Raw genomic sequence first — 56442 nt, 5'->3', positions numbered from 1 at the left:
TCCTAGCCTCAATTGTCTTTTTTAATCTATCTAAGCCACAGTCTCGCAAACGCACTATAGTAGACTGACTGTGAACGCACATTTTATAGTGACGACATAGACATTGGGCTAGAGATTAGTGTAGACTGTAGACTTTTAGATCAGTTATTGCTAGGCTCTCAAAGGGATAACAGTGTTGTAGTGACTGATTCGACTGTGGACCATTCTGCATTAAAGATTATTATGTTTGTTTTCATCTCGAGTTACTGTGCATTGCAAGATCAGATTTTGAGAATCAGTAGATGTCAGAAAACACATAAAAGTAGATGAGACCCCAAAGTAGAGCATTGAGAAGGGTTACCAGTTGTCCATCTAGGATATTGATCTGTTTAATAACTCCCCAACATGGTTAACGTTTTTTCGCCTAGTGACCTATAACATCTCAATTCCATTGCTAGGATCCTCCTCTCTAGTTCTGCAGTTAGCGTCCAAGATTTGCAAGCTTATAAGAATGTGGCCATGACCAAGGAGCTCACCAGTCTGATTTTGGTGTCAAAGATTGTCTTGATTGAATTTTGTAAAAAGTGGACTGTATAATTCTGGCCAGTATTTCAGGTTTGATTCTTTCATCTTAATCGATAGCTCCAAGAATTTAAAACTGTTTACACTTGTAAGCTTTTCACCTCCAATACTGATGTCCTTTTTAAAGCCATGTAGGCTATTGGTAATAATTTGTGCATTTTTCGGATAACTTAAATTACTTCCTAGTCCAAACCTCCTGCTGTACCACGAGTGATGGCAGCAGGCAAGGTACTCTGAACAGTATTCAGTCCATCTTCTTTTTCCTCAATCAACTTATTTGACTTAGGTCCTCCCGCGCCGTTCGCCGCGTTGGGCAGCAAGCTGTCTCCATAAAGATCTATCATTGGCAATGTCTGAAGCCTCCTCCCACCTGGTGTCTACTGTTCTGAGATCCTCCATGAAGGTGTGGCGCCAAGTAATACGAGGACGTCCTTGTTTGCCCTTTCCTCGTATTGGCCTCCATGTCATCGCAACTCTTGGTATACGTAGTTCATTTTGTCGTAGAACATGTCCCGCAAACCTCATGCGACGCTCACTAAGTGTTCGAATCCCAGTTCGGCAAAGGGTTTCCTTGTTTGAGACCCGATCTGTGTAACTGACTCCCAAAATCCGTCTCAGCCATTTTTGTTGAGCCACATTTAGCCTTTTCTCAATTTTGACAGATGACTTCCATGTCTCACATGCATATGTTGCAGTTGGAGTGACGATTGTGTTGAGAAAGTGTATTTTTGTCTCGAGCCCAATGGCTTGGCTTGTCCAAATAGGCTGCAGCCTTTGGAAAATGCTCCCTGCCTTTCCTATTCGCCACGCTACATCATGGTAGGCATCCCCATCATTTGTTATGATGCTGCCAGGGTAGGTGAACTTGTCCAGCTCTTCAAGCTTTGAGTCTGATGGGGGCACCCTTTGCCTTATATCCCACTCGCAAAATTTTGGTCTTATCTAAGTTTATAAGTAAAGTAAAGTTCCCCTATAGGGTATTGTAAAGGTTTCTGTGGCCTACAGTTTACGAAGGTGTCATGTGACCAGCAAACGACCAACCGCCATTACTTTCCCCCAACTAATGTCAGGTACCCATCAGAGCTGGGTGGACTCAGAGGCGCCCGAAGATCCTGAAGTTAAAAATCCCAGTCTTCACCAGGATTCGAACCCCGGACCCCGTTTCGGTAGCCAAGCGCTTTACCGCTCAGCCACCGCGCCTCCTATCTAAGTTTATGCGGTGGCCAATTTTGGGTGCTTCTTTATCTAGGCTCTCCGTCATTTCCTGTATGCCTTTATTTGTAGCCCCGAGTAGTGCAACGTCATCGGGGAAGTCCAAGTCCGTCATTCGATTTTGTTCACGCCATGGAATACCAAAGGCAGTCTGGTTCATTGCTCTCCTCATTATGTAATCGATGGCTAGGAGGAAAGGAAGGGGAGATATGATGCACCCCTCTCTCACACCTGTCTCGATGCTTTTATTGTTTTTGCCTTGCATTGTGGCAGTTCGTTCATGCTTTGAGGTTGTAATGTTCTTTATCGGCTGGTACGCTATTTTACTGTCTTTCTGTTCAGTCCCTCCTTAATTTCTTGACATTCTTTCTCTATCCACTTTTCGCATCTTTCATTTCCTTTTTTAATCCGCAGGTTGACACTTTCGTATTCGTATTTAAATATATGTTTCAGTTTGTCGCAGTTGAAATATATCCTCTGATCATCTCTGTGTGATACGCAGGTTTTTTTTTTTTTTGTCACAAACAGGAAAACACCAGTTATCGATCCTGCGCCTTTCTTGGGAAACTGATCTTTTTATCTGGAGATTTAGATCTAAATATAGCTCAGCGGAAACATCAACAAAAATTGAAACATGATATTTCATTGATTCTGGTAAAATTAACGTAATCCAGGTTCGTTCTGTCACTGTGAATTGACTGCGTTGTTAGTACTGTCAGTGACTAGATCTTCTAAATGTAAGTCCTTTAGAATCTAGAACTTCTAGTAGTAGAAATTACCGTAGTAGAACTACTAGAAGTACTAGGTCTAGTATTTACTAAGTAGTTCTTCAGTGACTTCAGAGATCAGACTCAGACTGACAGAATCTGAGAATGAGGTAGTTCTGTATTTCTGACCTACTTTAACTAACCAAAGTCACGTGATTGTTGGACAACAAAGAGGAGAATGGCCTTGTCTTCCTATATTTCCATTGCTGTTGCTCCTCTATTTTTATGAAATTTTACATTTACAAACATTTTAAAATATACAGAGTACATCAACGAACTTCCTGAATGTTCAAATAATTATACGAATGTTTTCATAAAGGGCCAAGAACTGTTTAAGGATGAGTTTAAATTATCAATGATATTTCCTTTATAGATCTAGTCCACAACAAGCGTCAACACATTGCAGATGATACATTCACATACAGAAGAAGATGTTTTTACAAACGTTCTTGTAAGATTTAAAAAAGCTTGGTATAAACTACTCAAAACAAACACACACACACATATATATATATATATATATTATTTTTTTTATTTATTTATTTATATTTATAGGCCTATATATGGGATAATATGCATATCAGTTGAAACATTGTTATTTTCATAAACTTCAGCTATTTTTTAATGCTATGTATTTCATATTCCGCTAATCGTTAATACATTATGCACATCGATAACATTAAGAATTATTTTTTGTGTTGGATACATGATGTATTATTATGTTATTAAAAGTTCTATATCATTTTTAAGAAATTCACAAAATGTTACATTAAAGTTTCAAAAATGCGTTGACGAAACAGATATAGATCCATTTTATTACTTAGAAACCAAATTTAACAATGAAAGGGCGGGGTAAGGCACATTTGGCCTGTAAGAGTAGATCTAGGTTTATCCTTGACTATCAGATGTGTTATTTGTTTGCTAAACAACTGAAGCCTATTACGCACAAGGAAAGCTCATGGAAGTCTTTTTATCTTTTATAACAACTAGTCGACATATCGACTACACACTAGCCCTAAAGCTATCTGACCAATACACACTGGTCTGCTGTCCAACTTTTAGTGTTCTACTCAAGTTCAAGCTTGTTTATTATTGGGCAGAGGAAAAAAGGGGGGGGGGGGTGAAAGTGTTACTTTTTTTTTCTAGGACTGGTTACCCGAATGCTAAGAACTGTAAGTGTAGTCATTCATTGTAGATCAAGAAATCTTGATCTCAGTATGGCAGATTATAGGCCAATGCTTCGGTACCTTCTATCAAAGATTTAACTATTTGTTTTAGTTGAAACTATTAAAAAAATGTATCTCTAGATTCTCCTGTTATTAACAAATTATAGTTTAGCGCTAATAAGTAAATTGAAACCACTAAATATTGACTTGAAACACTTCAGATTCCCACTACAAACTAACTAAAACTAAGCACGGTGCACGTTGTATACACACAACCACGTGACTCGGGGGGAATTCAGAACTACCTCATTCACTGCTTGATTCATTTACTGATTATCATTATTATAATTATCATTATTATGATTAAAAAATTATTATCATTAGTAGTAGTTGATTAATGATATTATCCCTGGTCTATCAGACCATGAGATCATAAAAATACACAGTCAGATAAAAGCAGTAGCCAAAACAAAACCCAAAAGAAAAATTTTACTCTGGAATAAATGTAACCTAACACAACTACACCAAGCTGCATTAAACTTTCAACAAACATTCTTATTAGAAAAAGACATTAAACCAACCAGTCGATGACCTCTGGAATTTCAATAAAAACCATCTTTAAAAAATTATAGAAAATCATATACCAACTAAATACACATTAAACAAAATAAATAAATGCTGGTTTAATAATAGACTAAAGAAGCTTTGTAAAAAGAAGGAAAAAAACTATATAGAAAATTTAAAGAAACTAAGGCAGAAAGAGTTTACAAAACGTTTATAAAAATTAAACACCTAACCCAAAAAGTAAGCAGACAGCTGCAGAGTGAATACATAATCAATGTAATATTTAAAGATAACAACAAAAACCTATTAAGTCCAAGAAAATGGTAACAACAGGCATAGCGCCACTAAAAGATGAACATAACATAATACATAATGATAATGAAACTAAAGCAAACATCCTAAACAAATACTTTGCATCCGCATTCTCAACACCAAACCTAATAAAGCTTCTGGACCTGATGGTATTCCAGCTAGATTACTCAAAGAACTAAGCAATGAGCTAGCCCCAGCCTTCAAAATACTCTTTCAGGCATTGCTTAACCATTGCTTAACCAGTATCACTTACCAGCATCACATGTAAAATCCTAGAACACATAATATGTAGCAACATTATAAACCACTTATACAAACATAATGTCCTAACCCAATACCAACATGGCTTTAGGAAATATAGATCATGTGAAACACAACTAATAGGACTAATTGATGATTTTTCAAAAGGTTTAGATAATAGTGAACAAATAGATGCTATCTTACTAGATTTTTCTAAGGCTTTTGACAAAGTTCACCACCATAGTTTGCTTAAAAAATTAAAATATTTCGGCATTAATGGTCCTTTGCATCAGTGGATTAAAGATTTTCTGATAGGTAGAGAACAAACTGTAATAATAAATGGCTCTAAATCAACACCGATAGCAGTAAACTCAGGTGTACCTCAAGGAACAGTCTTAGGTCCACTACTATTTTTAATTTACATAAATGATTTACCAAATTGCATTACTTCAGGGACAAAAGTCAGAATATTTGCAGACGATTGCATAATATATAGAACAATAAAAACAACACAAGACACAGATATTTTACAAAGAGAATTAGATGAATTACAGAAATGGAAATCAAATTGGAGCATGTCTTTCCAACCAGAAAAATGTCAGTTGTTAAGAGTACCAAAAAAACTAAAACAAATTAATTCCACTTATCTTATTCATGGCAAACCAGTAACACAGACTAAAAACGCAAAATACCTAGGTGTTATAATAAATGAAAAACTGTCATGGAATCCACATATCGATAAAACTATAAAAAAATCAAACAAAGCATTAGGGTTTATTAAAAGAAATTTCTATAAATCAAATAAGAACATAAAACTAAAATGTTATTTAACCTTGGTTAGGCCAATAATAGAATATGCATCCTCTGTTTGGGACCCCTCAACTCAAGAAAACATTAAGAAACTGGAACAGACACAAAATAGAGCAGTGAGATTCAAAACAAACGAATATTCACATTTGACTAGAGTAACACCTTTAGTAAAATCACTAAATTTAGAAAGCCTTCAGGACAGAAGACTCAAAAGTAAAGTAGCAATTACACATAAAACACTGAACCATAATCTTCAAATACAAAAACAAAATTTAATAAAATACTCTAAAAGACACAAAGATAAAGGCACATTCCTCGTCCCATATGCTAGGACAAATTTGTACAAATACTCCTTCTTCCCTAGTACTATTAGAGCATGGAATGGGTTGCCTGAGCTAGCCAGGAAAACCAGTGACTTGGCAGAATTTAAGTCATTGGTTAATATGCATGACTAAATGCGTGACGCGTAGGACGTATTCATCTTCTTTTTTGAAGTAACGCCTGTATTATATAAGATAAGATAAGAAGACTATGATTATTCATATTGATTATAATGATATGAATCATATGATGAATATGAGTTATAAGATAATTTAATTGATCCCCATTAAAACTCAACATAATTTTCAATGATGGATCTGGCTTCTTTCATATCATTGGATGGGACATGGGATAGTCACAGTACACACAGAGTAGTCAAGCTGTGCTTTGAGTGTGATGATGGATCATAAAAGTGAGGAGGTGAAGGCGAGGGATTGCAATTACTAGATCATTATTCATCCTAATCAGGCTAATCTCCTCTCTATTACTCTATCTTTCCAGTTAAAAGAGTTTGGGAGCACTGCTATGATGATCATGATGGCACTAATAAAATAATTCTTTACTAGATTCTAGATCTACATTTTTGCTCCATCATTTGGATTTTGGAAGCCTCCACTCCATGCATTAGATCTAGATCTAAGTAAGGCTCCATGCTGAGATTACTCTTTTATTAGCACAGTCCATACTCAATAGGTATCTGGCACTGGCAGTGTTCTGTAGGGTTTGCCTGTCTCTGAACAGGACAAGACCCTGACATGCACCAGTTTTATCATTTACAAGACTATTTGTATCTTCAAAATCACTTCTGAGCACCCTACAGTCTGGGATAGCTGTTCTCTTGAATAGTAATAGGTTTCTATTTGATCAGTGTCCCATGCAGAATCAATTTGCTCCATTAATTCAAAACTGTCAAGTAGAGTTGAGCCATTTATAATTGCTCTTGAAACTCTAGGCCAGCAGAAGCGAACAATATCTCCGTCTCACTGTAAGAGGGTCATACAAATGTCTAGATTGACTCTTTCATTTGCAATGACTCTATCACTCCAGACTTGCAGACTAGAGACACTCCCAAAGGTCGGGCTCACCTGAAACCACTGCCATTTACCCATATTATTAGAATGGGTTAAAATATCAGTATGTAGCATATAAATATTCATACAAATAGATTTTTTTTTTTTACACTGAAATTCATGACTGCATATACTCCTCACCGCGGTGGCTGAGCTGTAAAGCCCTTGACTTATGAACTGTTGTCCCGGGTTCAAATCCTGGTGAAGATTGGGATTTTTTTTTTAATTTGGGATCTTTGGGCCCCTCTGAGTCCGCCCAGCTCTAATGGGTACCTGACATTAGTTGGGGAAAAGTAAAGGCGGTTGGCGGTTGGTCGTTGTGCTGGCCACATGACACCCTCGTAAACTATAGGCCACAGAGACAGATGACCTTTACATCATCTGCCCTATAGACCACAAGGTCTGAAAGGAAAACTTTACTTATACCTCTCACACTCACACACACTATTGATTAAATTTTAGATTGGAGTGTTGTGGAGGGGCGAAACATAATTTTAGAATGGGCTAACATATCAATACATAATATATATATATTATTTAGATTGTAACTACTTTACTGAAAAATATGGAGGTCGCAAATGAGTTTGCATAGTTACATGAAACACTGCACTTATCTATGATCTTAATTAAATAAAAGAATGTGTGTGACCGTAACACCAAATTTTGTTGCCCCACATCCTCCCACCTTTGGTGGACTAGAACTAAGTCGTCAGGATTTTAATTGAATGTAATGTAAAAATGTCTAGTTCTAGTACTTGTCTAGATCTAATATGTATCATTCCAAATGGTGAATGGGAGCAGTGGCGTAGCATCCATGGGGGGAAGGGGTTTAATGAATCTGAGTCCACGACCATTAGGTGTAGCAACCATGTCCTGAAGGGGTTCATTGTAATTGGCCCATGACCAGTTGGGGCCCACATTGGGGATGACACCAAAGTGAACAAAACAAAACTGATTAAAATAAAAGAATCTAAAAAGTTCCCTCAAAATATCCTAAACTTCAAATCAAACTTTATAGTAATTTCAAAATGTTACCTGTGTTTTCAGCTTGATTCTGTGTACCAGCAGCTTGGCTGTAAGGATTGTTCTGATGTAAACAACTGCTTTAATTAAGAAGAATTGTTAGCAAGAATATTTTGAAATCTCTTCAAAAAAGTTTTGAGTTGATATTGTTGCAGATGCCTCTCCCAAAGATGGTATACAACTTTTTTCCCCTCGAAAAAGAACTTGACCTGCTTTGCCTCCCATCTCCTTTTTTTTGTCAGGACTTCATGTCTCCCTTGAGAGGACCTCTGGCGCGCCTTACAATTTGAGAAAAACTGATCTAAATCATCAGTATCTAAACTAGCTAAACTGGCAGTGTTCAAATCAATTTCTTTAAACTAGATCTATACAAGAGCTATGTATGTGATTTATAGAAACCAACACAATTTGATAAACTTGGTATCAATATTACTTTGATCTTCTTCTTCGTTCTCATTGTTATGTTGGAGCGTTCAGATGACTAGACCAATATATGAGATGAACTGCGCAGTGGTTTCCAAATCAGGAGTTTTCTTTCTATTGGGTTTTTTTTTGGCCAGTGTGTCTTATACGGGCATCTTGGTAAAGAGAGCAGTTTTGGAGGACGTGGTCGGCCTTCTCTGGTGGTCACATGGGCAGATTTCACTGGTTCCAATTTTGAGCTTCCGGTACATGTGTTGTCGCATTCTGTTGTGTCCGGTCCTGAGTTGAAAGATTAGACATTGGTCTTGTCGGGATAGCTTATAGTAAGCGTCATCTTTCTTGTGATTTGGATGAGAGCTCGTCCATTTCTCATTTATTTTATTTACAATTAATTTCTTCAATTCTTCTGGATAGAGTGCAGAGTTTATTTGTGAGTTAGTTCTCCCACTCTTGGCGAGTGTCAGCCTTCTCATTTCCTTCTAGTTGTATATGAGCTGGTATCCATTGAATAACAGATTTTTTTTGCTGTTGTTGTTGAGCTTTGTAAGTGCTGTTCTGAGGTTTTAATATAAAAGGAATCAGAGTTTTGCAAGCTTTGGAGGGTTGTTTTCGCATCGGTTAGAAAGACAATCTGACTGTGTGGGGAACTTGGATGATTTGCTAGCATGGTAGCAGCTAGTGCTAGTGCTTCCCTTTCTCTCTGTGGCTGTCAGAGAGCTCTCCAGTTGCAATCTCTCCAGTTGCAATGGATTTTTCTAGTTTTCCTCCATCTGGCCATTCGATGAGTATTCCAGCTCCTCCATTTGTGGTGGCTTTATGGGATGAGCCATCCGTGTAAACTCTGATCCACTGATTGCTAGGATAATTGGTTTGTAGAAAACAGTTCACTATTTTCTTGAGCTCTGTTGGTCTGTAGTCAGATTTTCTTTTTATGTTTTCAATATGGTCCCTTATAGTAGGAAGAGGGCTTTCGTCCCAGGGTGGAGATTCATTATGGTGTACTGAGGATTCCAGAGTTACTTTGATCAATACCAAAGATTTATATTGGATCCACCTGAACCCAGGGCCACTATATTAAAAGTGAACTTAACTTCAGTTTTAATACCTTTAAGGATAAATACTGGCAGGGCAACACAATGTTTTTCTGCTAGCTATACTATAGGGGAATGATCTATTTTATTTGATGGTAGGCAAACTGTGTTTAACATCCATTTATATTCTTATATATATTTTTTCTCTATTTTTGTTCAAGCAAAAAAGAAAACCAACATGAATGATACAACAGATGCAAAACTTGAAAGTTTTCAAGCAGGTGGAGACCAGTCTAATGTGCTTGAAAGCTTTGTTACAACAGATGAAACAGACAGCATTGGGGGCTATCGGTATGGTTGTAATAATAATTGATCTTTTCTTTTAAAGTAAAATCATGTAAAAGTTGCCATTGTGTCTTGTAAATGCAGAGATCACATCTGTACTAGAATTATTATATTAAAAAAAAACATCATGACCTCTAGTGAGTATGCTACCTCATGACCTCTAGTGAGTATGCTACATCATGACCTCTAGTGAGTATACATTTACTAGGCTACTTTTTTTGTGCTGTTAGTAAAAAAGAATAGCTCACCTGTTGAGATCATAAACTAACAAGCTAGATATTAGAAAAACAAAACAAACGTTCCTGCTGACATCCTCTGCTTTCCTGCCAGCGGTATAGGCTAGGAAGTAAAAATCTTTATTACTCCGAGATCTTCCAAAATGTATTGTTACGAATCTCACTATCCAGGCTCTCTGCAAACTGCACCATACACCACCAACTTAAAGAACTTGACAAGTCAGGGCTCCAAAATAACGTAAAGGTTTAATGTCCATAAATAACAGCCAATACTGTACAATTGGCAGCACGTAGAACAGTACAAATAGCTCTGCGATAACAAATATCTCTCCGATAACACGTTCCACCGTATCAAGTCTTGCACTGGCCTCGTTCCGGGCTTGCACTGGGTTCAACAGTTCGGGACTGACTTAACACACTTGGGCTCGTTGTGTCGGACTTGATCACAGACCAAGATCAAGACGCCGTTCGTCTCAACTATACTTGACAGTACTCCGCACTGAACCGTCGTAATGCTCCGTACAGAACCACACCGTTGAACTGTGCTGTAGTCGACCGTGTTCTGAACTCCTGTCGTGAACCTGCTTTCGGAACCGTCTTGACTGCGACACCTCCGCTCTTTATATAGGGTCTCTACTGGCCTTCTAGAACCGGACAGAACGTCGCTCGACCATTCTGGGACACTCCTGAGCTCGGCCGATCGTCGTAACTCGTCACGGTTGACCGCTCGTCTAGCGCTGGCCTGGGGCGATTTGCGTCGGCTGACTACACTCACACCACTACCCCCATCTGTGCCACCACCAGGTTTATAACACTGCCCCCTCCTTAGATCTGTCCGTCCCGGGCAGATTCAACCTCCTGACATTGGCTGTGAAATTTCATCGCTGTAGGTGGGGGTCGATCGGTGGCAGTTGGCTCGCGTCTTGAGCTTAATGGGGCCATCCATGTTGTAGTCAGCAATGGTCGCTTCCTTCTTCTCCTCCAGTTTGCCTTGACCTGGTTGCCTCGCCGTCGTGCTTTCATCGCCATCCACGTGGAACTCAGAAAACGTTTTCTTCTCCTCCAGTTAGCCTTCATCTGGTTGTATCGACCTCGTGATCGCATGGTCATCCATATTGCACTCCGCAAAAGTCGCCTTCTTCTTCTTCTCCGCCAGTTGGTCTTCATGTGGCTGCAGTTATTTCTTGGGAGAATCACCATGCACGTTGGACTACGCAAACGCCGCCTTCTTCTTTTCCTCCAGTTGCTCGTCCTCTTGTTGCAGTGACGTTGTGGTTGCATCGCTCTCTTGTCGGTCGGTACCGAGGACAGCCACTTGACACATGGAGAGGTATAGGATGTAAGGGCTGGGGATACCAAGATCGTTGGCAAAAGAGGTGGCTTCATAGGGCTTTGCGAAGAAGGACTGGGATGTGCTTCAAATCCACAGGGCAGGGAATTGTGGTACAGGTCATCATCTTCAGCCTTGTCTGGAGGGCATGCTCGTGGGGCAGGTTGGTAACACTCCTCGTGCAAAGGTCCCTCGTCTTCGGCGTCAGGCTCCATTCGGCTTTCTTCTCCACCATCAGGACCTCTCTCTATCGTATCGGGCCAATCGCCTGTTGGTTTCAGACCTGGTCGATGACTTTCATCGTGCGAATGTCCATCAACTTCAACGTCAAGCTTCCTTGGATTCTCTTCACCACCATCAGAACTTTCATCTCCAGTCTTGGCAGCTGAACCAACGTCTGTTAGGTCCGGACCTGGCTGGTATCTCTCGACTTGCATATGTCTCTCAACGGCTTCGTCAGGTTTCAATGGGTTCTCATGATCACCACCAAGGCTTTTCTCACTGGTTTTATCATCTGGACAAACATCAGTATTGGTGATTCTCTCCTCCACAGCAGGTATGCGTTGGTTCAAAGCCACTAACTCGGTTTTGATTCCCGAGACAATGACATCTATCTTGGCATCTACCTTGGTGTCCATGGCATCTATCTTGGAATTGATGTTTCCTAGCATTGAGCTCAAGAGTTCCTCCATATCTGGTTCTACTTGAAAAAGATACGTGTCTGGATCTTCCTCTTCTTCCATTATGTCTTCCCGGAGGCGTGCTTGTAAGGTTTCTTTGTTTCCACTTGTCTTCAGCCCTCGATCACGTAGCTCTCGCTTCAGTTCTTTCAATTCGAGTTCGTATAGCAGTTTCAGACGAGCCATAGTAGATCCGTTCCTATCCGTTCCGATCCTATCCCACTTCTGACACCAGTGTTACGAATCTCACTATCCAGGCTCTCTGCAAACTGCACCATACACCACCAACTTAAAGAACTTGACAAGTCAGGGCTCCAAAATAACGTAAAGGTTTAATGTCCATAAATAACAGCCAATACTGTACAATTGGCAGCACGTAGAACAGTACAAATAGCTCTGCGATAACAAATATCTCTCCGATAACACGTTCTGCCGTATCAAGTCTTGCACTGGCCTCTCCGTCTCGTTCCGGGCTTGCACTGGGTTCAACAGTTCGGGACTGACTTAACACACTTGGGCTCGTTGTGTCGGACTTGATCACAGACCAAGATCAAGACGCCGTTCGTCTCAACTGTACTTGACAGTACTCCGCACTGAACCGTCGTAATGCTCCGTACAGAACCACACCGTTGAACTGTGCTGTAGTCGACCGTATTCTGAACTCCTGTCGTGAACCCGCTTTCGGAACCGTCTTGACTGCGACACCTCCGCTCTTTATATAGGGTCCCTACTGGCCTTCTAGAACCGGACAGAACGTCGCTCGACCATTCTGGGACGCTCCTGAGCTCTGTTCACGACGCCGATCCTACTCGAACCTTCATGTTGTTAACTCGTCTCGGCCGATCGTCGTAACTCGTCACGGTTGACCGCTCGTCTAGCGCTGGCCTGGGGCGATTTGCGTCGGCTGACTACACTCACACCACTACCCCCATCTGTGCCACCACCAGGTTTATAACAGTATATTTTAAAAAAAATGACTGTCACAATCTGTCTTCCAACCAGTTCTTTTATCTTTTTTTTTTCTTTCTTTTAGCCAGTTAATGGTCGTTTCTTTCTGCCTCAATAGTTAACATCAGACAGATATGTTTTATCTTTGATTTTTTATTGAGTGTCTTCTTTGGTTTTTATTTGTATATGATGCATTTAGTGCAGCATGGTTTCCTCTATATGTGTTCATGAAATTTCTCTTTACACTTATATATACCTGCAGCGGTTAGTCTTAAACATTGCAAAGAAGCTCATGTTGATTTGTTTTAACTAGACTTGCCTTATTTGATTGTATTCTGTCTAAACAGGTCTTCTGGGAGAATAGCTTCGATGCCAGAGTCTGACTTCTTATCTCAACATTATGCAGTTAAAGATCGTATTGGTCGTGCTGTTATAATAAATAACAAGACATTTAGTGAAAGGACAGGCATGGGTAAACGCCCTGGAACTGATACTGATGCAGTTAGCATGCAGACTGTTCTAATTACAATAGGTTTTCAAGTTGAACGCTTTGATGATTTAAGAGCAGATGAAATAAAAAATAAACTTCAACAAGGTAAGATTATTGCTGGTAAAGAGTTTTAGCTAGAGGTAAACTTTATTATGAATAAAAACTTGATATGTGTATCTTTTTTTTTTTTATATCAACTCACTCTATGGTAACAAGTTTGTACATATTATTTCTCCCACACCCAATCTTGGATTAAGCTGAAATTTGGACAATTACTTTTTTTACCTGACAACACAAGAATCAATAAAAAGAATTAGCCAATTAGTTAATTAACTATTGGTAATTAAATACTTTGTTTGGTGTTTTGAACAAGGGAAAGAAATCATACTTGACATGTGATGGTAGAAGTTGAATTAGTCCATAGGTCCAGATAATTTTACTGACTTGAAAGGCTCTTTTTGGGGACCTTGATGGTCACTATATATTAGCTTGATAACTGTCTGCTTGCTAGGCAGGGCTGCTAACTAGGAAGTCTTTGTTCTAGCCCTTGTCTAAGCCTATGTTTCATCATATTTTCTTCACCATCTACTGTTAATAACCATTGTGTTGTAGTGCTATATTTATAGGTTAGATGTCATGTTTATTTATCTTTTGCTCCAAGAAAATGGTAAGAAACTACTGGTTGAAATTAGTGATATATAACAAAAGGGAATAGCTTGGTAGAAGGTAACTAGTTTCTATTAATATATTTCCTAATGGTACATTTGTTGAAGTTTCAAGTGAAAATGGTCACTAGCTTTATCTGTTACTAATCATGTCTGACTTTATTCATTCTTAAATGTTGTTGTTTTTTTCAGCTGTTTGTCTTTGTATAAAATAATATCAGAGCCTTTGATATGTTTAACCCAAATAATCACTTTGTTTCTTTTTAGTTGCTTCAGATGACCACTCTAGCAGCAGTAGTTTTCTTTGTGTTATTCTAACTCATGGAGAAGAGGGATATGTTTTTGGTACTGATGATAGAGTGTCACTTGATGATTTGGTAGCTCCATTCAAAGGAGATAAATGTTTATCTCTTGCTGGGAAGCCTAAAATATTCTTAATTCAAGTAAGTTCAGTTTGGGAGGGGAGTGCAGGATCATTAAAGTTTACTGCAGTATCTAAATTGGATAATTATTGTGATAATTAAATCTATTCACTTGCTCTGTTGTTTAGATTTTCGATTTTTCAAAAACGTTTACACATCAAATCAATGACAACACATGAATCAATCAATTAGTTAATCAATTAGTTATAATTAATTTTTTTTTTTTTAATTGAAAATATGTACTGTATTCTTGTACATATGACTCATGGTTTATACAAGTTGTTAGAAACAAATGGCAGCTGTGTGGAGTATACAAAGGTGCAGGGTTTACAAAAGTTATTTTACTCATTAACACAGCTTAACAGAAACTATGGACAAATCAGTGGGTCTTTATACCGCCTATAATTTGCTGTGTGGTTGTCAAATGTACATTGAAAAACTTTATGAGCATCTTGTACAGATGTGGCAGAGAAACTTTAATATACCAGTAATCAATTTTGACACACGTCATGTCACGCTTTGCACATGTAGGGTATAAAAATGTGTGGGTTGTACCTTTTGTTCTTACTTTATTTGTGGGGGGTATATGTGTTTGCAGGGTATATGCTTGAAAATACAAAAATACAGTACTAATCTAAGGGGCAATAAGCTTTGTGTAGAGAATAAAATTTATTCAGCTGAAGAGAGAGAATCCTTGTAAAGTAGGCTATAAGATTTGAAAGGTGGCTGAGTAGAATAAATTAATTAAATGTTTATCTAAAGATTATAAATATCAAAGACTGTGTGTTAATAGAAATGTTTATATAAAAAAATGTGTATGTATAACTATATTAATTAATATAGTTATATATTAATTAATTATTAAGAAAATTGTGTAATGGATTTGTTAATTAACATTGTCTTAATTGCCATTTTCTCAAATGATTTTCCATCTACAAAATACAGTGACTTACATCAGTGGCTCAAAATTATAGAAGGCTAAAAAGGCTAGAATTATAAATATTTTCGTTAAAAGTTTAATCGCTTATATTAAAGCTTGTATTAAAACACAATTAAAAGTAGAAAATAGAAAAAACAAACTAGGTTGTGAATGTGACTTTCACTCATACATAGCACACACAACCCTTTTTTTTTTTTTCTACTTTTTGGTGCATTTTAATATAGGTTTTTGTTTTAAAATATTTTTTTTTTATTTATGATTGAATTTTATAAACTACTTTTTAAAAAGTTTTGGGTTTAAACAAAAATCCACTAAAAACTATTTATTTCCTTTCTTAAAGGCTTGCAGAGCTCCAGAAGCAGGGTATGAGGGAGATGATGGAATGGAGGAAGAAATGGACTATGATAAATCTATCAGGAGAATTCCAACGGAAGCCGATTTTCTTATAGCTCTTTCTGTTGTTCCAGGTAAACCATACATTACGAAGAAAATACATTTTATTCCTATAAATATTTCTATATTTTTTACTTTCTTACAAACAGTTGTAACCTTTAACGTTATTGTCACTTGAGATAAAGATTGATTACTATTACTTTAGAGGTAAGATAATAATGCTGGGAACTAGAAACATAAGAGGTGCATGCAGTCTGTTGAAACAGCGAACTGAAGCTCAGAGTGTAAAAGATAAGAATACCCTATTATTTAATTTAGGAAATTTTAAGAGTAAGATGGTTACCAAACCTCTTTTCCATGACAAGTGGTACTTAGACTCATGGTAGTGACACTTAAAGAAAAATGCTTCAATTCTCTTTGTGTGAACACATTATTTCTCCCACACCCATTGTTGGATCAAGCTGAAACTTCACAAAATTATTCGTTGACATAGACAAGACATGAATAAATAATATAAAAAAAGTAACCAATTAAGACAATTAAGTACTGGTAATTTATTATTTTGTTTAATAGCAACAAGGGAAACTTAACTTCAGTATTCACAGACATGGCTAAATTTGGTTTAGTCCCCTTAAATAATTGTTAAGACTTTTTCTCCCTCACACATTCTCCGATCAAGTTGATACTTTAAACAATTATTTATTGTACCCAACAAAACATGAATCAATAAACAAAAATACTCAATTAGTCAATTAATAATTGGTAATTAATTATTTTGTTTGATAACTTGTACATTATTGGTAGATACAGTTTTAAAGACAAAGCTCTTTCCTTTTAAATAATCTTTGTTGTTGTTTTTTTTAAAGATTTTTTATATTTTGCTTGTTCTTTTATTATCTTTAAATTTTGAACAGCATTCATTTCTTCAAATCATTTCATTGATAATTTTTTTAAATAGGGCCACTTATTACATAATAGCCATCCACATTTTGAAAATTCCTGTATAACTTTGATTTGAATCTCATTGTAGTAACATGATTACATAGATAGAGACCGAAATCCTGGGTAAAACTAGAGGGCTACTAAAGGTAATCATTGTGTAAAAAAAAGTGTTAGGTGTTACATTATTCTCTATATTACCATTATGTTTCCTTACCACAGGATGCTTAGTGTGGAATAAATCACCCAAAGCTAATTCATGGTTTGTAAAAGCTATTCATGATGTTTTCTTAAGAAACTGGAACAAGTTGGATTTGATGACAATGATGACAAGAGTCAACAAAATAGTAGCAGATGAATTTGAAACAAAAAATAAGGCTGAGTTTGACAAAAGAAAAAAGCAAATTCCATGCATAACATCAATGTTGGTGAAAGATTTCTATTTCTTCAAAAGATGAATTGACTTATTATTAATATGTTGATATATGCGTAACTGGCCCTACAGAATATTTTACTGTAAACAATTAAGTTTTGATAGTGAATCTCACTAAGGTTTATAAAATAATTTACAATCATATCTTTATATACTCATCTGTAGTTTTTTTTAAAGACTTCTGTAAATTTTTAAAGCATTTTTTATGCAAATTAATTATATCAAAAGAAACTTTAGAAAAACAAACCAATGCTATCATGATTAAGAAGTATTTAATTTTACTGATTATTATGAAAATCTTTTTTTAACACAATTCAGCATTTCCTGAGTAGCTGTACATTCACAACAGTAAATTGTTGAAACATTTTGATCTGACTGTCTAGAAGTATATATGTTTTTTCATCAAGTCTAATGTAACTGTAAAATGTATAAAATAAAATAAAAATACTTCTTTTATTTTACTAATGCAACTTTTCGCCTGAGTGCTGAAAAAAATCCACAATATGTATTAAATTACTTAGCACAAAGATGGTCAAAGTGTTTGGACCACATGGCACATTGAAGTGATATTGTCCAATGGCTGCCTCATACTTTACTTTTCAATATGACACATGAAATATACTATTTTAAGGGTGTTCAGTTTTCAATCAAACATGTTTATTAATGGATTTAATTTAAAATTTTGGTGTAAATTGCACATGTTATATTTCTCCTGCTATGATCCTCATTCTACCATTTTTTGGTATACCTGGCCCATGAAGTCTGCCTTTTTTTAAAGTGAACTTTAATATGCATCATAGTTTTGTTGATATTTATTTAATTTGTATGTTGTAATTATTCCATTACAAAAGTCTTATAAGATCCAATAACATCAAGCATTGTCACAGAAATAATGTAGGAACATGACCAAGAACTCAAAAATGCAGTCATTTTGCAACTCAATCAATGTGTAGAAGGCAACCAAAAAAAAATCCTTGTTACTCATGGGGTTTTACCTCTACTCCATATTTTGGCATTTAGATTACTAGTAACATTGAAGCTCAAATAGTTTCATCCAGCTAGTTTTCCTTGTTCGCTATTAGTGTTCATCTTGACACAGGAATGCTTGTTTAAAATCTTTCATTTGTACAATTTTTTAATTCTGAGTCATAGCAGTGTCTTCTGTTTTTTATTTTTTTGCATTGTAAGTTTTTCATTTTTCAAAGCTTGATAAAATTCTTAAGTTTTCTTGTGTTTAATTTTTTTTTTTGAGACTTTATTTTCACCACTTATTCAATCCAGTCACAAATTTTGATTTCATTTCTGTAACAAATCAACATAACAAATCAACAACAATTAATAGAAGAGTCTCTTGCTAATGAGTAAATCATCATTTAATTAGTATTTGACTTTCATCATGGAAGTGATGCAGTGAATTTGTAAAGGGGTGCAGATTGGACTGGGAGACATCCATCAAGAGATGAAATCAAGTTCTGGTCCAGAACTCAAAGTTTGGTTTCATGTTACTGATGTTATAAAGTATGGTGTAATGTTATTTCTTTTTATAGAAAAATAAAATAATGAATTGAAACAAAAATAAGGAAGCAAATTAAAAAAGAAAATTTATTTCAATTATTGAGGTGGCAAATAAATCGTTGATCTCTAGCTTCATACAAAAAAATTTGGAGCAACAATCAGTACTGGTAATTAATAGTTTACTTGCAAAATAATATTTGGTATCTTTTTTGAGTTATCAACTAAATGAATTTTTTTTTTTAATTATAATTTAACTTTGAATGTTATGGACATTGCAGCCTTGGGAAGCCACACTGTGAATAGCAATAAAAATACATTACTCTTAACTTGTTCAATTTTCTATAAAACTACTCAAGGATAACTACTTCTCAAATGTTGCAATTAGTTTCTGTAAATGACTTTCTTAAAGAACGTTCATTATTTGTGAAGATATGGTGTGAGCCTAAAGAACATAGATTGGCCAATCATATTTCATCCTCATTGTATACAGGTCATTGCATTAAATAGCTTTTGGCACCTTCACCAGACCTTTGTTTGTCTACTAATGGAAAGAATGGGTCCATGTGTCTGTCAAGTCCAGGTACCCTAGTGAGCCTGTATATTGTTAAATACATGTACATCTATTCAATATGGTGTGTCCAATATTTTAACACTTTTGTCGTGGAGGCCTTTTCAGGGTTATCAGCAGTATATTTGAAGGAATATGAAAGACTCGCAGCTCGGTCTCACTGCTGCAGAGATAATGGAACAATGGCTGAAGGAGCAAACTAAACGAATGTAATTAAATTGGTTGGTGAATGGCCAATCTCTTATTCCTGGCCCATGAAAGAAGTTCTTTCCTTGTAATTTTTTATGCCCTTTTTATGATGGTTTCTAGACGGCGCTACAGGTTAGATGAAGCGTTGCCTTGCCAACAAGTTATTCCGTATGTTAGCAGATTTTGTATAGTCGCGCCGTAAAAAGTATTTAGGATCTTCTTATTTAGTTTAAAGCTATTGAGTTTGTATTAAAAAAAAAAAGTTTCTTTGTCAGAGTTCCAAGATGGTCTTCCCATGAGAGATTGTTATTAATGATAACGCCTAGATATTTATATGCCTTCACTTGTTCTATAGATGAAGTGTTTATTTGCAGTTCATGTATAGTTTGTTTTTTCTTTCTGAAATCTACAGTAAGTTCTTTAGTTTTTGTGACATTCAGTTCTAGAAAGTTGTCAGTGCACCCGTTTGTAAACTCTTCTATCGAGCTTCGATACTGAGTTTCGTCTTCTGAAATAAAACCGACTATGGCAGTATCGTCAGCGAATTTAATGAGTTTAACTGAGTCATAGATGCTTCTTATGTCATTAGTGTAAAGAGTGTACAGTACAGGAGAAAGTACACAACCTTGTGGAGCAGCCGTACATAGTACTCGAGTTGACGATTTAGTGTTGTTGACTTTAACATACTGAGGACGTTGGATTAAAATTTAGAACCCATGCTTGCAAGTAAGGGCTGACATTTAAGTTACTCAGTTTGTTTATCATTAGATGTGGCTATATGGTATTGAATGCCGAGGAGAAATCTACGAAGAGGACTCGTGCATATGTTTTGGGTGTATCGAGATGCTTATAAAGCTGGTCCATAAGCAATAGAATAGACTTAATAGAAATAGAATTGCATCCTCAGTTCCCCTAGCTAGCTGCCTTGTAAGGCTTGTATGCAAATTGGTGAGGGTCTAGGCTGTTATTGACTTTTGCTACAAGTTGTTTAAGCACATATTTTTCAAAACATTTCATAACTATAGATGTAAGCGCTACTGGGCAGAAATCATAAGCTATCTATTTTTGGCTTCTTATACGTCCATAAAGATATAAAATAATCACATAAGACACATACCTTTCTTAATATAGCCTCCCCTGTGTCTACCGTTATTGTAAATAGTTTTGAAATTGGTCTGTTTTGTGAAAAAAAAAACTGCTTTGGCATACATATTGAATTAAAAAAGCAAAACGATTTCCTTTCAAAGAAAGCCGTTGCACCTTTATAAATCTAAACGTAACAGGCGGTCAGACAGACCACACAAAACTAATAGCCAAGTTTTCCTTTTCGGGGGGGCGCTAAAAAAAGATCTAGAACTACAGATTTTGCCACAAAAAATATTTGTTTTCCCATAATAAAAAAAGTGAATAGGCTCTTTTGTCTCTCTATTACGGTTTCACATAAAAAAAAAAGCAACAACAACTTCAAATTATGTTTTGTCACAGAAAGTCAAACAGATCTTTTCATATTATGCTAGAGCATTGCGCTCTCTGGCTTCTCCCGATTCACTTTCGTGATATCATATCACTATATAAAAAAATGAGACAAGTCCAATTGCTCCAACAATTGTAGCATTATTATACTATTATACAGTATACATTATAAAATATACTAAGAACAGCTGCTGTCCAGGAAAAGTGAAGGGACTTAATTACGCGAACTGTCACAACAGCGTAGCTGCGTAGGCCTAACCCTACAACGAAATTCAAGGGACTGAAGATAATGATATATTAACAGTGAACATTTTGGCCATAACCCGACTAGCTTAAGCAGAAGAAGTGCTGTCTGAAAGGCAGTGTGGTTTCAGAGCTGATACAGGATATCGGTATAAAGGACTCTTTTTTTTCGATGCAAAGCAAAGTGCAGGAACTAGAATTTTGACCCACACGTTCAGGGGCGGACTGGGTGTCAAAATCGGCCCGAGTATTTCTAAAGCCTTTGGGGCGAAGTCAGCAAGTATATAGCACTGTCTACAAGAGTAGGCTATTACATTTATTTGGTAAATGTGTTAAGATTCTACTAGTATTACACTGTCGAGTCTAAAAGATTTTTTTACACACGACGCTCAAAGGGTCACTTTTATAAGAGAAATGTTAAAAAAACGGTTTAAACAATTTCATAGTGACGACCCTTCCGGTGGCCCCACAGGCCCATCTTAATACCGGCCCACCGGGCATTTGCCTAAACACCTATATAGCCAGTCCGCACACGTTACGTTAGACAATTGTACGACACAGATGTACCATAACTAATGAGTTGATTGTCAAAAGGCTTATCTATGTGACGGATTGTGTGCTGCTAATTCGAAAGTCGCTTCGAATGATATCATTAACCTAAGAAAAATGAAGTCATATTAAGTTAAAAAATCTACCACGAATCATTGAAATTTGCTTGATACGCAATGACGCATCACTGTATGCAGGGCCGCCGCTGCCTATTGTGCAATGTGTGCATTGCACGCAGGCGGCCGATTTAAGGGGGCGAACAAATTATTATTTCAAAGTTACATTAAAAAAAATATTAAAAATTAAAAAAAAATATTTTATATAAATTCTAATTATTTCATTATCCTTTGAAAATATAAACGATATTAGTACTTAAGAAATTATTTTGGAAACTAGAACAAAACAAGATTACAAAGACAGTTTGTGTGGAAACACATACTCAAAATCGGCCCCCGAAGTGATCCACCCAGGCAGGCTTCAATATTTTCAGAAAGAACATCCAAATGAAATTATATCAAAGACAAATGAGAGAAAAGAATGGAGAAAGAAGGTTGACAGATCTGTACCCAACGGTACAGCATATCAAAGGATAGGTGCAAGTGAATGCAGAGTTAGATGTGAACCTGGCCTAACTAGTTCCCCTTTCAGAACTTGTGGTCTATAGGGCAGATGATGTAAAGTTCATCTGTTTTTGTGGCCTACGGTTAACGAAGGTGTCATGTAGCCAGCACAACGACCAACCGCCTTTACGTTTCCCCAACTAATATCAGGTACCCATTGGAGCTGGGTGGACTCAGAGGCGCCTAAGGATTCCGGAATTGAAAATCCCAGTCTTCACCAGGATTCGAGCCCGGGGCCCCCGGTTCGGAAGCCAAGCGCTTTACCGGTCAGCTACGGCGCCTCTCCTGGCGTAATTGAAGTCTTATGATTGATGTAATTGTTTTGAAAAGGCCCAATCTCTTATTCGAATGCTCAAAAACACAATAACATTTTCACAATAAAAAAACAAGTTCACGAAAATGAAGTTTACAAGATTACTATTCGTTTTAAATTAGGTCTAACTTATAATGCATACTAATTAGCTTTTTCTCTTTAAAAAAAACTGCCTGCATAACTGATTTTAAAAATTATATTTTTCGCTTTCAGAAAAAAAAAAAAAGTAGCCAATATTGCATCAGAACTTTGGATGGTCTAAAATATTGTGATGTCGGATTTTCAATATCTTTTCTAGTTTAGGATATCTAAACGGGACGGACGGACAGACATTTCGCACAAAACTAATAGGGCCTAGCGTCTTTTACCCTTTCGGGGGCCGCTAAAAATAGAGTTGCATGTGAGGGATTCTCACGGGTTTTCCCATAAGCGCCTATTATACTCATTCATGGCCTTGAATTTTTGCGGGTTGCTTGTAATATTTGTTTTGAGTCGAATAGCCCGTCATGGTAATTAAAAAGTCAATTAAAAATTTTTTTCACAAGGAGGGGGGTGCGAGTTCCTCTCGTGGAGAGCGCAACGTCCTGACCAAAAGGGGTGTTATGGAGTGTGTGTGTTTCCTAAGCAGCAGTGAGAAGAGGTTAAGCGATTGGTTGGTGGTTATGCAGTGACAATGATGAAGTAAGCGTACCTAGTGCAAATGTGAGACGATCTTAAGACATAAAAGAGTTAAGACTTTTTCTTGTTTTGAGCTAGATTTAGTTTATATAGGCCAATCAGTTTATTTCATAACTATGAGATCTATTTCTCATCTCAAGTTAAATCGTGAATAATAACAGATATATTGGGTTTCTGTTCACAAAGAAGTTTGTTCAAGTTATTTAAAGTTTATTTATTAAAAAGTATAAAACGCCTTCATCGGATCAGTTGTACTAGCTGTTACAAGCCAACAACCTACACAGCAACAGAAAGGGGGTGGCGAAAAAAAAATAATTTCAGATCCCTTATGTCGACTTGAGTGGAAACCTGCCGCATCTTCAATTCTATCTCCAGGAAAGCTTTTTACAGCGCTTACAAATTAGGGAGACAACACTATTTCCGAAAAAAAACAAAACATTTAAGTGTACTGTCATGACGTTAATTTGGATTCTATACACAGTGTTCAATAAATAAAGGCCGGGAATAGGCCCTAAATGGAAAATAAAACCAAAAATTGTAACTATATATATAATAAGTTTCTTTTCTTTTTTTTTATTACATTCTTTAAAAACAACAAGGAGCTCACTGTGGAAGCCTATATCGCTCCTCTGGGCTCCATCTTCTAAAGGGGATTCGAACGAAAATGTTATATAGGGAGTCGCCACCCGGGAATGTGAGAAACACTGCCTTACTATGTTTTATTTGAAGTCATTGTATAAGTGACTTGTACTTTGGATTATTTGCTTTGTATTAAACTCAAGAATAATATTCAGCGCTGAGTTGCTTCATTTGTTGAATAAATTTTCAGGCAACTCTGAACTCTGAAGATGATTGTGGATACAATGCACACCTCTCCAAAACACAATGGAGATAATTATTATGAAAATGTGCGGAACGTTAAAAAAGTTCTACTGTCAATGGCTTTTGTATTTCGAGCTTTTTTTCGGGTTTGGCTTTAGCTTACAATATCAAATAAGTTAAACATATCCACGCCAAGACCATGTAACACTGTTGAGCTGTCAAAGTTATCTAGAAATTGTATATAGATCATGATCTTTTACTTGTTCATTGTAATATACCCGCCGCAGCTCATCAGTTATAGATAATGGTCGCAAATACAGGAGCTTAAGTGAGTAGTCAGAACGAGATCAGTTTTTAATGTTTATCACAAAGAACCAAAATGTCAGATTTGTGAGGGCACGTATATCCGAAATTGTTCCTAGTGCATGATTCATGTTGTAGGCCTACTTAGGGATACAACAACGGTGCGAATATGAAAGGAAAAAATGGAATGGTCTACAAAAAATTGGATTTAAATCAGGGGTCTCAAACTCATTTCAGCATGTGGGCCACAGTGGAAAGTAACAACCATTCAGCGGGCCGCACCACAAAAAGAGAATGTTTTTTTCATTAAATTTTACGAACACTACTGTCACTGCAGTTAAATGCTAAAATAAAGTTTTTATAATTATTAATTACATTTAGTGTACTTTATTACATGCACAGGCAGTTTAGTTTACTAAAATAAGTTGACGTTGTCTCTGTCACTTATTAAAAAGCAGAAACTGTAGTTCCCCAAAAAAACAACAACTATAATTTCTAGGCCTACTGCAGATGGCTCGTCACTCATGTTTCTGTCCACTCAGCTGGGAGCGTTTGGCAGAGACCAGACCATCGACGTTAGGCCTGAAGTCGCGTGTAGTGGCAAGCCGCAAGGTTGCTTTCAGATGCTTATCAGTCAGTCTTGATCGTAATGCTGTTTTGTTGATCATTCTGGGGAAAAAAAACTGTTCGCAAACGTACGTAGGCCTACTCCCAAACATCGCTAGAATTCTAGCAGTTGCGCAGAATAAGTTTGGAAACATCTCTCTGTGAAGAAACTGGTAGAAATCAGGAACACCAACATCAGTGTATTTTTGCTTCAGAACGGTGTCACACTGCAGGTCCAATAGTTCCATCTGGACTTCCTCTGGAACGTTATTCCCTTCAACTGCGAACGGAGTGGCAACAAGGAAAAACTGTGGTTCGAGAGCAGTGAATTGCTGAAAGCGGTGTTCAAAATCTTCCAGTAGTCTGGCGATGTGGTTCAGATGAGTGGCCCACAAAGTCAGTTTGTATCTGAATGATTTGATGCGGTCAAACATCACGGTAATCAGCTGCTTTGTGCCCTGTAGTTGTGAATTGAGTGCATTGAGATGTTGCGTTATGTCAGTAAGAAAAGCAAGATCCGACAAAAACATTGGGTCACTGAGCTGAGGTATGTCTCCGTCTTTCATTGCCATGAACAATGCTATTTCCCGTCTCAGTTCAAAAAATCTCTGCAGCACTTTTCCACGACTCAACCATCTGACTTCCGTATGATAAAGCAACTCTCCGTATTCCGTTTCTAAATCAGCTAGACATGACACAAACTGTCTGAAGTTCACCGTCTTCACGACAACATCCATCACGTTCTTCATTTGTAGACTTTTGCCACAGAGTGCTTCTTGGTGCAGACTGCAGTGTATGGCTGCAAAAGGTCCCGCCAAGCTGAGCTGATACTGTTTCTCTACCATTAATCCAACAACACCAACCTTCTCTGAACACATTGCTGGTGCACCGTCCGTAGCCACTGAACTGAAACAAGTTTTTTCCCACGGTAGCCAACACTTGTCAATACAAGCTTCCAGTTCTTGAAACACGTCTCGTCCATTCGTCGTTCCTTTCATGGGTAGTAAGTCCAATTGCTCTTCAACAATGTTCAAGTTTTCGTCGACCCCACGAATGAATACGGCACAGTATGCGGTGTCTGTTACACCAGTAGACTCGTCCAGTGCAATGGAATATGCTACAAAGTTTTTTGCAGCGGCAATCAGTTTCTGTTGAACATTTGTCGCTGAATCGGTGATCCTGCTTGCAACTGTGTTCGCAGACAAACTTATGCCTTCGAAGAGTTTCTTTTTCTCGGGGCAGATAAATTCACACGCCTGTAGCATACACTCTTTTACAAACTGGCCTTCAGTGAATGGTCGTGATGCCATCTCGCTAACAACAAAGCTTGCCATCACAGAATCTTCGCTTGCAGTGGGCGGACACCTCATTTAGGCCTACTGATTTGTGCAGTTGTAAATCATTTCACGGCTTATATGTGGTCATTGTAAATTTTATCTATTTTTTTTTTGAATTCGCGGACGTGGCCGCGGGTCACACAAAATTGTTTCGCGGGCTACATGGCCACGTGTTTGAGACCCCTGATTTAAATCAAAGGGCACTGTTGGAACAGTGTCCAGCTCCGTTTTAATGGATTTTTTTTTCTAAAAAAAAGCGGCTTTTTTTAAATTTCGTACGCAGGCGGCCACAACCCTCGCGGCGGCCCTGGCTGTATGTAGGCCTGTACTACCCCAGAGAAATAGATAACCGATTGGATAGAGCTAACACGCCACGCTTGGCTGCATTCAATTTTAACTGGGGGTGGCGGAATGGAATCTTTTCGTCTATCATAAAAAAAAAGTTTATCAAGCAAAGGGTCTCCTATCGCCTTGAGACCTGCAATGGGTAGGCTATTATTATCCAGAAAGGAGCAAAAGCTTCTCGTATCAACCGTTTCCAGGTGCCTGCGCCCCATCATGAGCATAGCCTACACTACCAAAAAAAAAATGTTTTGTGAATTCTGGTGCGGACAATGCTCTATTGGCACTCGAATATCTATAGGCCTACTAAACTTATTTTTGTACGCACCTTTATGGGGGAAGAGTCCCGAAAGACCGTATGGCAATCTATAGGGCCTATAGATCTAGTTGGCGAGTTTAAAGAAAAACGTCGTAACAGAGATGTTACCCAAAAGCAGAATAGAGACTTCTTGCAGCACACACAACCTGCAATGCCGCTGTTCCAAGACGGTATCGGAACTTGCTGTTCCTTTCGATAGAATCATAGATCAGCTGCGTGGAGAGGGTTCCGACCAAAGCTAAAGGCATTCCACGAGTAATCCATCGAATCGCTACTGAAGGAGACAGTATATGGATCTAGATCTAGTATATGTCATGTGTAGAGGAGGGGGTAGAATAAAGTCTAGTTATAGATCTAGATCTAGTATCTGTGGAGTTTTGCTAGCACAGAGATCTATACTATTAGACTAGGTGATTGTGTTTATAGATCTAGGTCACAGACCTATATAAATCTACCATGTAAAAAATACTTCATAGTCATAGATCTAGGTCTAGAGATTCTTGTATACTTGACTGACTAGAAAAGTAATTTCACTTTCACTTTCTAGATCTAGATGTAGATCTAATCATCTAACTAGTCTAGTAGAGATCTAGATAAGACTAAATTATATATATATAGCAATGGCATAGATTTTACTTTTAGATGTAATCACATATAATAAGTATAATAGATCTAGAGTAATCTAGAATCTAGAGTCTAGATAAAAAAATCTATAATATATAATAGTATTAGTCTAGTATAATTATAATTTAATTAAGTCATGACATAGTAGGATATAGTCACATATGATATATGATTGAATATCATTGAATATGATAATCACACAGCATAATCAATCATAATTATAACATATAAACATAATGATAATGTCATTAATGATCATATTATTTGTAACTACTCACCTATGTAAATCTTACTGACTATAACAGTAAAACTACTTCTCTAACTAATTTAATCTAGGAACTGTAAGAAAGATCATTATTATTTAATGTAAAGATTTATTATTATTTTATAATTTATGATAATCATAATTATTTACCATGATAATTCATATCATCTAATGTCTAATCAGACACACAGATACAGTGTTACCAACTTACTGTTAGAGACTTAGAGCTTGATGCTGCTTGATGCAACTGAGTGTGGCTCTGTATTTTAGACCGTGAGACGTGGTGTAATAATTGTATTGACCTTTACTTAGTTACTTTTAGTATTATCTTTTAAATTGCAGTCATTATAGATATTCCTTAAAATAGAAGATTTTATTGTCCAACTCGACTCCAACTCCTATCTTTGTCACATTATGTTGTACTCTAGTTTACTCTAGACTAAGGCGGGACTGTCCCTCTTTGTACCATCTGTCACCCTTTTCATGAAATTTCTGGGTGGGATGACCAATGTCTTGTTTTCATCGAAGAAGTCAAGTTATGTCAAGCTTTTGAAAAAAATCTCTATAAATCTTTGGAAAAATAACTTCAAATTACTGACTTGCAGCGTTTCCTTCTTTATTCTTATTTCATGTTCTCTGCTTTGCATGGAACTTCTCTAATATTAAAATATTTGTTATACAGCGAAACTGACAGCCACTAAAGGTACTTTTGCCTTTCATACTGCAAAAACCAAATGTGAAGCAATCCTTACTAAAGGTTTGGCCCTTATAAAATAAATAAAGTAAAAAAAAGCATGTTAATGATGCCCAGATTTTGACAGTGTTCACTGATGCCTTGATTCCACAATAATAAGAAATTTTTTAGCCCTTATGATATTATGATTCTTTGTGCAACCATTCTTGGTTGTAACATAACATCTGTAATTTATAAGTAGACTGAAGGAAAAAAAGTACTCTTGAAGTATTTTCCACTATTGATGACTTGGTTAGAAATTCATGAAAAGAACCATGAAAAGTTTCTTCCCCAAAGAAGTATGCATTCGACTTACTTTTTTGAATGAAGCAGGGTAGTTAAAATAAGATGTAGTAGTGACAATCATAAACTTTTGTGAAAATTTTGCAGATGATCTTAGAGAGTAGTGGCCTATTTGACAGGTTAATGCTTTCAGATAGACCGCACTTAAAGATGTTCTATCGTGGAAAAACATTTCAGAAAGCCTGCAATTATTTTAACTATTGTGTGTGTACATTGTGATGTATTGTACTAATGTCTAAGTTGTTGAGAAAATATTTCTTTCAAAATCTCAGCCCGTTCTTATTACGTCCCATGATTAATATGTTTCTGGCTTTCGCACCAAAAATATCTGGTCACTTTAACTCTCTAATTTATTTTTCTGGCTAATTCAGGTATCCTGTTCCATGGTCTAATGGCTCTAGGAAGTAGGACTATGACCATTCTTCATTCTGTTCTTTTGTGCCTTTGCATCAAACTCAATCTTTTGATATAAACACACTTTTTCTTCTTCTTTGTAATTGGCCTAAGAGTTGAGCCTTAGACTCTTGATACTTTAGGCCTATGGAAGCTTACCTCCATATACTTGTCTGAACATACCTCTCTCTGGGAAAGATTCAAGCAGATGTAAATGTTTACATCCCTACACCCATGGCTTGTATCCCAAGATGCTTAGATTAGAAGTGAGGCTAAAGGCTGAGCACACTGGGCAAACCCTCATATTCCTTCTTTGTACCACATCAGCTATGCAGGTGTTTGCCATGAAAAAAACAAACTTGATGAATGATGTAAGGATAGTGACATGTTTGTGGAAGCTTTCTTCCATCTCAGCCATTGCAATAGACTCACTGAAGTCTTTAGACAGTCAATGAGGATGTTCTATGACTAGCACAATGACCAACTGCCTTTACTTTCCCCAACTAATGTGTGGACACTGTGCAACCTAAAAATCCATAACTTTGCAACAAGATCTGAAATTGAGACAACTGGCTCAGAAGCTAGGATCTCTACCACTTAGCCACCATGCCCCTTAGATACATCATTCTCTCTACCTGAAGATTTCTACAGGACCTGAAATTTATGGGGGGGGGGGGGGGGGAAACTTGTTCATTCAATGTCGGACTTGCTGTGGTTCAAGATAATTATTTGTTCAATAGTTAAACCTTTTCTTATTTTTAAAATGAACTGAAAGTTTTCTTTTTGTTCTTTTCAAATATTCTGATGAATGTCACTAGAGGACAAACATGAGTGATAATTGAAATCAGTGCACAGTATTAATAAAATAGTCAACACTAACACACGACAACACTCATGTAATAAAATTTATTTACTTTTATATGTAGGGCCTTGCAGTATTCAAAGTAATCTACACAATGTCCGTTACAGAGCGTCATCTCAACCTAATCAGGTTAAAGCTTGAAATGGTTCAGGAAGAAAAAAAACAATTAATAGAAGCTGTTGATTCTCATTTAAGTCAAGTAGGTTTTTTATGCAATTAGCTTGTCATATTATTATTCTACAGCTATTATAAGATATTCTATAGAAGCATTTTTTTCAGAAACATTTATTTTTTTTATGAATTATATCCTTTGTCTATTGTTTCATAATAATCAAATTGATTTGCTATTTTAATCCATAGTGTTGTCAGTTTCTTACTAATCTCTTTAATTCCCTATTTCCTGTGCCTCGCCTTAGTAAATTATTCTGAAAGGAAAATAATATTGTCTTTATAGTAATTTTAAAATATAATAATTATGAAAATGCTCTGCTTTTTTTTTTAGATATTCATTGTTATTTGTTTTATTTGTTTTGGATATTCCTTTAGATCTTAAGATAATTACATCCTAGCCCAAACCTTCAGGTCAGCATTTGAACCCAGGACCATTAAGATGACAGTTCAGAGCGCATAGGCAGCCATCCATTCATGTTTTTAAATATTACTTAAGCTCCTTTAACCTAGCACAGAAATGCTATAGCAAAACTTTGCCACACCCTTTGGCTTAGAAATATGGCCTAAGTTTGTTATACTTAAACTACCAGTTTATATTGTAATTTGGCTGGTCTTTTTTGCTAAGTTTTTGGGATTCTGGCTAAAGCACAATATGCTGATTTATAAATGTCCATGTTCTTGTGGAAAAATTAATGAAACAAATGAAAGTTACATAGGAGAAACAAGAAATCAGGAAGAAGAGATAGGTTGTCATGCCACTTGCCTGCTAAATGTGCAAAGATGATGAAATGATTGTATTCCAGAATAAGAAAGTATCTATGCCTGCTTGTTGCAATAGCCACAGAAAAAAACAATGAACAGTCACATTTTCCAATCACTAACCATAAACCTTATTTTATCTTAAAAGTTACAGATAATTACATCTTACACACATTCTTATGAGTTAATCTAGCCATGCATGTTAATTAGACTGTGCTATGTCATTGGTTTTCCTGGCTGATTCAGGCAACTTGTTCCATTCTCTAATGGAACTAGGTAACAATGCTACATAAGATGCATAAATTCAAATAATTGCACAAAAAATAGCTGTAAATGCAGAATCAACAAAATTTTATGCAACTTGAAAAGCCACAATAATAGTCTGATTAAAGCAATTGATTATTCATAAAGAAATAAGTTGCATAGAGCCCTCACATTTGCAAGTGATTTTGTCAGGCCAATACATAAAATCAGAAAATATCAGACATTTTCTAAACTATTTACAGAACCTTTGGCCATTTTCCCAATTTGACTGTGCACTTCTCTTCGCTTTAGTTAATTTTAAGTACATTATAATTAATTAATTAATTAATTAATTAGAGAGGTCACGTTGTATATATTTTTTTATTTAATAATTTTTTTCTTGAAACCTTTTATTATCCTCAGATATTACATTATGGTCACTTGTTTGTTGATACTCATGATAAATGTGAAATGAGCTTTAAAGACATTAGCTTGGAAATTGAGAATGCTATTATTCGTCTAGGAGATGCAACGGCAATTTTTAAATCCAAAAGTAGGCCAGTCGAGTCACATCTACAAAGTTTTGTCGGTATGTTCAATATGAAACTTAATCTTGAAACTATATAACTTTGTTTCCTTTGAAATCATTAATACTCTCTCTAATTGAGAAGTGCTTTTTGTTGCAAATTTAATGCTTTGATGCTTGCAACTGTAATTTGACTAACTATACATTTATCTTTAGATGATGTTTTTTTCTTAATTGGCAGTTTTAATTGAAATTCTAAAGTAGAATGAATAAATAGGTTTCCACTTAAAATATTTTTGAAGCATTACTTTTAGAATTAACACAAAAGTTTTTCCAGTTTAGAAGAAGCAAAATTGTTGTTTGAAATAGAAATGTTTCTAAAGTTAAGGTTGCTCATTTCTTAACTTTTGTTTTTCAATCCATGATAGATGCTCCATATGAATCATCAGGTTCTCTATCTTTTGAAGTCTTACAGAAATTACCTATTCAACCATCATATGTTGAACATTCCTACATAAAAACTCATGGTTAGTTTCATTTGTTACAGAAATATTAAATCAATATTCTATATTTATGGAATTTATACATTTATCATATATATAGCTTATCTAAGGGGAAGTACTGTGTATTTATACCTGGATTGTTGGTTTTTTCTTGGGAGCTTTTTTTACAACCTTGCAAAGTGCAATGCAAATACTCCAGCACCCCTAGGGAGTCTTGTTTCACTACCCATTTGTCCTAATGGTTTGCCACATGGGCGCCACTATGTGGCTGGGTAGCATGCTCTGGGATAGCTCCACAAGAAATGTTCTGTATGTGGTTTCACAAAAAAAATCAATTAAAAATCTATCTCTGAAGATAAAATAATGAATCATAATTGATTACTTAATATTACTACCTAAATATTGTGTTTTTATGTATTAATCTTTTATGTGCATTTTTGAAAAAAATGCTCAACCTGCAATTTTCTAAATCAACTTGGTCTTGGACCATGGCTTGAAGGCAGTTTTAGAATCATGTATACTCACCTCTAAGTCTAGTCTAAAGTCACTGCTTTCACATTGACATTTCCTTTTATTTCAAGGTCATTATAGTCCTTGAATAATTTATTATCGCCATCTAAACATGATGACCCAGTGCCATCATTTAGAGATAGTGCTGAAAGTGAAAGGTGATAGTCATCATCATCATCATCAAACTCCATTAGAGTGAGGGCTTGAGAGGCTCAAATCCTCTCTTGCAAAAGCCCTGGACAGAAACCCTGCTGTCTTGCGTAGTGCATAAATGTCGCCATACAGGTTGAGAATTTTGGGTTTCCCAGACCTGTCGAGACGTAGATCAGCAAGTCTGGGGCAGTCAAACAGAATATGAGGCACGGTTTCCTCTTCTTCCTCGCAGCGGGGGCACTGTGAATCAAAATTTGGCCATAGCCGCGAGAAATATGAGCCAACAGGACAGTGGCCTGTCCTGCACTGTGCTACAATAGCTTGCTCAGGCCTGGACAGCCTCCACCACGGGGAAGTGCGGTCAGGGCGCCTCATGCGCTCCCAGACTCCACGGGCTTTTTGGGACTTGTCCCAGCACTCAAACCACCTTTCCATTTCTTTTTTTTGTATTATAGCCAGGGCTTGATGAAAGCTTACAGCCTGATCAGTGGGTGGAATTTGCCCTCCCTGGTAGGCCAAAGAGTCTGCAATTGTGTTGCCAGTCACACCTATGTGACTCGGTACCCACTGCATTATTACAGGGGTACCATAGCGTTGTTTAATGTTATGTGAAACCATCATGACAGTGTTGATATTGGGGGGCCATGGTCCGGGGCTTTGCAAAGCCTGTAGTACAGATTTTGAGTCAGTGACCACAACAATCTGTGTTGCCCTCAAATGTCCCTCACCGAGTTGAGAGTCAATGACTTTTGAGGCTTCACAGACTGCCATGGTCTCCGCATCAAAACTGCAAATACTACCACATGGTCCAAAGATTTTGACTGTGTAAGAGCCAAGAAAGTCGATGTAGGCTCCATAGCCTGCTCTTCCAGAATCTATTGATGCCGACCCGTCAGTGTATGCAAAAATAGCACTGGGCTTGAAGGTATTAATGGTCTCCAGAGCTAGGATTTGAAGGTCGTTAGATGAACGGCTTTGCTTAGTGGCATTAGGGTCTACTAATTTCAAGCGTATGTCTGGGGTCGTTGGGCGACACCAAGGGGGAAGGGGATGAAAGCGTTGAATGTTTTGTCGGTTGGTGGAGAGGCCAGCTTCATCAGATAGTCTAGTGGCATGATGCATAAAAGACTGCATCTGGATACGTCTTCTGCATCTCCAACCATCCACTAGTTTTCTAGCTGGGAGGTATTCATCCAGCCTTTTATACCGCTCATAGCAGGTCAGTACTGACCTTTCCCTCCTAAGGTTTAGTGGACCTATATTAGCCATTATTTCAGCCGCATTTAGTGGACTTGTCCTAAAGGTTCCACAGACAAATCTTAGTGCTTGGGACTGTATTTTATCAAGTTGTTCAAGGGCAGTCCTAGAGCCATAAATTTGCACAGGTAGGCTGTAGTCTATGTGTGATAGGACTGCTCCTAAATACAGGGATCAGAGCATGTCTGCTCGGGCTCCCCACTTCGTGGATGCCAGCTTCCGCACAATGCAAAGTTTCCCTGAGGCCTTTCTTACAACATCCTGGATGTGCTCACACATTTTTAGTTTGCGATCTAAAGTTACACCAAGGTGCTTGGGTAGCTTTTCCATGCTGAGAGCTACTCCGTTGAGGGAGAGCTGGAAAGGTTGCCCGAGAATGCCAGTCCAGAGTGTGAACAGAGAATAGACCGTTTTGGAGGTGTTTATTTCTAGCCTCCATTTTTGTGTGTATGAGCAGAGCGTATGGAGATCTTCTTGTAACACTTTTTGTATAGAGGTTGCGCTCCTTCCGGATTTTCAAAGGACAATATCTTCAGCATATAGCAGCTTTTGGCATTTTAGCTGAGCCGGTAGGTCATTTATGAAGGCCGTAAAAAGGACGCATGACAGGACGGAGGCCTGGGGGAGGCCGTGCTCGAGGGTCATTTCCCCTGAGACTTCTCCATATATCCTTGTTCTTATTGTACGCTCTTGTAGGAAGTCTCTAATCCAGTAATATATCCGTCCCCGCATCCCCACGGCTCTTATCTTATGAAGCAAGCCAGGCCGCCATACTTTATCATATGCCTGTTTTAAGTCAATGAAGACTGCGTATGTGCTTTCGGTCCTTTGGAATCCATCTGCTACGCTCTGCACAAAGATGTTGACTTGGTCTATAGCGGACATTCCAGCCCTGAAACCAGCCTGTTCTGGAGCTATAAGATGGGCACTCTCAAGGTACCAAACCAGACGCTCATTTACCATTTTTTCAGCCATCTTTCCCACACAAGATGTGAGTGAGATGGGCCTATAGCCCTCAGCAGTGGAAGCATCTTTTCCCTTTTTTGGTATAGGAATAATGGTGGCACGTTTCCAGGCCCTGGGCAGATGACCATCTGCCCAGGTTCTATTTACGAATGCCAAGAGCACGGCCCTTCCTTTCCCCCCTACATGCTTAAGCATTTCAGGGGTGATACCATCCGGCCCGGGAGCCTTTTTAAGCTGGCATTTCCTTATGGCAGCATTAAGCTCGCCTATCGTGAAGGGGGAGTTCATCGTTCCCTCAGCACTTTCGGTCTGTGGTTCCTTTCGGTCTTTTTTTTCATCAGCTTTGCGAGCTTTATCAATGGCTTTGGACATTGGGGACTTCTTGGCAGCCTTGTTGATCTTAGCAAAATATTTGTTCAACAAGGTGGCAATTTTCTTCTTTGATGAAATGGTTACCCCACTGGGTGAAGATAATGGGGTTGCTGTTTTCATACGCCCAGCATTTTCGAGATTTCTCAGAAGACTCCAAGCCTTAGAGCTATCCCTTAGGTTTAACCTTGCACAGGTGTTGGTCCAACGTTCTCATTTTTCCCTGTTAACAGACATTTTGACTAGTAGGCTGAGTCTGTTGTATTTCTGCCTGAGTGTTGGATTGTTTGGGTTCTTTTGGACCTTTTTGTATGCCCTTCTCCGAGCCATAACAAGTTTGTTGATTTCAGCCATCCAAAAAGTTTTTGAATTTTTTACAAGGGTAAGTTCGAGGAATAAACTTTTTAGCCATGCTCAGGATAGCTGTTGTTATTTGATGGTACACAAGGTCGACAGAGCTAGACTCTACATGGATTTTTTCAAGGGCATTGTCGACAGCTGTCTTGTATCCTTTCCAATTAGCCTTACTATAGAAATTATAGCATTATAGAAAATCATATACCAACTAAATACACATCAAACAAAATAAATAAATGCTGGTTTAATAATAGACTAAAGAAACTTTGTAAACAGAAGGAAAACCTATATAGAAAATTTAAAGAAACTGATGCAGAAAGAGTTTACAAAAAGTATATAAAAATTAAACACTTAACCCAAAAAGTAAGCAGACAGCTGCAGAGTGAATACATAAACAATGTAATATCTAAAGATAACAACAAAAACCTATGGCCATACATTAAGTCTAAGAAAATGGAAACAACAGGCGGAGCGCCATTAAAAGATGAACATAACATAATACATAATGATAATGAAACTAAAGCAAACATTCTAAACAAATACTTTGCATCAGCATTCTCAGCCCCAGGAGACAAAGACATATTAGTGAATTTGAACCAAGTAGACAACATAGAAGATATAGTAGTACAAGAAAATGGAATTCAAAAACTATTAGCCAACACCAAACCAAATAAAGCTTCTGGACCTGATGGTATTCCAGCTAGATTACTCAAAGAACTAAGTAATGAGCTAGCCCCAGTGTTCAAAATACTCTTTCAGGCTTCACTTAACCAGGGCAGAGTACCAAAGGACTGGAAAGAAGCTAATGTCACCCCCCTATTTAAAAAAGGAGAAAAATCTGACCCAGGAAACTACAGACCAGTATCACTTACCAGCAGCACATGTAAAATCCTAGAACACATAATATGTAGCAACATCATAAACCACTTAGACAAACATAATGTCCTCACACCATACCAACATGGCTTTAGGAAATATAGATCATGTGAAACACAACTAATAGGAATAATTGATGATTTTTCAAAAGGTTTAGATAATAGTGAACAAATAGATGCTATCTTACTAGATTTTTCTAAGGCTTTTGACAAAGTTCACCACCATAGTTTGCTTAAAAAATTAAAATATTTCGGCATTAATGGTCCACTGCATCAGTGGATTAAAGACTTTCTGATAGGGAGAGAACAAACTGTAATAATAAATGGCTCTAAATCAACACCGATAACAGTAAACTCAGGTGTACCTCAAGGAACAGTCTTGGGTCCACTACTATTTTTAATTTACATAAATGATTTACCAAATTGCATTACTTCAGGAACAAAAGTCAGATTATTTGCAGACGATTGCATAATATATAGAACAATAAAAACAACACAAGACACAGATATTTTACAAAGAGAATTAGATGAATTACAGAAATGGGAATCAAATTGGAGCATGTCTTTCCACCCAGAAAAATGTCAGTTGTTAAGAGTAACAAAAAAACTAAAACAAATTAATTCCACTTATCTTATTCATGGCAAACCAGTAACACAGACTAAAAACGCAAAATACCTAGGTGTTATAATAAATGAAAAACTGTCATGGAATCCACATATTGATGAAACTATAAAAAAATCAAACAAATCATTAGGATTTATTAAAAGAAATTTCTATAAATCAAATAAGAACATAAAACTAAAATGTTATTTAACCTTGGTTAGGCCAATAATAGAATATGCATCCTCTGTTTGGGACCCCTCAATTCAAGAAAACATTAAGAAACTAGAACAGACACAAAATAGAGCAGTGCGATTCATAACAAACGAATATTCACATTTGACTAGAGTAACACCTTTAGTAAAATCACTAAATTTAGAAAGCCTTCAGGACAGAAGACTCAAAAGTAAAGTAGCAATAATATATAAAACACTGAACCATAATCTTCAAATACAAAAACAAAATTTAATAAAATACTCTGAATTCAGGAAAACCAGTGACTTGGCAGAATTTAAGTCATTGGTTAATATGCATGACTAAATGCATGACGCGTAGGACGTAATCATCTTCTTTTTTGAAGTAACGTCTGTATTATATAAGATAAGATATACTATAGCACCACTTTCGTGGTTCTTTAGTGGTCTTGGTGTTCATTTTAGAAAGAGTGGCAGTCAGTAATATTGGAAGGTGGTCACTACCAATATCGCCTAGTACTTGATAAGTTATGACAGATTCCAAGTTAGCAGAGACTAAAGAAAGATCAGGTCGTGATAGTGAACCATTGCTAGCATGCAGAAGAGTAGGAGGAGACTGTTTATTTTGCAAAAGGAAAAGGTTAGTAGAATTGCACAGGTCATGAACTTTTTTACCAGACTGATCAGTGTCATCATAGCCCCAGGAAGGTGAATGGGCATTTAGATCTCCAGCTATGATAGTGTCTACAGTTATTGTTTCTCTGACATCTAAAGCCAGTTCTTGTTTTGGTGGATTATAAACATTGATACACTTCAAGCGTCTATTATTTTTCCAAATTTCTAATACCAAAGTGTCTGTCCTCCCCTGACTCAAGTCTGTGGACACTTTCTTGGCGACCAGAGCAATAGCCACCAATGTAACCAGGCCTCGGCAATCCCCACAGGAGCAGCGGAAAACATAGTACCCGGGTATTGAGACACTTCTTTTTTCACCTATCAGACATTCTTGTAGTAAGGCAACTTCCACACACTCTTTGTGGAGCAGGTTAGTTATTTCAAGTGTCTTTGGAATAAGTCCTCGGACGTTACATTGAAGGACTTTGAAAGTTTTAGCATCAGATTTGGAAATTTGGGGATCATGTTGCTTTATATTTCCACCTAAATTAGTGTGGGGGATACTTACTTTCCCAGTATGAGGTGTTGGTGTTGGGTTAATTTTTCCTGAGACTTTTGGTTTTTTAATTGTAGTGTTTGTTTGGGGGAAAAAGGATGTTAACAGGGTTTGTGTGTTGGGAAGAACGGTAGTTCTTTTTTCACAACGTTGCCCGTTCTCCCTATGTACCAATGTTGCGAGGCGATTAGTAGCACATTTTTCGATGCCTGGCCTAATGCCCTTTACCTGGCCAGCGGAGCCTGTTGGGGTCTGCTCAGACCCACTTTTCTTTGTAATTTTACTCGACATTGGTATGGGTTCCTCCAGGGGGAGGAGATTTGGGTTGCCCCTTAGAGCGAGCAGTGAAAAACAGTCCAGACATGAACATTGAACTATGAATCGATCGAAAGATCAGTTAATTCAACCACTCGCTCGTATGGGCAGGGTTTAATCCACGAAAGTGGAGTGAGGCAGGAGACCTTTTTCCAAAGCCACCAGTTTAGGGCCCGCAAATTTTGATGGCTTGACCCTCCACTAGTCTCCAGGGCGGCGGCTGATCAGTTCAGCATTAGCTAAAGCCCCAACAGACACAAATCCCTACACCAGACGAGCGTGCAGGGGTTAAGTCGATCAGAGCTTAGCATTACCCAGACCTCACCAACAGAACTCTGCACCAGGAGAGCATGAGAGCCTGCTAGGAAAGTTGGGGCTCCCGCAACATTAGCCTTTTTCAGACCACCCTGAGAGCAAAGGGTGGACTTACTCCAGTTACCAGGGGACACCACGAGGAGGTCGGCGGGCACCGTCCCCCAAAGGTGATAGTAAAACTGAACATTTTTTTATTTCCTGCCATTGAAATGAAAAAATAATTAACATTAAGCTCTCTTGGTCTCTCATATCTAGTGAAATTTTAATTTCAATTCATTCGCTATTCATATAGTAGTTGTAGTAGTAGTTGTAGTAGTAGTAGTAGTAAATGTAGTAGTAAATGTAGTAGTAGTAGTAGTAGCTGTTTTTAGCTGTTGGGGGATTTGAAAGGTTTAGCTGCTGAGGGATTGACATGATACATTGACAGTTACATAATTAGCTACTAACTACATTTCTATATTTCCATCGATAGTCATTTCTGCAAAGATATTGTTACGTATCTCTCTATCCAGGCTCTCTGCAAACTGCACCTTACACCACCAACTTAAAGAACTTGACAACTCTGGGCTTCAAAATAACGTAATGGTTTAATGTCGATAAATAACAGCCAATACTGTACAATTGGCAGCACGTAACACAAGACTGTACAAATATCTATCCGCCGTATCAACTCTTGCACTGGTCTCTCTGTCTCGCCTCGGACTGGTACTAAGCCGTTGTAACGAACTGTAGATCGGGAAGTTGTGACTCACTGGTCTCTGATACCTTCGCTCTTTATATAGGGTCCCTACTGGCCTTCTCGAACCGGACAGAACGCCGCTCGACGTTTCTAGGTGGTCAGATGACTACAACTCTCGTGACGCTCCTGAGCTCTGTTCACAACGTCGATCCTTCCCGGACCGCCGTCGATCCTTCCCGAACCGCCGTGTTGACACTCGTCTCGGCTGACCATCGTAGCTCGTCACGGTTGACCGCTCGTCTAGCGCTGGCCTGGGGCGATTTGCGTCGGCTGACTACACACACACCACTACCCCCATTTGTGCCACCACCAGGTTTATAACACTGCCCCCTCCTTAGATCTGTCCGTCCCGGGCAGATCCAGCTTCACCATAGTACTTGTTGAGTCTGTCGATGTGGACGACCTTCAGTTTCGACCTTGGGCTCTTCTGTATTCGATACACAACATCGTTGATTCTTTTTATCACTCTGTAGGGTCCTTCCCAGTCTTTTTGAAGCTTTGGGGACTTGCCTTTTCGTCTTTGTGGATTGTAAAGCCACACCAGATCGTTCTCCTGAAACCCAGCGGCATTGGCCCTTTTGTCGTACCTTGTCTTCACCTGGTCACTGTTGATCTTGATGTTCCTGCGGGCAAGAGCGTGAGTTTTCTCCATCCGTTTTCGGAGATTTGCGACATAGTCTGTTGAAGAGGCTGGCACATTTCCCGGGATCCCGAATAGCAAATCACATGGTAGTTGCAGCTCTCGGCCGAACAACATCTTTGCTGGAGTGTAACCGGTGGTGCTGTGAATCGATCCTCTATATGCCATAAGGAACATTGGGATATAGGTGTCCCAGTCCTCTTGATGTTCATCGACGACTTTCGACAGGTGTTGCTCCAGTGTTCGGTTAAATCGTTCTACCATTCCGTCTGACTGGGGGTGAAGAGGAGTTGTGCGTGTCTTTTCGATGCCGAGTACCTGGCACATCTCTTGGAATATCTTGGATTCGAAGTTTCGGCCTTGATCGGAGTGTAATTCCCTAGGAGCACCAAAACGGCTAATCCAATTCTCCACAAGTGTTTCCGCTATGGTGGTGGCTTCTTGGTTTGGTATCGCATATGCTTCGGGCCACTTAGTAAAATAATCTATCACTACTAGAACGTACTTGTTTCCTCTCTGGGACTCAGGAAACGGTCCGGCTACATCGATCGCTATTCTTTCGAATGGATTACCGACGTTATATTGCTGCATACGTCCCCTCGTTCTCCTGTGTGGGCCTTTTGCTGCTGCACATGTGTCGCACCTTCGGCACCATTCTTCTACATCATCTCGGTAGCCGAACCAGTAAAACCGCTGGCGTACTTTTTCAAAGGTCTTGTTGACGCCTAAATGTGACCCACTGGCATTATTATGGATTTCTTGCAGCACCTCAGCAACTCTCACTTTGGGCAACAATAGCTGTAAGCGATTGCATGTCCCATCTGCCGTTTCCCAGACTCTCTTGAGAACTCCATTTTCGATTGTCAGTGAGTCCCATTGCGCCCAATATGCCTTGGTGGCAGCTCCCTTATCGGAAAGGTGATGCCATTCCGGCTTTTGCCCGTCTTCCTTCATAAGCAGAATGGGAGCTAGATCTTCATCTTTTAACTGGTCTTCTCGGATTCTTTCGTCGGACCATGACCCGGAAGCTTGTACACCAAGACGTTGGCAATCAATGATAACTCCCTTTTCTTCAACCTTGCTGCAGTGTTTACATTCCATTCTGCAAGGTCGTCGAGACAGCGCGTCAGCATTCTGGTGAGTTTGTCCTTTTCGGTGCTGTGTCTCGAAGTCATAGGTTTGCAAACGTTCAATCCACCTGGCGACTTGTCCTTCAGGATTTTTAAATGACAACAGCCATTGAAGAGCAGCGTGGTCTGTCCTAAGGATGAATTTTTGCCCATATAAGTATTTGTGGAAATGTTGTATGGCATCCACAACTGCCAGTAGCTCACGTCTGGTGACACAGTAGTTTCTCTCGGCTTTTGACGAGCTCCGACTGAAGTAAGCTATAACCCTCTCAGTTCCATCTACCCTTTGGGATAAGACAGCGCCTATTCCAGTATTGCTCGCATCGGTGTCAAGTATGAACGTCTCGCCTGGTATCGGGTAGGCCAGAATGGGTGATGAAACAAGAGCCTTTTTAAGTCTCTCAAAGACCTGCTGACATTCCGTTGTCCAAATAAACGGCCGCTTCGGTTCGGTCAATTGATGGAGGGTGCTACAGAGGCTAGAGAAGTTTGGCACGAAACGTCTGTAGTACGTGCAGAGTCCAAGAAAGCTTCTTAATTCCTGGATATTAGCGGGGATCGGCCATCCATTTACAGCTTCAACTTTATCCGGGTCTGTGCTGACTCCTTCATTCGACACGATATGCCCAAGGTACTTGACGCTCCTTCTGAACAAGGAGCACTTCTTTGGATTCAATTTCATTCCAGCGTTTCTGATTCGTTCGAATACTTCCTTCAGGTTTGCGATATGTTCCTCGAAGGTTCTGCCTATGACGATAATGTCATCTAAGTAAACAAGACACGTGGTCCAGTTGAGTCCTCTCAACACATGCTCCATTAGTCTTTCAAAGGTGGCTGGGGCGTTGCAGAGTCCAAAAGGCATCACGGTAAATTGCCAGAGACCATTACCAGCAGAGAAGGCCGTTTTATCTCTGTCCTCGGGGTGTAGTCCCACTTGCCAGTAACCGCTCTTCAGGTTAAGGGTGGAAAAGATCTGTGACCCAGCAAGTGTGTCCAATGTGTCGTCAATCCTAGGAAGCGGGTAGCTGTCCTTGTGTGTGGCGCCATTTAATAATCTATAGTCGACACAAAATCTCGTGGATCCATCTTTCTTCTTTACCAAGACGATGGGTGAACACCATGGACTGCTGGATGGTTCAACAACCCCTTGCTGCCTCATTCGTTCTATGATGTCCATAGCTTCTTGGTGTTTTGCTAGCGGCAGGCGACGTGGTTGCTGTCGGATAGGTCTAGTGTTTCCTGTGTCTATTGGATGCTGGATTAGATTTGTCCGCCCAAAGTCCATTTCATCAGATGGCAATATGTCAGAAAACTCTCTGAGGAATTGTTCTGCTTTGGTGAACTGTTCCTTTGACAAGATCGTTTTGACTTCTGTCAGAAGTTTAGTAACCTGCGGTTCACTGGACTCGAGTCTTTCTTCGGAGTTTTCACTGCTACAGTTTCTTATCATCTCAAGAGCATGGCAACCAGCGATGGTGCTACCTTCCCGCAAATGTTTCTCTACTGTAGCGAGGTTCATAATTCTTATGGGTACCTTTTGGTCTTCCCCAATCGTGACTAGTGTCTTTCCTACTGCTATCCCGTTGTGGTTCGTGTCCAAGCTTTCTACCAGCGCTGTTCCTGTCGTGGGATAGCCGTCCTCAATTTTACCCCAAATGATCATTTCAGACTTCGCAGGCAAGGTTGTATTTTCTACCAACTTAATCCTTCTGACTCGGCCATCTTCTTCATTCTCGTCGCCAAGCAAGGGTACTTCGAGATCCCCACATTGTAAAGTGCCTCCGCCGATATTTAAGGAAAAGCCATATTTCATCATGAAGTCGAGCCCTATTATGCAGTCATCTGTGACGTAAGCAATCAGGAATTCGTGTTCGAATGACTGATTCCCAATCTCGACTGTTATGTCGATCAGGCCTTTTATGGGCATCAGTTCTCCGCTGGCTGTTTTCAACGAGTATGCCCTAACTGGCGTTTTCTTGCTACTGTCCACTTTATCTGACCGGATGACTGATCGTGAGGCACCAGTGTCTAGGAGGAAGCGATAGTTTTGACATCCAATTTTTCCGATGATTTTCAGACTCTTACTCTGCCCTAGCACGGCGACCGGGATGATGGTTGCAGGGGCTCTCATTGTCTGTGCCGCCGGGTTCCGCCCCTTGAAGCCGGCGCGTGCTAGTTTCCCTGGTAGCCCCGGGAGCTTGGTCGTGCATACCTTTCTGATCTGTAATGGGTTCCAGTTTGTGGAAATCTTCTAGTGCAGCTTCTTTGTATATGACCGAGTTCACCACAATTCCAGCATCATACAGGAACCCTAGGTTGATTTTCTGGTATCTGGTTTGTTCGTCGTTCATCTAGTGCCTCTGTCACCACCCTTCTAACAAGTTGTTCGAATTCTTCCTCTTTGACTTCCAACCTTCGGCCTTGATGAGCGTTCCCAGATGCGTCTCTAGCGGCTTCATATGAGAGAGCGTATACGAGGGCTTCACTTGCCTTACGTCTACCACTAACTCTGGTGGCTTTCTTCAACTCGGGGTCTCGAAGCGCATCAATGAATGAGTCTGTGATAATGACTCCCAGAAAATCTTGTGATGCTGTTGGGTATGCCAGATGTGCGAGGCGTTCGATGTCTGTCTCTAGCTCCTGTAGTGTTTCATCGGGGCGCTGTAGTCGGGTCTTTAGTTGCACACGATAAACTTCTTGCAGATGTTCATCCCCGTATCGGAGTTCCATAGCCTGGACAAGGGCGGCAAAGTCTTGTTGGTTCGGTAGAGACTGTAGCAATTCGGAGGCTTTTCCTCTTAGGGATAACACAAGGGCTGTCGCTTTCTCCTCCTCGCTGTTCCATTTGTTAACTTTGGCTGCTGCGTCAAATTGCTTCTTGTACACGGACCAGGACATGGAACCATCAAACACGGGGGGGGGGGCTTCATTTTTCCGGAGACTTCAGGTACAAATGACGTCACATCTGCTTCCGGTAAATTAGTGTGCTTGCGTTGGACTTGTATCTTCATTTCGTCGATGGCCTTCTCCACTGCGTCGACCCTCTGATTCATCTGCTCGTCAATGTTGGTGATTCTCTCCTCCACAGCATGAATGCGTTGGTTCATTGCCAATAACTCCGATTTGATTCCCGAGTCCATCATGTCTATCTTGTAATTGGTGTTTCCTAGCTCCTCACGAACCGCTGCCATCTGTTCCTTCTTGCTACTGGTGATCTCTTCTCGCAAATCGACTTCAAAAAGATATGTGTCCGGATCTTCCCCTTCTTCCACAATGTCTTCTCGAAGGCGTGCTTGTAAGGTTTCTTTATTTCCGCTCGTCTTCAGATCTCGATTACGGAGCTCTTGCCTAAGTTCCTTCACAAGGAGTTGGTCTAGCGTTTTCGTAGTAGCCATTGCAGATCCCACTTCTGACACCAGTGTTACGTATCTCTCTATCCAGGCTCTCTGCAAACTGCACCTTACACCACCAACTTAAAGAACTTGACAACTCTGGGCTTCAAAATAACGTAATGGTTTAATGTCGATAAATAACAGCCAATACTGTACAATTGGCAGCACGTAACACAAGACTGTACAAATATCTATCCGCCGTATCAACTCTTGCACTGGTCTCTCTGTCTCGCCTCGGACTGGTACTAAGCCGTTGTAACGAACTGTAGATCGGGAAGTTGTGACTCACTGGTCTCTGATACCTTCGCTCTTTATATAGGGTCCCTACTGGCCTTCTCGAACCGGACAGAACGCCGCTCGACGTTTCTAGGTGGTCAGATGACTACAACTCTCGTGACGCTCCTGAGCTCTGTTCACAACGTCGATCCTTCCCGAACCGCCGTGTTGACACTCGTCTCGGCTGACCATCGTAGCTCGTCACGGTTGACCGCTCGTCTAGCGCTGGCCTGGGGCGATTTGCGTCGGCTGACTACACACACACCACTACCCCCATTTGTGCCACCACCAGGTTTATAACAATATATTCATACATAAATAAAATGTTTGTAATGTAATTTTAATAAAGTGATAATATGCTGCATATTTTTTTTTTACAGAAGATGTGCCCACCAGTGTCCTTAAACAACAGATTCAGGCTTGCAGTACTAAAATTGAAACTTTATCAAACACACTTGTTAGAGTCATTGGTGACCTCAACACTTTGAAAAAACCAGTTGGCTTAGAGAGTACTAATACTAGCCTCAGCTTGGAGGACAATGAAAAATTTGTAGAGCTTAAAAAGAAGTTGTGCAATTCACTGGAAGAGCTAGAGACTATCAGTAAACAGATTGAACGTGTTAACAAAGATTTGTCAGATCAAAAGACAGAAAATAAGGAAAAATTAATTTTCCTTGAAAACAGGCTTAGTAACTTGGAAAATAAGATTGCCAACTCTGATACAGACATTAAAGCTAAGTTTATTTCTTTAGAAAAGGAATGGAACAAATTTCAAATAAATACTAACACTCTGGAACAGAGAATCAACAAATCTGAAAATAATATCAACGACATAGATCATAGACTGTGTCAGTTTCAGGAGAAGACAAGCTCAATTCTAGAAGAAAAAGAAAAAGAGTTGACTGTCATGTCAGGAGAAATAAGTAGCACAATACAAGATTTAGTTTCCTTGAAAGAAGAAGGTTCCAGCAAGTCAATTAAAGATATGGCATTGACTATCAAAGCTTTAGAGGTTTGGGTGAAAGAAGATCTTCAACATAAGGTTGCTGATTTGGAAGAGCCTGTCAAACAACTCCAACTGTTGAATTTAGATAAGGCTATGGAAGAACATAAATCTTTGGTGAGAAAGTATTTTGTATAAACAAGTTTTCTTGAGAAATAGAAAAGATTAATTGTCACATGTAAAGGAAATTTTAAGCATGATAATCTTTATGCTATTAAGGATATAAATAAATAAATAAATATATATATATATATATAACTACATTCAGTGGTACCTCAGTTCTTATTGATTATTTGTTTTAGAATTTTTGGAGACAATTGATTAGTTTAAACACCCAAAACAATTTTTAAAAAAATAATGTAATTTGATTTGATGGGTACTTCTGGGTCAGATACAGGAAATATAAAACTAAAGACTGTAGTAATGTATGTAAACAATTATTTATGCCTTGCACACACATTTATTTACCACCTCAATGTACAAAAGTAAAAATATATGGAGACCATAACAGACAAAAACAAAAAACAAATCATAAACTAAAATATATAAGCTTTCAATGGTTAAGTATTGCTGTTCTTTTAGAGAAATCATGTTAAGTTTAAGCCCTTAAAATTGAATTAAAAAAAAAAAGTAAATTAGAAATTAACTAAGACTACTTGCATTTATAATATCAAGCAACAGATTAGTGTCTTTACATTATGGCTTAGTACATGTCATGTGTTTGAGGCTTTAATTTTGTTGAAAAGGCTTAATCTTATTTTAAACAAAGTACATTGTTATCATAGTCAAAAGCTAATATAGTTATGAATTTTTTTTTCCAGCAATATTCCATTTCAAGGATTAGAATTTTGTAATTCTATATTTTAAAAGAAAAAGTTGACTCATTATTGTCGCTAATCCCTAAATATGTGTAATATTGTAGCTTATTCTTTCTGTATACTTATATACTTTTCTTTTTTAGCTTTCTGATGTCATTTCTTCACAATCATTGCTTGGCACGAAAATTCAAGAGCTAGGTATCTCTCTTTTTTGACCAATTCTGTTGTTAATGTAATTTTAATTAGTGAATCTTAAAGTACATTAGTTATCTATATATATAATTCTCTTCTTCGCTCAACAGTTTGAACGAGCAAGAAGTAAAGGAAAGATCACTCTCTTATTTCTGCGGATAGTAAACCCAAGAAAAAAAAAGAGGGGGGGAAGAACAAGTGGGTATTCACACGTCGCTACGGATGGCTGCGCGCTGGACTGTCAAACCATGCCCGCTCTCATCCCCCTTCGTCCTGCTGGAGGTTTGGACTAAGAAGTAAACTATCTTCAACTCTGAAGGAACATCCGAAACATGTAAAACATTTTACAAACACTAAATAGCAGCACCGGACTTAACCATTGTGACCAAGAAGTCATGGAAAGAGAACAAGTAATCTACTAACCCGTCACTAAATAGCAGGGCCGGACTTAAGCATTGTGGGGCCCTATGCAAAACGGATTTCCCGGGGCCAAGTTTGGGTAGGGAAGCAGACAATAAGTGAAATTTAAGAGTTTTTAATTAGGAAATAAATTAGTCTATGCATTTTATTCATTCTTTACTACGTACAGAATTACTTTACGAGCCTTGCGTGTAGCAGAGTCATACAGAATATCATGATAATTCTGTTTCCTACATAGATCACGCTCAATAGCAAGAATTACCAAATGTTTCAATTTATCTTTGAGAATTGTTGACCTCAAGTAATTCTTCATTAGTTTGAGGCGCAATAAGCTTCTTTCACCAGATTCCACAATTATGGCTAATGCATAATGCCGTTTTTATTTATTGCGCGTAGGATTGGCGTTTTCCATATTGAATGACACTCCAAAATGACAATTTTTGTCAATATAGGCCTATTTCCTTATATTTTTAGGACTTCTTCATATATTTTGTAATTTCGGGAGATTTCCAGGAGCTCCTGCTAAATCGACAGGAGGGCGGGGGAAATCTGTTTTAAGCTATAATATGGTTTAATTTAATAATTTATACACCTAGGTCCTATGAAAGTGCGGGTCTTATGAAAGTGAGTGGCCCAATGGGGTCGCATAGGTTGCAGTGGCCTAAGGCCGGCCCTGCAAAATGGAGGATGGTGGTAAGGAAAGGAAACAAGACATTTAAGTGACTGAATAACTAACTTCATGTTGGAGGATGTTAAGGAAAGGAAACAAGAAATTAAAGTGACTGAATAACTAACTTAAAACTGGAGGATGGTAAGGAAAGGAAACAAGACATTTAAGTGACTGAATAACTCAATACTGGAGGATGGTAAGGAAAGGAAACAAGAAATTAAAGTGACTGAATAACTAACTTAATACTGGAGGATGGTAAGGAAAGGAAAGAAATTAAAGTGACTGAATAACTAACTTAATACTGGAGGATGGTAAGGAAAGGAAACAAGACATTAAAGTGACTGAATAACTAACTTAATACTGGAGGATGGTAAGGAAAGGAAACAAGAAATTAAAGTGACTGAATAACTTAATACTGGAGGATGGTAAGGAAAGGAAACAAGACATTAAAGTGACTGAATAACTAACTTAATACTGGAGGATGGTAAGGAAAGGAAACAAGACATTAAAGTGACTGAATGAATAACTTAATACTGGAGGATGGTAAGGAAAGGAAACAAGACATTAAAGTGACTGAATAACTAACTTAATTCTGGAGGATTTTAAGGAAAGGAAACAAGAAATTGTTAAGATGGCTGTTACATCAAGAATGGCTACTAGAGCACATAAATATTCAATGCGCAAATATAAAGGATAAGTTGTACAAATGATGTTCAATGTTTTACATGTTTTAGATGTTCCTTCAGGCGGGAAGAAAATCTACATTCTAGCCAAATCTCCCGCAGGACAAGGAAGGGTGGCAGTGGGCTTGTTATGAACCAGGGACCATTGAGATGACCAAACAACAGTTAGTACGCATACTGCACAACCAGGCAGCCATCCCTAGAGGTTAAAAAGACTTTGTGTAGATAAAGGACAACTAAAATTTTAATTCTTTATGCCAGTAAATTAATTTTAAAAAAAAGAGGAAAACCAAGATAGACCTGTGTGTTATATAGTTGTTGTTGTTTTTTTTAATGGGGAAAAAGTATGGATTGTGTGTGTAGAATTTTTAAAAAATGGTGAAATAGTTTTAAACTGTAGGTGCAAAGTTTGGAAACAAAAAGAAATAGAGGAAAGAGGAGACGTGTAGACTTACATGACAAGAGAAAGTGGATTATAGTGTGTTCAAAGTCAAACAATAACATTAAACCACTATATGGCAATGTTGCACATTTGCTTAGTAAAAAGCTAAAGTTGTACACATTGAAGAAGTATTGCATGTACATGTAAATGTGTCAACTGTTCTACATATTACCTTCGCTCTCCTTTTAGCTAGCTATCTGAGTTGAATCCCAAACTTTTATTAATATCTTGTTTCAAAAGTGGAAAGGTGCCTTATTCCCCTTAAAATAGTCCTTTAGGTAGTTGACTATCAGACATACAGACGACATAACTAGCCTATTATAGAGAACTTTGTAAATGAGCTCAATCTCATTGATTATAGGGCACAGTTTGTCTCTTGATGAATTATGGTTCAATCTTGTGTGGATACTTTTTTATTTGTCTTGAGATTTTATTCACAATATTGGAGTAGTTTGTAGCTGTTCTACTAAAATTGCTCCTCTCTTTCTGTTACAATAAAATCTACTATTAGCTTATTCCTAAATTGTGTTAGTCTTGAGTTATACGTTTCATTCCAAAACCAAAAAAAAAAAAATAAAAAAAAAATAAAAAAAAAAAAACTTTTCTTGTGCAATGAAACTACCAACACTTGCTTGGATTAGTCAAAAAGTAACTGATAAACTTTTCCCCTTGTTTTCAGAAAAGAAAATGAAGCCCAGATTAGTCACTATTCAACAATTATGTGCTATGATAAAGATGGGCTCACGAGTGAAACGTGGACCTAATTGGAACAATCAAATTCATGGGAATGCTGTAAGTAATTACAGCTTACACTTAGCATATCAATTTTGCCAAGAAAACTTATAAACATTGACACGTTCAATATAGGCAAGTAGTGTCTACCATTTGTACTGAAAAATATTTATGGAAAATGAAGGTGTGCCACAGCATAGCTTAAAGAGACCTTGCAGAAAAGGACATGTTAGACTTCAGTGCAAACAGAAATGCCAGACAGAGCATTAAAACCTCATGTGTTAGCACAGAAGTGCATTGTCTCTTAGAAATAGTTAGGTCCAACAAAGATCTGTCCAACTTGCACAACTTGTAGGAATAGTTTCTTTCCTTTTCCCTCCAACTTGAGTGATTTTAATGCTTTGAGGCTATAGATGTTGTTTAAACACTTTTTTTTATTAAGCTACCCCTTAAACTCTAATGGTCAGCTTCATACTTCATTTACTTGAAATCTGTAAAACTATTTTTTTCAATGAAACAATGAAATAATATACAACTTTTGCAGTTTAAAAAATATGTATTTATGTATCAGTGAATGTTTGAAATCATTTATAGATATGTATTAATTTGTTTTCAGGATGGTGCTTATCCTTCTTTGGGAACTGTTATCTTAGAGATTCCAGCTTACAAGAAATTTAGAGTTAAATGGGATAATGGCTATGAAAATAATTACACTGTTGATCCGCAGATGAACTTTTCAGAAATCCAGCTTGCGTCCCTGCCTGAAATAGATTGATCACGACAATATTTCTTGATATAAATTAACCAACTAGAAAGTCTTATCCTTCCCCCAAAAAAATTAAGTAGAATATCTTTGCTTGATAAAAGATAGTGCTTTTTGTCCAAAATAGAATGACTAGTCTCTCCCCCTGAAAATAGAACTTGCTGTAAAATATAAATGTATATACTGATAAATACTATTTTATTTTAAAATTCCAAAATAGAATGACTAGTCTCTCCACCTGAAAATAGAACTTGCTGTAAAATATAAATGTATATGTATATACTGATAAATACTATTTTATTTTAAATCTATGCTTAACTTAAACATTTAGTAGACATTATTAATTCTAAAAAAAACAACAAAAAAAAAAATAAGGGATTATGCTGCGTGTACTTACACTTCTGCTAAAGTTACCATTGTTCTCATAATCAGAACTGTTTAATAAATTTCGGGATAAGTTGAAATTAGGGTGTCATGGTCAGCATAAAAACCACCATTCACTTTCCCCTGAAAAAAGTAATGTACCCTAAAGAGTTGAGTTTTTTGGGGCTGTCTTGATATCTTAGCTTTATGTGTATTCAACCTAAATATGACCTTTACATTCATTTGTGTGTTATGGAGGTACAAAAAAAAAAGGCATTTTTTTAAATGTCATCAGCATACACCACATGTTGAAACAGACATAATTGTATAATAATTGTATAATAATTTAAAATTATATTTTTTTATGCAAACACAAAAATAGTTATTATTTATGTACTCTTAATCCTAAATATGTACACAGGAAAAATTATTGTGATTTTCATGAGAACTTGACTATCTTTCTATTATGTTACTCTCTATAACTTTCTCTTTCAATGACACTTCAGACTGTTTGCTCATTTGTTGCCCAGTTTATCTTCAGTTCCATTATCCTTTATTTTTTTTATTGTGCTGTGAAGAGCAGTGTACATCAATTGTTTGTTGAGTTGTTTTGGAATGAAGAGATTTTTTAAGGTGTAAGGGACTGAATAGGCACCAGTCAGAAAGATATTCTGACTTCAGCATATTATATGTGGTTGGTTTAATAGGTGGTAACAGCTAGTTTTCCTTTTCTTGTGCTGTCATTATCAGTGGATAAGAACTTTACTCTCTTCCATTGAACCCGTTTATGAGAATGTCAGAACCTTCATTTTAAATGGATTCTTTAAGTGACATACCTGTGAGCACTGTAACCAATTTGTTTCTAGAATAATGAATTTAAATGTATTCATTATTTCTCTGAACTCTCTTTGATTGTTAATTAATTTGTTATAATTTCAACAGTGTCTGATAGAAGACAGGTAGAGTTTAGGGTTTACATTCAGTCATGTTTTACTGGTTCAAGTATTACATTTTAACTTAATGGTATTTTTAATCGAAGCTAATGTATATAATTATAATTCTATATATAAATTTCTATAAATCTACAACAAATTTTATAGAATGGGTATAGTTTTTAAAAATTCTGCTGACTTGTTAATTGGATCAAATATTTCACCTGTGAACATTCCTTTTAAAAAGTATTCACTTTGTTTCTTATTAATGATCAATATTTGCTGCAATATATCTAAACATGATTTATAGTGTAACATGTCATTTTTGTCTTTGTGATATTGTTGATTAATCTTTGTTGACATTTAATTTATATTTTTTGTAATAAATATTGGTATTATTGGTAGCTAGTAATGATCAAAATGTTCCCTAAAATTAATGGACATTTAACTAATAGTTATATTAAAAAATTGCAAATAATTATAATACATGTTTTGTTATATTATTATTTTTTTTAATTTTGCATGAACAGACTTTGGCTTAAAAAGTACTAGAAGATATATATAAACTTTAAACCAACACATGATCAACAACTGCATATAAAACAGGCTATCCCTACAGATCAACAAATAATTGTTTGCCTCTGAACAGGTTACAACAGAATGAAACAACATGTTTTAGAAGCTGAAAATTGGAACTAACAAAACATGCCTGTGTGAAGTGTCAGCAGAGAATGCTGATCCTGTTGTCCAAAGTTTCATATTTTGTCTCAAGAGACCTGATTATGTTCTGGCCCCAAAACATTCCTTTAGTAAGGAAACTGTATGGAGAGTTCCCTAATCTGGATACCATTGTGCATCTCAGATATAAGACCTGAACCCTCTGCAGGGTTTCTGTCCAGAGCTTTTGCTAGAGAGAATTTGAGCTCAAACCCTCACTCAAATGGAGTTTCATACTGGGAGGATCTAAACCTTCCAACTATAAAATTTGAATGCAGAAGATGAATTAATAATTAATGCACAATTAAAAAAAAAATGTTTTCTAAAACATGTGTTTCGGAACCACAGAAGCATGTTGCCAGATATAAATCAGTATGAAAGTAAAAGTATATTGTTATGTCCCTTTTATTACATTGGTCTTATCTATCTTTATATATAATTCTCTTCTTCCCTCAACAGTTTAAACGAGAAGAAGAAGTAAAGGAAAGATCACTCTCTTATTTCTGCGGATAGTCCACGAGTAAATGAGTAGTATTCACACTACGGATGACCTGCTGCGCGCTTGACTGTCGTTTAAATTTATCTAACCTTGCCCGCTCCCATCCCCCTTTGTCCTGCAGGAGGTTTGGACTAGGAACATATATATATATATACATAGTAGATTATTGCCCTATGCGAAACGGATTTTGCGGGGCCAAGTTTGGGTAGAGAAGCGGATAATAAGTGAAATTTAAGAGTTTGTATTAGAAAATAAATTTGTTTATGTATTTTATTCATTCTTTACTACGTACAGAATTACTTTATGAGCTTTGAGCGTAGCAAAGTCATACAGTATATCATAATAATAATGTTTCCTACATAGATCCCGCTCAATAGCAAGAATTACCAAATGTTTTAATCTATCTTTGAGAATTGTTGACCGCAAGGCGCAAGAAGCTTCTTTCACCAGATTACACAATTACGGCTCATGCTGCACGTAAGATAGGCATTTTCCATATTGAATGACACCCCAAAATGACAATTTTTATGTATATGTTTCCATATATTTTAAGGACTTTTTCAAATATTTTGCGATTTCGGGATATTTCCAGGAGCTCCTGGTAAATCGACAGGAGGGCGCGGGAAATGTTTTTTTTTAAGTTATAAAATGGTTTAATTAAATAATTTATACACCTTGAATTAGTGCAGGTCCTATGAAAGTGTGGATCCTTTGAAAGTGGGGACCACTGCGGTCGCATAGATTGCAGTGGCCTAAGACCGGCCATGCAAAATAGCGACGTAACCGGTCGACTAGTCTTATAAAATACAGACAGATGTTACTTCAAAAAAAAAAAATGATTACATTTTACATGTGTTCCTAAATTTTACTCCTGTTCCTAGGTCAATCTAGTAATGCATGTTAATTAATCAATGACTTAAATTCTGCCAAGTCACTGGTTTTCCTGGCTGAGTTAGGCAACCCGTTCTATGTCCTAACAGCGATAGGGAAGAAGGAGCATTTGTACAAATTTGTCCTAATATATGGAAATATGCCTTTATCTTTGTGTCTTTCATAGTATTTTATTAGGTTTTGTTTTGTATTTGAAGATTATGGTTCAGTGTTTTATTTATAATTGCTACTTTACTGTTGAGTCTTTTCTCCTGAAGGCTTTCTAAATTTAGTGATTTTACTAAAGGTGTTACTCTAGTCAAATGTGAATATTCGTTAGTTATGAATCTCACTGCTCTATTTTGTGGCTGTTCCAGTTTCTTAATTTTTTATTTTTTTTTGAGTTGATGATGCATATTCTATTATTGGCCTAACCTAGATTAAATAATATTTTAGTTTTAATATGTTCTTATTTGATTTTTAATAATTTCTTTTAATAAACCCTAATGCCATAGACATATGCCTAATGCTTTGTTTGATTTTTTAATAGTTTCATCAATATGGGGATACCATGATAGTTTTTCATTTATTTTAACATTAGGCCTATTATTTTGATTTTTTTAGTTTGTGTGGCTTGTTTACTTGAATAAGATAGGTGGTATTTTTTATTTGTTTAAGTTTTTTTGTTACTCTTAATCACTGACATTCTTCTGGGTGGAAAGACATGCTCCAATTCGATCCCCATTTATGTAATTCATCTAAGTCTTTTTGTAAAATATCTGTATCTTGTGTTTTTTTTTTGTTTGTTCTATATATTATGCAATCTTATCTTATATAATACAGACATTACATGGAGAGAGAGCATAAAGGAAGGATCACGGATTGCAGATGTCATACACAACAGAAGCAGAAAGAAGGGTGAAAATGCAACATCGCCTGGTGATTACATATGCCCAACCTGCGTTCACAGCTGTGTATCAAGGATTGGCCTCTTTAGTCACACAAGCAGTTGCAAAGGGAAAAGATCATCTCTCGAGACGTAAAATGCCAAAAAATGCCACAGACTTCAAAAAGGAAGATGATTACATCCTACGCGTCATCCAAATCATCTTGACTATTGTTCTTGAACTTATGCAATTTGGTAAATCATTTATGTAATTAAAAATAGTAGAGGACCTAAGACTTTCCTTGAGGTACACTTATGAGTTTACTGTTATTGGTGTTGATTTAGAGCCATTTATTATTAGGCCTACAATTTGTTCTCTCCCTATCAAAAAATCCTGAATTCATTGATATAATCAACTATGTCAAAATATTGTATTTTTTAAGCAAGCTATTATATAGTGGTGAACTTTGTCAAAAGCCTTAGAAAAATCTAATAAGATATATATATAAAATAAATTTCCTAAAGCCATGTTGGTATGGAGTAAGGACATTATATGTTTCTTTCTAAGTTGTTTATGATGTTTCTACATATTATGTGTTCTATAACTATGAT

At 37.5% G+C, this 56442-nt stretch overlaps 2 protein-coding genes across 8 annotated transcripts; both read left to right on the top strand.

Annotated features, from left to right (window-relative positions):
• Window positions 1-2888: 2888 nt before the first annotated feature.
• LOC106060604 (caspase-3-like) lies at window positions 2889-19358 on the top strand. The gene is made up of 6 exons (XM_056020391.1): window positions 2889-2991; window positions 9722-9851; window positions 13387-13634; window positions 14462-14637; window positions 15897-16023; window positions 17111-19358. The coding sequence occupies exons 2-6, from the start codon at window positions 9739-9741 to the stop codon at window positions 17344-17346; spliced, it is 900 nt and encodes a 299-aa protein (XP_055876366.1). The 5' UTR covers window positions 2889-2991; window positions 9722-9738; the 3' UTR covers window positions 17347-19358.
• An 8250-nt stretch (window positions 19359-27608) lies between these two features.
• Window positions 27609-53342, top strand: LOC106060602 (golgin subfamily A member 4-like). Of its 7 annotated transcripts, none has more exons than XM_056020374.1 (9): window positions 27609-27722; window positions 28271-28360; window positions 30443-30577; window positions 31975-32140; window positions 32506-32604; window positions 46221-46960; window positions 47805-47859; window positions 50748-50860; window positions 51417-53342. In XM_056020374.1, exons 3-9 carry the CDS (start codon window positions 30473-30475, stop codon window positions 51573-51575), a joined length of 1437 nt encoding a protein of 478 aa, XP_055876349.1. In that variant the 5' UTR covers window positions 27609-27722; window positions 28271-28360; window positions 30443-30472; the 3' UTR covers window positions 51576-53342. The 7 variants fall into 7 exon arrangements, with proteins under 7 accessions (XP_055876349.1, XP_055876348.1, XP_055876352.1 ...); XM_056020373.1 differs by having other exon boundaries at window positions 28271-28372; XM_056020376.1 differs by lacking the exon at window positions 27609-27722 and adding an exon at window positions 27825-27842.
• The last annotated feature ends 3100 nt before the right edge of the window (window positions 53343-56442 follow it).

The sequence above is a fragment of the Biomphalaria glabrata genome, chromosome 2 (genome assembly GCF_947242115.1).
Source record: "Biomphalaria glabrata chromosome 2, xgBioGlab47.1, whole genome shotgun sequence".
Classification (NCBI taxonomy): Eukaryota; Metazoa; Mollusca; class Gastropoda; family Planorbidae; genus Biomphalaria; species Biomphalaria glabrata.
The sequence above is the reverse complement of the archived record's forward strand: the minus strand, read 5'-3'. Positions and strand labels throughout refer to the sequence as shown.

What these genes read in the sequence shown, in the direction of transcription:
- LOC106060604 (XM_056020391.1), top strand. Translation starts at nt 9,739, where the DNA reads ATGAATGATACAACAGATGCAAAACTTGAAAGTTTTCAAGCAGGTGGA. An exon ending in AAAAAATAAACTTCAACAAG is followed by an intron (nt 13,635 to 14,461) that starts GTAAGATTATTG and finishes GTTTCTTTTTAG; the next exon opens with TTGCTTCAGATGACCACTCT. An exon ending in CTAAAATATTCTTAATTCAA is followed by an intron (nt 14,638 to 15,896) that starts GTAAGTTCAGTT and finishes CCTTTCTTAAAG; the next exon opens with GCTTGCAGAGCTCCAGAAGC.
- LOC106060602 (XM_056020377.1), top strand. Translation starts at nt 30,473, where the DNA reads ATGTCCGTTACAGAGCGTCATCTCAACCTAATCAGGTTAAAGCTTGAA. An exon ending in TTGATTCTCATTTAAGTCAA is followed by an intron (nt 30,578 to 31,974) that starts GTAGGTTTTTTA and finishes TATTATCCTCAG; the next exon opens with ATATTACATTATGGTCACTT. An exon ending in CACGAAAATTCAAGAGCTAG is followed by an intron (nt 47,860 to 50,747) that starts GTATCTCTCTTT and finishes CCTTGTTTTCAG; the next exon opens with AAAAGAAAATGAAGCCCAGA.